This window comes from Pecten maximus, chromosome 10 (assembly GCF_902652985.1).
Source record: "Pecten maximus chromosome 10, xPecMax1.1, whole genome shotgun sequence".
In the NCBI taxonomy this organism is placed as follows: Eukaryota; Metazoa; Mollusca; class Bivalvia; order Pectinida; family Pectinidae; genus Pecten; species Pecten maximus.
Window position 1 is genome coordinate 15,549,905 of NC_047024.1, and position 54,321 is coordinate 15,604,225.

Sequence of the window (54,321 nt, forward strand, 5' to 3'; positions counted from 1 at the left end):
CATGGAAATTGACGTCAGCTTTTCAATATTAATTAGCATGCGTGCCTTATCGTTTATTGTGAATTGTAACAGCCATGTAGCGACGTATTTCCCGGGGTTTCGTTGCCGTTTTTCTATCAGGAAGAAATAGATCTCAGAACTAAACAGTACATGGTAGAATAAAAATAATCAACTTTGACTCGTGTATTGTTGCAGGATTTACAACTCGGACTCGGATATTTTGCAATTCTAATTAATAACTCAGGCTTGCGGCCTTCGTTAAAGAGTAAATTTTATTATATTCCTAAGAGAATTTCCTTACCTTAGTAAAATTATCAGCTGTGGAACATCTTTTGGAAATTAACAAATCCTTCCCCAATGTCCTCTTCAACCAGACTGAATGGAAAGTTCAAGTCAACTTCATTGAAAATCCTAAATATTTCATCTCATTGGAAATGCTCAAATTACGCTTGTTCAAACATATCTTTTTTTTTTATTGTGGTTAGTGTTTTTTTTTTTTTAAATGTGCATTTGTTTTCCTGATCAGACTCAAAGGGACCTATACAGATAATCATCAAGCTTGAGGAATATCCTTCAGTCCAGTACTTCCATGAAGTAGGGATAACAAACTTCAATTCTCAAATTCAAAGATGACTGTCTGTCGGCCATTTTGTCTTCTGGATCAGACTAAAAATCAAATGGGTACGACCACAAGGACTTTGCTAAAATTTACAGCCAACAGTCCATATATTACGATACATATATATGGACCCTGCGCAGGGAATTCGTGCCTGCAAGTAAAACTAGGGACCACAGGGAACCTACATAGGAAGTTTGAGAAACATCCCTCCACTACTTTTCAAGGAAAACGCAATAACATCGATTGCTTACATACGGATTTACAATGGACAACATTGGATGAGATATCTCAATAGCTCCCCATCTGATGATGATGGTGAGGATGATGATGATGATGATGATGATGATGATGAGGATGATGATGATGAGGAGGTGGAGGAGGAGGAGGAGGAGGAGGTTACACATGACAGAAAATAGAAGGGTCTGATGACCAAGAAAAGTAAAAGACTATATCCACTTTATTTTTATTTGTATTATTATAATCAATCTGGAATATGTAAGTACAGAAAACACACATACTATGATTCTTACACTCACAGAACTCACTGACTCTTTTATCCAGTCTCACTGAGACATGCGAGATGTGTATTCAGAATCACTGAGATCTTTGTCTCATTCTACCAGACACTTGATTATAATGCATTCAGTGTGCCGTACATAATTGTGCAGTCAACAAGAGTCTGGTTGAACAAGACTAACAAGATCCTTGTATCCAGGCTCACCGAGACACTTGTATTCAGGATCACGGCTCACTGAGACTTTTGCATCCAGGCTCACTGATGAGACACTTGTATCCAGGCTCACCGAGATCTTAGTCTTGTTCAAGCAGACGCTTTATTACTAAACATTCAGTATGGTGTAACTTGGGCAGTTAACAATAAGAGTCTGGTTGAATGAGACTAATGAGATCCTTGTATCCAGGATCACTGAGACTCTTGTATCTTATATAAATATACCTTAATAAAATCTTGAGTACAACCACTTGTCCTCTCAACGTCTCTGTTTAATATAAACAGTTCAATGTTGATAACAATTATCAAGTTAGATAATATAAATATTGGGTACTTGAAGAACACAATGTTATATAAATAAATCTGATAAAACAAAATCAATATTTGTAAAACATATACATATAAAACAATAACTTTTTGATATGTACAATACATATGGTTATACAAGTCTTACTACATATAATTTACAATGAAACAGGATATATATATAGTGTTAATACAGGGGTATGAATGCCGAGAAAACTGATCAGTATCTATAATACAACAGTATATGCTCTGTCTTATTACATACAATTTTCAATGAAGCAGGCTAGTGTTGATACAGTGGTATGAATGCTGAGAAAACTGATCAGTATATATACATAATGTACAAAAGTAAATGCTCTGGTCCCCCAAACTTAGTATTTGGTTGGTATACAATAAAAACACCGGTTAAATCTACATTTTATTTAATACATCTTATATTATAGGTATATACATTGTAGCTTAAGGCAGGTAATATGATATCATGTTACATGTCTGGATCTCATATTTCCCTCTGACTCAGGAAATATGAAATTCTGGCAGGTAATATGAGACAATATTACCTGATTAAAAACTAATTTCAGAATTTGTCAAACTGCAAAATTTAATATAAAGTAAAAAAAATGAAAAAAAAAAAAAAAAAATGACAATCTTTTTCAATACACATTAAATACATGTTACACCTGTATTTTGTAGAAATGTCATGTGTCATGTGTCAGATTTAACCATTTCTTTGGAGTGTGTCTTTGCATAGACTTTATATAACCTACCTGGCACGACTTACATTACATGTGAATAATCAGAAAATAGAAAATTGGCCAATCAAACGCTTTTGATTTTCTAATTGTGCACATAAAATAAACTTCTCTCATCAACATATATATATCAAATATATATTTTCAACAAGCAATTTCAAATAAATGCACTCAGTCTCTTACAATCGTTTCTCCATAATCTATCACACAAAACAAATCAAAATAGTATAGTATATATCTCGTATACTTCTTCTAAAGTAGTAGGTTTTACTGTCAAATAGTGACAGTATAACAAGGTTTTACTGAAGATTGGTGACAGTATAACAAGGTTTTTACTGTAGATGGTGGCAGTATAACAAGGTTTTACTGTATAATGGTGGCAGTATAACAAGGTTTTACTGTCAAATAGTGACAGTATAACAAGGTTTTACTGTCAAATAGTGACAGTATAACAAGGTTTTACTGAAGATTGGTGACAGTATAACAAGGTTTTTACTGTAGATGGTGGCAGTATAACAAGGTTTTACTGTATAATGGTGGCAGTATAACAAGGTTTTACTGTCAAATAGTGACAGTATAACAAGGTTTTACTGTCAAATAGTGACAGTATAACAAGGTTTTACTGTATAATGGGGACAGTATAACAAAATTTTACTGACAAATGCTGACAGTATAACAAGGTTTTACCAAGAAATATTGACAGTATCATAAGTTTCACTGATAATGGTGACAGAATAAGGAGGTTTACTAACACAAGACCTCTAACTCTGACTTTAACTAATATTTCATAACCTAGTAGACAAACCACAATACACATATCAATCCGGCAGGACACAAGTTCTTAGGGAATTTCTCTAGTTTCATTATACACGTTTATATATTGTTGGTATCACAGCAAAATCTGTCATCGCCTTTCATCAAATATCACAGACATCCAGTCAACAACAGCTGACCACGATCCATTTCCATGGCAACACCAACCCTCCAATCAGCCTTCATCAAGCTCACCAATATCAAGATGGCAGATTTCTGTGGAATCCCCCACTGTGTGCCGTAGTTCTCTTCTGGGAAAAAGATATTAAATTATCAACAATACATAATGCTACACCTCCAAACAGCTTATACACTGCTAGACACAAAATATGCTTTAAATGCATCCACCTTATTTGCATGTCTAATTAACAGACATCCCCCATCCCTCAAAAAAAAAAACAATCCTAAAAAATCATGACTTAATATAAGACAAAAAGTCCCCAAATATAGAAACAGAAGAATTTCTTTCGTACGCAATTAATTTTTTTTCCTACAAAATTCAAAAGATACCTTACAAGAGAAGCTTGAACATTTGGAGGGTGGTGACAGTGTATAAAATATGTAGCTTTTGGTATTGTATTCAAATGTACAACAAACTTTTGTTTTGAATAGTTACTGTGTGAAAGAGATGAAGCACATAAATATCAACTGTAAAAATGAAAGAGTGATTTAGTTTGAGGAATTTAGATCTGCCTCACACAGCTGTTTTGTCTGTCTAGGACACATCAGTAATGCTAGGGGGGTTTGGGGGCATAGTCTTGTTGAGTATTTCAGGTTTGGGGGCACAGTCTTGTTGAGTATTTCAGGTTTGGGGGCACAGTCTTGTTGAGTATTTCAGGTTTGGGGGCACAGTCTTGTTGAGTATTTCAGGTTTGGGGGCATAGTCTTGTTGAGTATTTCAGGTTTGGGGGCACAGTCTTGTTGAGTATTTCAGGTTTGGGGGCATGGTTTTGAAGAGGTTTTCATGTTAAAAGGGTGGAATAGGCAACATTATAGCATAAAGTAAATTTAATATTTGAATAGAGGAAGTGTGTTGCACTTACTCATGATTTAGTCAAATTTGAATTATACAAATTAAATTTGAAACTCATTATTAAAGTGAAATTTAAAATATACCTAATAAAGTATGAAATTCAAATAATCTAAGCAGAATTTCAATTATAAGTAACAGTTTAATAACTTAAAATATATAAAATATTTAACTGCTGTTTAATATTCGTCTCTAACATACACATATATTTACATTTGGTGTGGCAATGCCCTTATATATTACTAGTAAATCCCTATCAAAAGCAGCTTCATCTATGAGAGTATAACTGAAGTTGCTGAAGTTGTTGACGTCAGCTGTTACTTGTGCGCTGTCTAGATATTCACCTGACCTGACGGTAGAAAGCGGGAAATTTGAATTTTGGAAGATTTTTTTCATATTTTTTTTATTTTTGCGATTCATTAATAGAACGTAAATATAAGCGATAAACTGCCTAGATGCGGCAGACCTACTGGTGTAACTGCCACATGTGTCACAGACAAACAATCATGGTGCGCTAGCGCGCACCATTCAGTTTGTCTGTGACACATGTGGCAGTTATACCAGTAGGTCTGCCGCATCTAGGCAGTTTATTGCTTAAATAACATTAAACCTTGGGTTCCATTACAGATTACATATCTTGGTGGCAGAAGTTTATTACATGGATATCTGTAATGAGGACCTGACCTTTGACCCCATACTTTGACCTTGACACATTGTAAACTTTTCAGGAAGTTATTAACATGAATATTCTAGTAAAGTAGGATTGTCTCACCTGAAGTCTGATTCTGTCAACGTTCCGTTCTGGATCAATTTTCCGACGTTAGTGATAGTACGGCCTCCTAGGGCATCTATACACTGTCTGTAAATAAGTAATCATCACCATCAGTTGCCACAAATTAGCCATCTCCCCTTGTGAAAACATGTGACACTTATGATTGAAAATTTCTCTGACAAACACAGAAATCACAAAATTCTTAATAAGTTTCAGAAACTGATTATCAGGATAAAAATTCACACAAATTTCGTTTTGGCGTCCAACCATTGAATAAAAAAAAAGTAGTCACATTCAAAGTAAAGTATAAAACATTTTATTTTAACTCTCAACTGTCATTATATCATATTAGATTAATTATATAATATAACAGTATTTGGCGTGAGATGTACTCAAATGATTTAGGAGCCATTTAAAAACACCAACCCTTTAAATCCAGGAATATATGATCCTTATGATTCAAGAGGAACATAACTTGTTTGTAATTTCTCATAACTGAACATGACAACACTAGGACGTGTTATTCGGGACACTCACTTTTTAAAGAATCTTGTATGCGTAAGATGGTGATCTAGCATCTTGTCGTCGGAGAAGAATTCGTCATCGGGGGCAACTCCCCGAGCTACTCTGGCCTGCGTCACAATCTGATCCAAGTCCTTTAAAAAAATCAAAGAGGTACATGTGCAAAATGTTCAGATGAGGTTAACTTGAGACAACTTAAAGTGGACGGCTCGGTTTTGTATTTTTTAATGTCCCAGGGATTTTCCTACAATTTTTCAACTGGGTCCAGGGTCCATAAAAATAATTGGGATTTTCTAGGCGACAAAATGTGACATTGGCAAAAACAAAAAATCGTAAAATTCATACAAATTTCAGTTTATCTTTGATGAATATTGCCTTTATATTATTTTTGATTTCATTTTGTTACCTGTTGCTGTTTTTTATTTTTCAATTATTTTGCCTTAATATAGGTCTTTGTATATAAAACATACTTAATCATTCAAAACTTCAAAGATTTTTTTAGGGGAATGGGTCCTTTTAATGGCCCCTGTTTCTAATGTTGGAAATTCCCTGTGTCCTATCAACAGGTCACTTAAGTACAGCCTCTCTCATGTGTGAGATCCATGTGTGTAGTGAGTGTGTGTTTCGGGAGGCTTTGATATGATAGTGTTTGTCTCCTTGTGATAGTGTGAAACTGATGTCCAATTTAAAGTGTTATCACACTGCACCGTACTGCCAACGACACCCAGCAAGACTCCACTGGGTCATATTGCATTGACAACAGTTAAACCAGTTGTCATACTCCCAAAAATGTGGATCACGACAAAGTAGTTATCTCCCCTGTTTGAGTAATATAACATTCTCAACTAAGGGGAGACAATCCTGATATTAGAGTTGTGTGTTATGTCACTATGTTTAAACCTTCTAAATCGTCAGCTGAAGGGATGCAATCTTGACCTGACAGTGTTCCAGTGTCTATGGACATTTAAAGGGAGATAATCCTGACCAAATTTTGACGTTACCTCACTAGAATCGTACTCTTCAAAATCATCTGCATACTGTGCATCTGACCCATCTTCAGCCATCTTGGAAAAATCCTCTGGACTGTTGAAGATATTCTGTCCTTCTAACTTGTCCTCAGGTGCTGCGGAAGTATCTTCCTGAATATCTTCTGGAATGTCTAAAATATATAGTCTAGATAAATGACATCATTGTCGAAAGAATGTCACTTACATTCATGTTAATTTTGGTATTTCTTTCCAACCTGCCGTTTACAAAATAGTAAATCACTTTCCCCTAAAAATCAGTTCAGGTTACAAGATATGGATTGTTTTAACATCAAGCCATTTCATTGTTGATCTATTTCTTATTGTTATTGTAGTTGAAACTACTGTTTACATCCAAAATAAGACCTCACCCAGTAATAATTAAAGCTCTCAACCACAATTTTTTATATAGCAAACTAAAAGTTGTTTATATACAGTATAAGTACTCTCAAAATTATTGTTATCAACTTTATTCTAGGAGAGGACTTTGAGGATAATACAGTATATTTATTAAAGAAAAGGACTTTGAGGATAATACAGTACATGTACGTATATTTATTAAAGGAGAGGACTTTGAGGATAATTTATTGATCTATAAATGCAGTCAAATTTCATTATCTTGATCTCTGATAACTCATCATTGTTGGATTGTGTTTTGTATTTTTGTAAATCTGTTCTGTTGTCATTGTTACCTTCCTCTAAATCGGAGTGGGAAGAGTCGTCAAAATCATCGGAATAGTCGGACAGCTCCTCGGCAGCATCTGAATCAATAAATATCAGAATTAGTAACAGAATGAACCTATACCACAAAATCTACTCAGAGGGCTCCTATTGGAAGTGATCAGACCGAAATTGATATAACTTCTTTAAAATGCAAAGGTACATCTACAAAGTTACACATATATATCTATAACATAAAACATCCAAATCTAATATGGCTGACTGTTATCTTGGTTTCCAATCAGTTCCAATATGTAAAATGCATAACTAACCTAAAGTTAAAATAATTAACATCTGATGTTGGGCTAAAAATATCAAAAGGGGCACATGTACACTATTCCATCCTACCATTACAACTGACTCCGCTGTCCTGCTGTTTTGGTGACCTCCCTTCTGGTTTCCGTGGCGATTTGTTTAACTTCTTCTTTACGACAGGAGTTGTGTTTCCACTGAAACATAAATATACTAATAGATGATAAACATTTACGAATTCTGCAAATGAATTTAATCCTGTTATCCTCATTAAAAAAAAAATTATCCTCAGTGTATAGATTTATAATCAGTCTTCATCTGCAATGAATTTGTCTGTTAAGCTGAATCCCAATTTTCATTTCAGTAATATTTTTGTTACCGTAATATGCAATTTGTACTATTAATATAGTTTTGTGTTTGTTTGTCAAAAGGATGTCAATAAATGTTTTTTTAATGCTTGTAAGTTGGATAACCATTCTCCTCCGTCTTAATTCTGAAGAGGATAACTAGAATACCAGTTTGTAGATTATTTATTGGAATCTGTAACATAGACCATTTTCGTTTTTGCGGTCCAAACGGTTGGATGATATAGAACGGTGTTGTTCGTTTATGAAGTAAAGAGGGACCTGATGATTTTATATTGTTTTCAGACGAGCTTGGACTTTCAAGGCCTGTATTAACATTTGCAGGTCGGTCAAGATATATGTTTGAAAAGTTACATTTAAAAACTGACGAACCGGTTTGTCCGCATAAACGAACAGGCCCTAAGATACAATCTGACAATCTCTGTCAAAGTTTAAATATAGCACATTGTAAATAACCATATCATTCTGTTAAAAAAATCCTTTCACTTCTAATGAAATCAATCTGGTGAATTGAAATATGTGTATAATTATGTCATAAAATCAAATCATGATGATTTTAGAGGTTGAATTAGAGACATCATCTTGGCTGAGGGGAATTGACAATTTCTGCTCTAGTTTATAAGTTGACATACCATCGACAAAACATCAGATTTTTTACTAAACTTATTTTCATGGTATGTCTTAACTTCAGCTTGTTAAATTTCCGGCTAATTATTCGTTCAGATACATTGTTCCAGCTGACAAAGTACTCGTCATAAGATTCACTATACACAGGCAAAATGTTTCATGTCAATTCAGCTCAATTTCAGCTCAACTTCATGTGAATATTTTCAGGTCAAATTGACCTGAAATTGACTTGAAAATTTCTTCATATGAAATTGACATCATTTTCAGGTCAATATTTTTTTATGTTAAATTAAAGGTACCTAAAACATTTTGACTGTGTCTACATGTAAAAGTAAGCTTGTCTGTGGACATCTCTGATTTCACATTGATACACCTTCGATTGACCGACTGTCATACATGCCATATTTTTGGGAGACCAATAAGGGAGATTGGTGATTATTTTAAGGGAGTTTTGCCTAAAATAAGGGAGATTTGTGCGCGACATGAATATCGACATTTTTATTCAATTTTAAAGAATATTTGTATTTATTTTGGATAATAATCATATTGTATATACATGTACAAACAACAAAAAGTTGTATAAGGTAAAAAATGCAATAAGTATAAATTCAGATTCTGATGATATGAAATTATTTTTTGAATTTTTTTTTATGTAACACAAAAAGTTTCACAGCTTTATGCATATTACATAACAGCATTTGAAAAGGGTATATTATAATTACATTTAGCTAAAGATTAAGACAAGCAAGTTAATTATTTATCAGTTTGGATTTTCTTCAAATGAGAAAGCTTGATCCACTCTGAGGGAACACATCAGTTGTAAAAATCCCCATGAAATGTCCTGTGGGATCCCTTATGTTGGACCATTTAGATATAAAAATATTCCAAGTGTGCAAGTGTATACATGAAGTCATGAGAACTGAAGATGTTCATGTTAGGAGACTGCAGTAAATCTTATCACGATCATTCTAGATTTTGTATATTGTCTCTGTCATGGACGGTACAGTCATTGTAAACATCATGATTGACCACTACAACCAACAGATGTGCTAATTTTGATAGTTTTCTAAAAGAAAATATCGGATTTCATCTTGCTATCACTGACCAACGATACACATGTTATATGAAAAACATGTGTGATTTTGCGTCTGACCAGACTCTGTATCAATTACCATCATCAAAGTATGGTCCTAAAAGAAAACAAACAATAATTAAAGTCTGTTAGCAAAGGGGGTTTAAGTTGTTTGTAAGTGACTTGCCTTTATTTCATGGTGATAGATATTCTAGCGCAAACATTACACTAGCCAGAGCTTCGTGTGAAAGCCGTGTCCAACAGGCGCCATTTTGATTGAGTGATCACGTGAACAGATGGATCACGTGATCGCTAAATTTAGCCAAATCTCGCGAGAAAAACTACTGAAGTGTAAACAAAAATGGCGTCGGCTAAAATACCGGAGGGAATTACAAAATACGGGAATTTGGGAAATAAATTACTTGAAAATAAGGGAGATTTTGTCTCACGCCGGGAGGTATGGCATGTATGGACTGTACAGAGATATACTGATGTGACCAGGTTTTGATTCTGAGTCTGGACAGAAATGACCGAGATGTTGCGATTAGGTTATAAACTAACCTGTTTGGAGAGTATTTACTGGTGCTGCCCTCTACGGAATACGTGTGAGGAGATAATTGGTTGGAAGAATCTTTCACCCCTTTCTGTAACCGCAACATCTCATTTGTCTCAATAAACGCTGCCAGGTGGCGCTGCACGTAGGGCATGTTCACAATAACACTCGCACTAAAGCAAGAAATCGAAAGAAATGTGAAGACATTAGAACAAAGGAAAGGGCTTGAAAGTTGACAGTTTACATTAAGATTAGGTTTAAACATCTTAGTTTTGATTGGTGTCATTAGATTTTGTTTAAACATCTTAGTTTTGATTGGTGTCGGGTAAACATTAAGTCTATGCTACAATTGTAACTTAATTGACATATATCAACTCTATAAGATAAATGTCAGATGTCGACGTATTATACACGTTACCTAGGTCTACATATATCAACTCTGTAAGATAAATGTCAGATGTCGACGTATTATACACGTTACCTAGGTCTACATATATCAACTCTGTAAGATAAATGTCAGATGTCGACGTATTATACACGTTACCTAGGTCTACATTTATCAACTCTATAAGATAATTGTCAGATGTCGATGTATTATACACGTTACCTAGGTCTACATTTATCAACTCTATGAGATAAATGTCAGATGTCGATGTATTATACACGTTACCTGGGTCTATCGTCTGGTGATTTCGCCAATAACCCTGTCACCAGACCGTGAAGGTCATCTGAATAACGATCGGGAACTCTCTGTAAAATATAGATAACTATATTGTATATACTTATTGAAGGAAAACATACACATTGCCGAAATCCATAATTTTTTTAAAATAAAGCAAAGCCATTCTTCAGGGACCATTTTTCTAAACACACTTTTTTCCATATTTGACCAAAGTGACCTTGAACTTTGACCTGTTATATTGAAAATCAGTTCATTCTGAGTTAATTCTGTGAAGAATGGCAAAACTTCTTGTGAGAGGATAACAAAATGCACCAACTCTGTAAATTTGAATCTAACCATACTGATATTTCAATAAGTGACACTCATTTCAAATGGTACTTGGATACCAAATTTACAGTAACCTGAAGTAAGATTTTTTTTAACAAAGGGATATTACTCTATATTTACAATAGATGAGTCTTTGGTTTGTTTTTGTTTTAACGTCCTATTAACAGCCAGGGTCATTTAAGGACGTGCCAGGTTGTGGAGGTGGAGGAAAGCCGGAGTACCTGGAGAAAAACCACCGGCCTACGGTCAGTACCTGGCAACTTTCCCACTTAGGTTTCGAACTCGCATCCCAGAGGTGGAGGGCTAGTGATAAAGTGTCGGGACACCTTAACCCCTCGGCCACCGGGGCCCAGAGGTGTCTCGCTCTGCAGACTTGACTTGATTTTAATGACAAACTTGTGCATCATCATCTCATTATTAAAGAAATCAGTATTTAGAATTTTGCAATGATCAAAATAAATGATTCTGAAGATGCGACAGAGTCTTGTAGATATCGGCAAGATTCTCAGCTCTGATAATTGAAGTGCTTTCTTGTTGGCTATCTAGTTATTACTGTACAGGTCTATCTCTTTATTTTCGTTAATAAATCTGGTGTCGTGTCCTTGAGCCCTGTAAGGTCAATAAATATGGCTACATGATTTGATTTGGTTAACTACACAGTTTTTGTTTTTGCCCCTTGCTAATTTCTGGTGATACTATACATTTGAGACAGATTTGAGCAACATTTCAAAATCAAGTTTACCTCATACTCGGCTTTGATGATTTTCATAAAGAGGCTAATTAGATTCTGTGCATCAAACGGCGGTTTCAGAGAACACATTTCATAAAGGACACATCCCAGGGCCTTAAACAGAAACAAAACATGGTCAAATAATTATAATTTAATAAAAAAAGGCAACCATTTGTTTTCCGATAAGTCTGAAAATTGATGATGCACAAGGAAACTAGTGAACATAAATTATAATGAAATTAATGTATAACTAGGTAAACTTACCGTATCTAACGTACATTGATCCCAGGAAATAGTTTGATATCAAAAACTTGTGTACAATGAATTTTCATGGTTTCTATAGTATCTTTTTATATATTTAATTACTTCCAGTAAATTACTTAGATCTCTGACATAGAACTATATGAGATATCCTGTTAACTTACCCAGACGTCTGACTTAGAACTGTAGGGATATCCTGTTAACTTACCCAGACGCCTGACTTAGAACTGTAGGTGATATCCTGTTAACTTACCCAGACGTCTGACTTAGAACTGTAGGGGATATCCTGTTAACTTACCCAGACGTCTGACATAGAACTGTAGGGGATATCGTGTTAACTTACCCAGACATCTGACTTAGAACTGTAGGGGATATCTTGTTAACTTACCCAGACGTCTGACTTAGAACTGTAGGGGATGTCCTGTTAACTTACCCAGACGTCTGACTTAGAACTGTAGGGGATGTCCTGTTAACTTACCCAGACGTCTGACTTAGAACTGTAAGGGATATCCTGTTAACTTACCCAGACGTCTGACTTAGAACTGTAAGGGGATATCCTGTTAACTTACCCAGACGTCTGACTTAGAACTGTAGGTGATATCCTGTTAACTTACCCAGATGTCAGACTTAGAACTGTAGGGGATATCCTGTAAACTTACCCAGACGTCTGACTTAGAACTGTAGGGGATATCCTGTAAACTTACCCAGACGTCTGACCTAGAACTGTAGGGGATGTCCTGTTAACTTACCCAGACGCCTGACTTAAAACTGTAGGGGATGTCGTGTTAACTTACCAAGACGTCTGACTTAGAACTGTAGGGGATGTCCTGTTAACTTACCCAGACGTCTGACTCAGAACTGTAGGGGATATCCTGTTAACTTACCCAGACGTCTGACATAGAACTGTAGAGGATATCCTGTTAACTTACCCAGACGTCTGACTTAGAACTGTAGGGGATATCCTGTTAACTTACCCAGACATCTGACTTAGAACTGTAGGGGATATCCTGTTAACTTACCCAGACGTCTGACTTAGAACTGTAGGGGATATCCTGTTAACTTACCCAGACGTCTGACTTAGAACTGTAGGGGATATCCTGTTAACTTACCCAGACGTCTGACTTAGAACTGTAGATATATCGTGTAAACTTACCCAGATATCTGACTTAGAACTGTAGGGGATGTCCTGTTAACTTACCCAGACCTCTGACTTAGAACTGTAGGGGATATCCTGTTAACTTACCCAGACATCTGACTTAGAACTGTAGATATATATCGTGTAAACTTACCCAGACGTCTGACTTAGAACTGTAGGGGATATCCTGTTAACTTACCCAGACGTCTGACTTAGAACTGTAGATATATATCGTGTAAACTTACCCAGACGTCTGACTTAGAACTGTAGGGGATATCCTGACATAATTCTGGGCTGAGATAAGTCGGGGTTCCAACAACCGTCTTGGCAAGATCTATAGTGTGGTCCAGCACCTTGGATATCCCAAAGTCACCTGTAAAGTGTCAGAAAAATTTAAACATTTATGGTATTCAAACAGAGGAATACAGTACAATATAATATCAGACAGATGGACAGACAGACACAGTACAATACTACATCAGACAGATGGACAGACACAGTACAATACTATATCAGACAGATGGACAGACAGACACAGTACAATACTATGTCAGACAGATGGACAGACAGACACAGTACAATACTATATCAGACAGATGGACAGACAGACACAGTACAATACAATATCAGACAGATGGACAGACACAGTACAATACTATGTCAGACAGATGGACAGACAGACACAGTACAATACTATATCAGACAGATGGACAGACAGACACAGTACAATACAATATCAGAAAGATGGACAGACACAGTACGATACTATGTCAGACAGATGGACAGACAGACACAGTACGATACTATATCAGACAGATGGACAGACAGACACAGTACAATACAATATCAGACAGATGGACAGACACAGTACAATACTACATCAGACAGATGGACAGACACAGTACAATACTATATCAGACAGATGGACAGACAAAGTACAATACTATATCAGACAGATGGACAGACAGACACAGTACAATACAATATCAGAAAGATGGACAGACACAGTATGATACTATGTCAGACAGATGGACAGACAGACACAGTACAATGCTATATCAGACATATGGACAGACAGACACAGTACAATACTTCATCAGACAGATGGACAGACAGACACAATACAATACTTCATCAGACAGATGGACAGACAGACACAATACAATACTATGTCAGGCAGATGGACAGCTACAATACTATGTCAGACAGATGGACAGACAGACACAGTTCAATACAATATCAGACAGATGGACAGACACAGTACAATACTATGTCAGACAGATGGACAGACAGACACAGTACAATACTATATCAGACAGATGGACAGACACACTACAATAAAATATCAGACAGATGGACAGACACAGTACAATACTATGTCAGACAGATGGACAGACAGACACAGTACAATACTACATCAGACAGATGGACAGACACAGTACAATACTATATCAGACAGATGGACAGACAAAGTACAATACTATATCAGACAGACACAGTACAATTCATTACATATCACACTGTACCTTAAACAACTAAAAACAGTTTCTATAACTCACCAAGCTTTACAACATTTCTTTTTGTGAGGAAAACATTTTCTGTTTTCAGATCCCTACAAAACAAAATCAAATCAAATGAAGTCCAGCAAATGTAATAACATGTGTAATTTACATCAAACTATGATAGGTCTAATGTAAATAAATAATACACTTTGTGTTTCTTTACAACAATAAGTATTGATAATATGTATACATATCATATGTAAAAAAAATCTGTACTCCCAATCAAATATAACCCAACCCAACCCAAAACCCTTGATCCTCCTATCACTATACTTGTTATTTTTTCTTCTTTTCCATTAAAAAATATATCTTTAAATAAGTTAATCTTTTGACCTTTCATCAGTACTTGCATTGTGTTGCTATTTTTGTGGACATTTGAGTCAGTGGATTGTAAGCTACATTAACATCTGATAAACATCTCTAAGTAACATAAATACCTGTGAAGGATTTTCTTTGAGTGAATGTACTGAACTGCCATGATGAGCTGGACAAACCACTGGAAGATAAAATAGTATGTTATCAATGTAAGATAAAATAACATGTTATCAGTGGAAGATAAAATAACATGTTATCAATGTAAGATAAAATAGTATGTTATCAATGTAAGATAAAATAACATGTTATCAATGTAAGATAAAATAACATGTTATCAATGAAGATTTAACATAACATGTTATCAATGGAAGATAAAATAACATGTTATCCATGGAAGAAAAAATAACATGTTTTTAATGGAAGTAAAATAACATGTTATCAATGGAAGACAAAATAACATGTTAACAATGTCTTCAATTATATTAACAACTCTGTCACCTGCTCCTTTACAGAATAACTATCACAGAAATGGTTTCAGGGTATTAAAAAATCCAAATACTCTGAACACTTGTAAGCTCCTTCTGACAAGTCAGTAGTCTGAGAGTGCCTTAAAACAATAAACATGTGGAGCAATCGAATAAAAAACTGAATAATTTAGGATGATTACTAACTTTAGGATTGGGTCTGAAATTATAGGGGTACAAAATCAGAATTCTCCATCACAAACAATGAAGGTTCCCAAGTATAGAGTTTATCTTAGAACTACACGTAGAGAAGCTCTACATTCAATACTGTATTTATCCACAAATAAGCCCCCTCCCCTAGTGTAAAAGTTTACTGTATTTATCTTCAAATAAGCCCCTTCCCCTAGTGTAACAGTTTACCGTATTTATCCTCAATAAGCCCCCTCACCTAGTGTAAATGTTTACTGTATTCATCCTCAAACAAGCCCCCTCCCCTAGTGTAAAAGTTTACTGTATTCATCCACAAATAAGCCCCCCCCCCCCCCCCCCCCCTCCCCTTGTGTAACATTTTAACATATTTATCATTAAAATATAAGCTCCTGTGTAAAGCTCCTAGAATAAATGCGCCCTCTCCTAATTTACCATATTGTTCCCCAAATAAGCTCCCACATGCACCCCTAGTGTAAAAGTTTACCATATCTATCATGAAATATGCTCCCTTTTAAAATGTAAAAGTTTACTGTATTTTTTTCTCAAATAAGCTCTATCCCTAGTTTAACCGTTTACCATAATTATCCTTAAATATACCCCAGTTTTTTGAGGAGCAGTGTATAAGCAGTAACTTTAAAATTTAGAAACTTAATGGCTACTTGAGTTATCTCCCTTCCTTATAGGACATTGACAAAATAAAACAGATTATGTGTGCATGGTGGTCCCCAAATGAACTTTTGTATAGCATTACATAATCAATTTGAAAAATACATGTATACAAATGTACATACTGTACATATTTCTACAACCCTGTATACATGTTGTATCTATTTTTTGATATATGTATGCATGTTGTATTTATTTTTAGATACATAGTACATGTATGCATGCATGTTGTATCTATTTTTAGATACATGTATGCATGTTGTATATATTTTTTGATACATTGTACATGTATGCATGCTGTATCTATTTTTATATATGTATGCATGTTGTATCTATTTTTAGATATGTGTATGCATGTTGTATCTATTTTTAGATACATGTATACATACTGTATCTATTAACATTTACATGTTTCATTGAATACTTACACACATAATGATCGTCTCTTCAAAGTACTTATTTTTCTGAAATTGTAGAAAAGCAGAACAAGATTTATTTGTGCTATAAAATCTGTATAGACATTTAAACTGCCTCCAGTTTGCATTATTGGAAACAAAACAAAACTAGTCGGATTAATTATAGGAAAAAAACAAAAGGGTAGGTAGGTCAGGAAATCTTTTTATTCTTAAAAGTTTTTTCTAACTTAAAGGTTATATGTACCTACATGTATATGTAGACAAGGAAGGTTGATTTTAATAGTCCTTCCGTTAAAAAGGCCAAAAATACTTCAGAGTTTACACAAAAATATTGGGTCAGTACGGTTAACAGAAACACAGATATTCTATACTACATTGTACTATACTGCTGATCGTATCCTAGAACGAATATTCATACCCAGCCTACAATGCTCTCTGATGACGACCATCTGTCAGAAATTGTCTGTCCGTCGTCCAGAGCTACGTTATCGCAGCTATTCGTAATCTAGTTCCCCTTCCCCTTAACGTGCTTTCATATTTTTCACGTTGAATTATCTATGGTGTCAAAATTCCCCTATACAAACATTGACATTATAGCAAACATTGACATTATAACAAACATTGACATTATAACATTGACATTATAGCAAACATTGACATTATAACATTGACATTATAACAAACACTGACATTATAACAGACATTGACATTATAACAGACATTGACATTATAACATTGACATTATAACAGACATTGACATTATAACAAACATTGACATTATAACAAACATTGACATTATAACAAACATTGACATTGTAACAGACATTGACATTGTAACAAACATTGACATTATAACAGACATTGACATTGTAACAAACATTGACATTGTAACAGACATTGACATTGTAACATACATTGACATTATAACAGACATTGACATTATAACAGACATTGACATTATAACAAACATTGACATTATAACAAACATTGACATTATAACAGACATTGACATTATAACAAACATTGACATTATAACAGGCATTGGCATTGTAACAAACATTGACATTATAACAGACATTGACATTGTAACAAACATTGACATTATAACAGACATTGACATTGTAACAAACATTGACATTATAACAGACATTGACATTATAACAAACATTGACATTATAACAGACATTGACATTATAACAAACATTGACATTATAACAAACATTGACATTATAACAAACACTGACATTGTAACAAACATTGACATTATAGCAAACATTGACATTATAACAAACATTGACACTGTAACAAACATTGACATTATAACAGACATTGACACTGTAACAAACATTGACATTATAACAGACATTGACATTATAACAAACATTGACATTATAACAAACATTGACACTGTAACAAACATTGACACTGTAACATACATTGACATTATAACAAACATTGACATTGTAACATACATTGACATTGTAACAGACATTGACATTATAACAAACATTGACATTATAACAAGCATTGACACTGTAACAAACTTTGACATTATAACAAACATTGACATTATAACAAACATTGACATTGTAACAAACATTGACATTGTAACAGACATTGACATTGTAACAAACATTGACATTATAACAGACATTGACATTATAACAAACATTGACATTGTAACAAACATTGACATTGTAACAGACATTGACATTGTAACATACATTGACATTATAACAGACATTGACATTATAACAAACATTGACATGATAACAAACATTGACATTATAACAGACATTGACATTATAACAGACACTGACATTATAACAAACATTGACATTATAACAGACATTGACATTATAACAAACACTGACATTATGACAAACACTGACATTATAACAGACATTGACATTATAACAAACATTGACATTATAACAAACACTGACATTATAACAGACATTGACATTATAACAAACATTGACATTATAACAAACATTGACATTATAACAGACATTGACACTGTAACAAACATTGACATTATAACAAACATTGACATTATAACAAACATTGACATTATAACAAATTTCAGCTCTATCTTGTTATTCATCACTCACATTGGCAGCTTCTCGAATCTTGTCGTCCATTGTACCACCATCACAGAAGTCCTGTTATAAACAAAGACAAAGTGACCTTTTAAAATTAAAGAATAAATCAAAGAGTAATTTTAGTCAAGAGTTCTGCAAAAACTAAACAAATGGCCGCTTAGGGAGAAAAATAAAATGCATTCAATTTCACATTAGGAAGTGTGTAACAGTTTATACTGACATTGTATTGGGAATAGGGGAATGTGTGAGTGGTAATTTAAAGTTTACCTGGATGATGAAGAGAAAGTCATCGCCTTCGTAGAAAGAATCATAGTAAGCTACTATGTGGGGATGTTTCAGCTGAGACAAAATACTGAAATAAAAAGTGCATAGATATTTATATAGTTACAGTACTATGTATACCCCAAATCCTAAAATATTCAAGTTTACTGTATTTATCCTCATATAAGCCCCCTCCCTTAGTGTAAAAGTTTACTGTATTTATTCTCATATAAGCCCCCCTCCCTTAGTGTAAAAGTTACTGTATTTATCCTCAAATAAGCCCCTCCCCTAGTGTAAAAGTTACTGTATTTATCCTCAAATAAGCCCCCTCCCCTAGATTAAAAGTTCACTGTAATTATCCTCAAATAAGCCCCTCCTCTAGTGTAAAAGTTTACTGTATTTATCCTCAAATAAACTCCCTTCCCTAGTGTAAGAGATACTGTATTTATCCTCAAATAAACTCCCTTCCCTAGCGTAAAAGATACTGTATTTATCCTCAAATAAACTCCCTTCCCTAGTGTAAAAGATACTGTATTTATCCTCAAATAAGCCCCTCCTCTAGTGTAAAAGTCTACTGTATTTATCCTCAAATAAGTCCCTCCCCTAGTGTAAAAGTCTACTGTATTTATCCTCAAATAAGCCCCTCCTCTAGTGAAAAAGCTTCCTGTATTTATCCTCAAATAAGCACCTCCTCTAGTGTAAAAGTTACTCTATTTATCCTCAAATAAGCCCCTCCCCTAGTGTAAAAGTCTACTGTATTTATCCTCAAATAAGCCCCTCCTCTAGTGAAAAAGCTTCCTGAATTTATCCTCAAATAAGCACCTCCTCTAGTGTAAAAGTTACTCTATTTATCCTCAAATATGCCCCTCCTCTAGTGTAAAAGTCTACTGTATTTATCCTCAAATAAGTCCCTCTCCTAGTGTAAAAGTCTACTGTATTTATCCTCAAATAAGCCCCTCCTCTAGTGAAAAAGCTTCCTGTATTTATCCTCAAATAAGCACCTCCTCTAGTGTAAAAGTTACTCTATTTATTCTCAAATAAGCCCCTCTCCTAGTGTAAAAGTCTACTGTATTTATCCTCAAATAAGCCCCTCCTCTAGTGAAAAAGCTTCCTGTATTTATCCTCAAATAAGCACCTCCTCTAGTGTAAAAGTTACTATATTTATCCTCAAATAACCCCCTTCCCTAGTGTAAAAGTTTACTGTATTTATCCTCAAATAAGCCCCCTCCCCTAGTGTAAAAGTTTACTGTATTTATCCTCAAATAAGCCCCCTCCCCTAGTGTAAAAGTTTACTGTATTTATCCTCAAATAAGCCCCCTCCCCTAGATTAAAAGTTCACTGTATTTATCCTCAAATAAGCCCCTTCCCCTAATGTAAAAGTTTAGTACTGTATTTATCCTCAAATAAGCCCCTCCTTTAGTGTAAAAGTTTACTGTATTTATCCTCAAATAAGCCCCCTTCCCTAGTGTAAAAGTTTAATGTATCTATCTTCGTATCTTCAATAAGCCCCCTCCCCTAATGTAAAATTTTAATATTTAAGTTTATGAAGGGTTTATTTTTTTAATAGATACATGTATCTACACCAGGAACCATAGAGAATTGGTATTCTTGCTTATTATTTCAAAATTGATGATTATGCAAAAATGAATTTGTTGACAAGAGCTTATTTGCAGATTAATTCAGCAATTGAAGTTGAATGTTCATATCTTTGGTTTAAGAAATAAAATGAAGGTTATTAAGATATGTGGTGAGGTTTCAGAAATTTGTTTTTAATTTGATTAGTTTAAACTATAGCCAGGAACCATAGAGAAATATCCATATACTATCTGGGCCTAGTAAGTAGTTTTTCAAAATTATCAATAATTTCTAATTCTGTGTTAGTAAACAACTATGCTATTTCTCAACATCTCTCTAACCTTGTTTAGCAACAACATTAGCTTAACAATAGTTTTGAACAACCAGGCCTGGGTATGCACTTTTCCATTATCATACAAGATTATGCAAATATGATCGTGACCTTTTTTCCACATGATTTTAACTATAAATATTTTCATGATATTGACATATCAGGAATAGACTGATGTTAGTAAAATTTACATAGTTGGCATTCCTGACATCAATTTCTCAAAACTTGATGTCAAGGTTATGTATCAAAGGTCAATGTCATGTACAGTCAAACCTGTTCATGCGACCACTTGTATAAAGCGACCCCTGTTCATAATGACCATTGTTATGATAATCCCAGGCATTTTTACTATGATATGACACCATGTATAGCCATGTATACAGCACAACAACAAACGCGCCATTTTGGTCCCAGAATTGATGAAATAAACGACAGATCTCCGAGATTGATCGAGGGAGTTTCTTAGATCCATTCACTATAATTTCGTTTAATTTCAAAACTAGCTCGGGTTCGTAATACGATCAATATGGCCATAAATGAAGCCAACATATCATTATACATGTATTTAAAAAGAAAATTCAGGGAATATGTCAGTTTAACAGTTCAAGTGCATTTCTGTATAGGACTCACATAACCCCAATGTCTACACCCTGGTATACGTGTAGTGATACTACAGGCCCCTGGTATACATGTAATGACACTATACAGGCTACATATTCTTACCTTGCTTCTTTTTGTACAGATTCTTTCGTCCTTGTCTTTTTCCTTTCATCAAGTTCAATCTTTTTCAGAGCATATAATCTGTCCCAAACATTGTTCAAATACAAGTAAATAACCTCATGATATCATTTTTTTCTTTCAGAAAACTGTGCTCTTTATCTACTAGTCACAGCTAGATCTATATCAAAATAACAACTGTTTTATTTTTTTCAGAATTAGACATTAACTTTTAAACATGACTGCAGATTCTCAAGTAATTGGTATTTGGTTAGATGATAATTAAATAAAAAAAAAAACTATTAACCAATTTAATTATCATCATTTATAACTGAAGGTGTCCGAGAGGCTTGAAAACCTCATTAGAAATGACTTTTTCTCTTAATAAATCTCAATTCATTTTTGTCTCTTGATCTTCTATAGATCAATAGAAGTCTTTTTTCCTCATGGCTCTTTAATACTTTTTTAGGCTGGTGATCATGAATGTACCACTAGATTGGACTAACAAAAATCTCAACCCTATAAACAAGTGTGCAGACCTCTTATTCTCTTTGTGTCTGACGAGATACACTGACCCACAGCCTCCGGACCCTAGTCTGTGCACAGTGTCATAGCGCTCCATAACTCTCTAATATTATCACCAACACAAGGCTACAGCTACCAGAACCTGCAAATTTGTATACACACATTTCATATTTAAAGAGAACAGAGACTTGTCTGTCAGTAAACCTGATTGTATGTATTATCTCTGGTGGTGAATTACTGTATGTGTCAGTGAAATGTGTTTCTGCCTTAAGCTTGTTTATGATTGAGTAGATTAGATTGATAAAGTGGTTTATTGGTTTATTCTGTTTAATGTCCTATAATTAACAACCAGGGTCATTTAAGGACGTGCCAGGTTTTGAAGGTGGAGGAAAGACAGAGTACCCGGAGAAAAACCACCGGCACAAGTCAGTACCAGGCAACTGTCCTATGTGGGATTCAAACTCGTGACCCAGAGGTGGAGGGCTAGAGATAAAGTGTCGGGACACCTTAATTAACCACTTCCAGGCCACCGCGGCCCCCAGATAGGTAAATATTTAGTTCCTGTGTAATTGTGACTATTATTAACTGAATCTATAGTTTCTGGACAATGACGTCAAGATATTGATAAGGAAGTGACTTAGCATGCATCACCATTCACAGGCTTAGATTAAGGTCTAATGTATACAAATTTCTGGTATCAACTTCCAGTGAGGCAAAGTCAAATTTCAATTTGGATCGACAGGCTCCAAAACTGCCAAACAATGTTTTACATGAGGATTAAAATCAAATAATATTTTTAAAAAGAGGGACATAACCACATTCAGACCCCTAATTGCAATCATTTAAAATAACCCTACCAATTATACTGTACTGTAGAATATGAATTAAAAGAAAATACTTCCCTGAAGTGTTAAAGCAGCAAATGTTTTTTTTTAATATTGACCTCCATTTTCAAGAGTTGTGTCCTTTTGTTACCAAATCTTGAGCGTTAAATACCATATCCAACCTATACTAATAAGCACACTTTGCAGTTACAAAAACCCAAAAAGTTTATATTTAAAAAAAACAAAAACAAAAAACAAACAAAAAAACAAAAACAAAACAAGTACATGTACAGAGAAAAGTTTCCAGGGGAAGTAATTTGTGCAGAAATTATAACATTATACCTTTACAAAGTGAAAACAATCCAGTCTTTGGGAGAAAGACTGAAGATTATATTGGCAAATCAGTGTGGCCAGTAATTGGCTTTTTATATGTTTTCGAATTAGTGGAATAGTGCACTCACAATCATTTCCGAAAAAAAAAGTTTGGGGTATAATTGATGGTTACCATTAATTATAAGTTCAAATACGGTAATTATTATATAATGCCCATTGTCATATATAAATACTCGTCACACAATGGATCAATATGAAAATAAAATTCACCAAAATTATAAAATATCCAAAATATTTTGTAGGGTTATTCCACATATTTTGTGATGGTTGACAAAGGTTGCTGTTGTCTAGAATCCAAAATAATGTGAAGATGTGTTGATATAACAAGAATTCAGAATAATATCAAAACGGTTTTTTGAGAAAAAAAGGTAAGAATCTAGATCTGTAATTACTATATATAGATATTTAATACTACATGTACTACTTCTGTGTATGGCAAGAGTTACTTCCCTTGGTATATCGTGTGGTTTTGCTTGTGAAATATCATGGAATTGCTAATGACACATAATGTATACATTATTTACATTGCTATTTCAATTGCCTACATTCAACGCATTTGTATATGATTTTAGAGATGAATACCTTTGGGCAAATTATCCAGATTTAGGTCAAGGCGTTTGCGCCTTTCAGCAGAGGAATGAGTCTCCGGACGCCATATTTTGTAAACAATGTTAGATCGGCGCGCATAAAGCGAGGTTTGATTGGACGGGGCAATTAATTTCAGCCAATCATGTTTCTTGTCACATAATATAAGGAATGTGTGCAGTTTCGTTTTGTAGGCCTACTTTCATTTTGTCTGACCAGGGAGAGCTAAAATTCATCCCATTTATTAAAAAAAAGACTGCATAAGAGACTTTCCTATTTCATTTTGCATCAAACAATATTTATTATGATATTAATCATGTAGCAATTGCTCTTTTTAGTAAAATGCCTGGACTTCTCAAAATGATAATCTGTATGTACGTAGCTGGGTATGGTAACACCGGAACAATCGCTCCTATCTCAAATTGATAATTATTGTTTGTGCCTTAGCATAATACTGACTCTCGCTCCTATGCTATGATGTACACCCGATACTTAATCGATTTTTATTGCGTGATCAGAAATGTCGGTAAGGGTTATCTCCTCTTGATAATGTTAATTATTCTATCTATTTTGTTTTTCTTTCAAAATACTGCACATGCGCAATATACATTGCAGTAGTCTCATACTAACAATATTATCAACGTCAACATGGGAGAGTTAAGTAGGGACCATGAGGAACCTACAAATTTTACCTCGCAAGATCGTCAAGCAAATTGTGTCCTTCCCTTCTATTCAGTTTTTTTCCCATGCAAATTTGATTATATTGAAAAACTTACCAGAACCTTTGAAAAGTCCTTCAATTTCTCCTATACAATGACGATGTGTCACCTTTGAAGTGACTAAAACTGACCATGTTGATAAAATATCCATGTACTACATGGAACCAGACATAATAGTCTCAACATCATCCACTTAACTGGATCTTTACTTACAATAACCAGCAGGGACAGCTTACAACTAAGTCATAACAAAAGGTTTTCAAGAGGTTGATAAAAACCATCAGTTTTCAAGGTTAACAACAGGAAAAAAATACTTGTGCGATACGTGTCCGACATGTTCAATGCTTGTTAGTCCCCCACCGGAATCCGGGGGGGGACTATAGGTTTGCGTTGTGTCCGTCCGTCTGTCCGTCCCTCCGTCCGTCTGTCCGTCCGTCCGTCTGTCCGTCCGTCCGTCTGTCCGTCCGTCCTTCCGCACACTATTTGTCCGGGCTCTATCTCCCATACTATAAGACACTGGAACTTCATACTTAGTGTGTGGGTTCCCTGTGGGAAGGCGGTGTGTCGCATACAAAAAGCGGGTCACTGTGACCTATATTTTGACCTCTGACCTACATTAAAGAAAAAGCTTGTCCGGGCTCTATCTCCTACACTATAAAGCACTAGAACTTAATACTTAGTAGTATTGTTCTCTGTGGGAAGGCAGTGTGTCGCGTACAAAAACCGGGTCAATGTGACCTATATTTTGCTATTTTTTGACCTCTGACCTACATTAAAGTAAAAGTTTGTCCGGGCTCTATCTCCTACACTATAAAGGACTAGAACTTAATACTTGGTAGTATGGTTCCTTGTGGGAAGGCGGTGTGTCGCGTACCAAAACCGGGTCAATGTGACCTTTATTTTGCTATATTTTGACCTCTGACCTACATTAAAGTAAAAGTTTGTCCGGGCTCTATCTCCTACACTATAAAGGACTAGAACTTAATACTTGGTAGTATGGTTCCTTGTGGGAAGGCGGTGTGTCGCGTACCAAAACCGGGTCACTGTGACCTTTATTTTGCTATATTTTGACCTCTGACCTACATTAAAGTAAAAGTTTGTCCGGGCTCTATCTCCTACACTATACATTTTGTAAAGGACTAGAACTTAATACTTGGTAGTATGGTTCCTTGTGGGAAGGCGGTGTGTCGCGTACAAAAACCGGGTCACTGTGACCTATATTTTGACCTCTGACCTACATTAAAGAAAAAGCTTGTCCGGGCTCTATCTCCTACACTATAAAGCACTAGAACTTAATACTTGGTAGTATGGTTCCCCGTGGGAAGGCGGTGTGTCGCGTACCAAAACCGGGTCACTGTGACCTATATTTTGACCTCTGACCTACATTAAAGAAAGAAAAATTTGTCCAGGTTCTATCTCCTACACTATTAAGGATTAGAACTTTATACTTGGTAGTATAGTTCCCTGTGGGAAGGCGGTGTGTCGCGTACCAAAACTGGGTCACTGTGACCTTTATTTTGCTATATTTTGACCTCTGACCTACATTTAAGTAAAAGCTATTGTAAAACTGCATGTTGATCCAACAAAGCCCCTTAAAGGCACAATATATGTGAAATTTGACGACATGAATATAGGTTGTCAGGCTAAGAAAGCTAGTCCATTCAAAGACCTTGTTCCAATCAAAGCAGTGACTGCTGCATTCTTCCTTACACAAAAAGCAAAATCCATCCAGATGGAAAGGACACAATTTCCTGGAACACTAGCTTGGGGTATCACTGTGCACAAGTCACAAGGAAGTACCTTTGAGACTATGATTGCTGATATGGAAACTCCAGCAAATGTCAAATCCACAATGCCTGGCCAAATCTATACGATGTTAAGTAGAGCAAAGACAAGGAAAGGCTTGAAAGTCTGTGCCTTCCATCCATCAAAAATACATGTCAACTCTTTAGCATTAGAAGAAATGAAACGCCTCCAAACCAATTGCAGTCTTCCTCTGGACACTGATCACAGTTTATCTACAGACACTGGTACATACAACATAGCATATCTTAATGTTAGATCATTAAGAAGTCACTATGAAGATCTATTAAACGAAAAAGAAATAAATAGCGCAAGCATTGTGTGTCTGGTAGAGACAAAAGTGAAAAACTACAACAATTTTCCCCTACATGATATGGAGTGCATATCTATACCAAGCAAACATGGATGTGTCATCTACTCTGCAATTCCCATCCAAACCATATTGGAAATCAACATACCACAAATAGAAGCAGTTGGAATCATCACTGGCAATTTGCTGCTTGGATGCATATATATACCTCCTAACACATCTTATAACCATTTAAATTCAGCTATATTACAGTTATTCAAGCTATGCACAACACAAGCAAAGTTACATAAGTGTACAAACATTCTTGTTGTTGGAGATTTCAACATGGACTTTGCAAAAATGGACAGCCTTCAAAAATCTTGTAAACTTCACCAACTACTGACCACGCCTACCCATTGCCTTGGAGGAATTCTTGACTTGGTCTTCTCATCCAAATTATTCCCAGTGACAAACAAACCTGTGTTCTTCTCAGATCACCATTTAATCAATATACAGTACTGTTGAATTCAATGTAAGCATAACAAACAACATCTTGTTATTATTATTACAATTTCATGTCTATTGCAGTAAAACCTGTCTATAAAGGATACCCAATAGAAAAACTAAAGGTGTCCTTCATAGACTTGTGTCCTTTATATAGAGATCATTTATAGAGTATACCTACAGTGTACATGTATTTAGTGAGAATGGGATGGTTCCTGTATAGAAGCGGGTCTCTGTAAACTACATCTTCACCTTTCAATACATGACCTTATTGCATCTCGAGATTCACACTCATTGCTATTGGATCTCGAGATAACAACCCGGTGGGGGACTGTAATTCGTTGAATTATCTTGTTGATTTATCTTATAGTTTAGTTGTCACCAAATAGTTACATCAATTTGAGAATGCAACTTATCCCAATAAATTTTGACCTTTTTATGGGATTTGTATGAAGACGCTTACTCTTCAGAACACCTGGACTCGTTATTTTGTCGATTATGCATCCATCAAATTTAAACAGACTCCGTTTGCCTCCATCCATCAACATTCAGTTTAAGTTTTGGTGCAGGCTCCTTCAGTCGGATTCAGATAATGTTAAGCTTTATTGTCCAAATTTTTTGCAATGTTCTACATTTTATATGTATATGATGATATAGACTCAATTTGTGGACACATGGTTCAATTAAGACAATACTTTTCCTGAAACGAGAGCCCACCATTAAATGATCTTGATGGTCCTATGTAACAGATTCTTAAAGAATGATCCAAGTTAAGACTTTTCTGAAGTCAATAAATTTCAATTGTCGAATTCCAAGATTTTCTATTCTCGATCAGTCCCGAAATTAGATGGCTGGAACTAGAGTAACCTAAATGTGGTGTTGGTAAAATTATCTTAAGAAATAGTGATAGCAAGTGTTGTTTCTAGACAGGCGACAGGCTTAAATACCCCCTCCCCCGATCACGTATTTTATCAATTAAAAGGTACCATAATGAGGAAATATATCCTTTTAAGATGAACATATATATAGTCATACACTTATTTAATCTTGTAAGCACATCTGTATCAGCCAGGTCACCAAATTTTTTTCCAGAAAATATGATAGCTGTAATAAATTCCAAGTCTTTTAGAATAACCCAATCCTCAACTGCTAGACTGCCTATAGAGACTCCATTTCCGATTTTAATTTAAACTTTTTCCCGAAATAAGTCAACTTTAGTGCACTACTTTGTTATATTCATTAGCAAATATTGAGGTCAAATACAGTGGTGGTTGGAATGAGAGACAGGAAAAGATATCTTAGTAAGTAAATAACCTCTTAGGGCTATTCCATTAAAATATCTACCTGACCCCAGGACTCCACATTACTTCTATACATGGTTGGATTACCTTCCTATTACTTGTATGTAATTGATTTAATAAATTCTATAGGTGGTACCCCTTTAACAAAACCTGGAGTCCTGGGGTAGGGTAGATGTTTACTGGAAAAGCCCTGAACAAGTCCTGATTAAATGTAATTTCTTGAAATACAGAACAAACAAGACATATTCCCGATTGGCATCACATTTATTTACAGTAAAATAGGTCTCTACTGCACCATGGCTGCGGCTGTTGCAGATTCGCTGCAAAGAGAAACAAAAACACACATTAGTTCAGTTTGAAGCTAAAAAGCGGACATCAAATATCAGGAAAGGTTTATTAGCACAATATACTGTAAATGTACAGAATTTTATTTTAGCGCTTTTTGTTCTAGACGAGTTCTGCTAAATTATGATTTTGCTAATTGCAGATTCTATAGACTGTTTCTATAATAAATATTGTTTCCACACCAATTCATCAATCACTAATCTGTTGAAATTTGGAAATGCACTAAAATTCAAGTGCACTAAATATAGTACATTTACAGTAAAGAGAGAGAGTATTTCTTTGGAAGGCATACTTCTATTTAATATGTATCTGTTCTTAAAATATTTACAAGATACAAAAGTTGTGAATACACCTTCATAATTAGGTGATACGGAAACCTTCTCTTTACTTATTTGACCAAATTATCATATAATTTTATCTGATCAAATCAGCAATGGTTTTATTTTAATACCAGTTTAGGGTGAAATTTCTACTTACTATTTCCAGTTGGGTGCTAGAACCCTTTTCCTCTTGTAGTACCTTGCCAGACGGTGGATTCTGCTTTCCACAAGGATAAGACGGAATTTGGCATCTCTGTCCTGAAACCAAAACGGAAGAACTTTGTTAACACTACAGGAAAAACAACAAATATGCACAAATTCTCTAATACTGTATTTACATCAACATCTACTTAATTGTACATTCTCTATCTATACTAATCAATGAGAAAGCTAAATAGAGTCAAGATTCTAAAATCAATGTGTCCTTTTAATGTTTGGAAAAGAGGATGAAACTAAATCTGAAGAATTAGAGCACACTAAATTGCTGTCAGTATGATAGATACATGTCGGCAGGTATAGAAAATATCATTCTTACTTGAAACTTAAATGGTGGGTGCGCCACCATTTAAGTTTCAAGTAAGAATGATATTTTCTATACCTGCCGACATGTATCTATCATACTGACAGCAATTAAGTGTGCTCTAATTCTTCAGTCTCTATAATATGTTACAACAAGTGATGAAGACAAAACTACCAATGATATTGGAAATATTCACCAATTACTTCCTCAGAAATTGTGATTACAAACTTCATCTCTCATAGATGGCTGTCTTGTCAACCAATTTGTTGTCTGATCAAGTCTCAAAATTGATCACGCAAAACTAGGTAACAAGGGAAATCTAAATGAACTTTGAGAAAGATCCATTATGTACTTTGTGAGATATTGTGATAACAACCTTCAACTGTCAAAACTCAGATCTACTGCCTGATGGGTATTTAGTTTTCCAATGGGTCTCAAAATGTAAGATGTAAAATTAGGGACAAAGAAGAACCTACATGGAATTGGAGAAAGATCCATCAAGTTCTTTCCAAGAAATAGCAATGATTTTAATATCTTCTGTCAAAATTCAAAACGGTGACCTGCTCGCCATTTTGCTTTCTGATCAGTTACTTATGCACAACTTGGGACCAAGGGGAACCTAGACATGGAGAAAGATCCATTTAGCAGTTTCGAAGAAATAGCAGTACCAAATTTAGACTGGTCAAAATTCTCAAAATCGCAAATTGTGGGCCATTTTGTTTTCCTATCAGTCTAAAATTTAACTTTAACAAATCTATGGACAAAATTGAACCTACAACATGGAATTTGAGAAAGAGCCATTTTGTACTCTAGGAGAAATATAAGAAGGATTGTTTACAGACAGATGATGGTCAACCTACAATTGCCTACAGATGAAGGGCAATTTGAATGACCCACCATCTGATGACAGTGGACTAATAAAGTTGAAATGCTTGATGCATTATAAACTTGGATATGCTTCAGTTCAACCTCAGATGGCCCACTGCACTTCAGCTTCAGCATGAGTTGCCATGGCAACTTTTGTTTACAACATGACACCACATGTGAAATGCTGTAATTAGCAAGGCAGATCATCACTGGTAACTTCCAAGTATTTTCAATTTATACTGATGTACTGCATGACTTACAATCAATCTAAATAACAATTATTTGCTATGATGGATCATGGTTAGACCTTCTAGTTTTAAAATAGCCTACCCCATTGTTTAGTTATAACATAAATCATTGAGTTTCCTACTTGATAAATATTGTCTGTAAGTTTGGGACAGGATCAGTTACCTTCCTGTTGCGTTCCATATGTTTACGGATGTTCACAGCCTTCTTGATGAGATGGTACAGATCCTCGGGGATATCTGCAGCCAGACCTTTGGCCTTCAGGATACGCAGAATCTTGTTCCCAGTTACAAATCGTACTTGTGCAACTCCATGGGAATCCCTAAGGATGACACCTACAAAACAGGTTGTACAAAATGAGGATTCGTGTTAATCTAGGTTATTTAAAAGCAGTTTATGGGGATATTTTTCCTGTCATTGCTAACAAAAACTTCAATCTTTAAAACATAAACAATAAGCATAATGAAATATATTGAAGTTTCAATTAAAAGTCTGAATTCTGTAAATTTGTTATTTTTTATCTGGCCTGCAGAATACAAAAAGAAGAGTGTTTGAAGTTCTTTTATAAACTTAGCACGAGAAGACAGGGCAAATCTGTAAAAATATCATAAAAATCAGAATCACATCCAAAATGAGGGGAATTGACAGTGCAGCTTAGTATATTATGTACCTACCAATCTGGGATGGGGTGAGCCCCTTCTTTGCCAGTTTAAAGATTTGTTCCTGCACATCATCTGATGTCAGCTTCAGCCACTGAAATTTAAATAATGGACTTTCTATCAATAATATCAACTATATCAAATTAAGTCATTCCTCAATAGATGACTATAATATAATCAAATCCCGGGATTTTATTTCATAAAGTAGGGAATTAAGCCTCATGGAAATATAACACCACACTTACTGTTGGGACTGATCGTCTGTAGGGAAGAGCCGACTGGGAAATACCCTTTCTGAAAAAGTAAAACGGATCAAATAAGCCACGTTTATTATTAAATTGGTATATATTATATGTATATAGTTATTCTTGACCTCTTTGCCTCCATACAACATAATGTTATTAGGAATAAGATGGGTTTGAAAAATGAATGCCAAGCATGAACGTATAAAGCACAACTCTTGAGAAGCATCATATCAAAATGCTGTTCTTGAAAGCAAAACAAGTCATGAAAACTTAATGCTGTTACAGACAAGATAATGAACAAAACTGAACTATACCATTTTATTTGAAACAACTTCCAGGAAACTATGGTAGACATAAGAATGTTACAAGATCCTCTAGCTATAACCCAAATATATTTAGAGCAATCTAACAGATGATAATCTAGGAATACCAGTGAACAAGGAAAACAAGCACAGGTACATTTATACATATATATATATTACTTGTATCATCTTATAATTCATCCTGGTTGGACATTAAGTCATTATAGTAATTCTGCTTAAAAGTGCCATTCCAATTATTGTTTAATATATTGATACCGGGTATATTACAAACACACCATTCAGTTGCCAAATTTGAAACTACAGAAACTCAAGTTAGCTGTTATGAAAACATAATTAATGTATTAGTTTCTGACATATTTCTTAATGACAGTGAAAGGCTAATAACACTAAACACTGCCGATCACATTCACCCACGTGGGAGAAGTTCGCTCAACTACGCCATCATAGCAATGTGTTTTTTTGCTTAATGAAGATTTTTTCAGAATATCACCCTGTGAAATTCCGTCATTGAACATGTAAATGATCAGGGGAACTCAAATTCAATGTGTATGTTATGATAGAAATGTGTTTTATTTCTGTGAGAAGCATACCCGGGATTGTGCATACGACCCATGATGGCAGCGTGATGAGAAAGGCCCGGATGACGGAAGTGCCGACCGATGCGACCTCTTACACGTTCTAAAGAGGGGAGGTAATTATATCTCTGTCTTGGTTACTTGCACAGTCTCAAGTCGTTCCATCCCACACGTTCCTTATCTTGATTACTCGTATATTTCTCGTATTGGTAGGCCTATTGATAAAAAGAGGTTTTATGAATTAAAATTGGTGATGCACTGGTAAGCTTTTTAGGAGTAATGATAACGCTTGTACATTTTTTTATCATCAATATATTACTGTATATAGTCATTTGAACATTTTTTTTTTCGTTGATGAAAATATGTTTATTAATGATATTTTGTTTTATAAGCTATGGTGAATTATGCCGGTTTATGCGCAAGTATTCTTTTTTACTTTAATATTGTTATTATTACAATTTACGGTTGGATTTGCCCTGTCCGGGGCTGTAAGAACCAGCTGTGCCGAAAAGCAATACAAAACGAAAGTTCTAAGTTTAAAGCCACAGTACTGAAACGAAGTACATGTAGATTTAATTGGCATATCGTCTGATGAACCATATTCATTCAAAGCCTAAACAAATTATTCAATGTCTCTTTATGAAATTGAGTTTACATTTTAAGTATATTGTTAATGTTCTGCGTGAGGTAAAGCATGACTGATTTGACTCTATCACTGATGTTCATTTCAAGCTAATTTTAAAAATATATTTAATGTGTTGTTTATATATTAACATTATTTCATTAAATGACCATGCAGAGTTGCTGATAGGATGTTAAACAATACACACAGGATATTAATGTCTTTAGATTTTAAAACATTTGTGTTACCTTTGAAATATTTAATATATTTTCATATTACCTATAGTTAGGTCACTGGTGGTTGTTAGATGTACATATACACATGGACTGGATTTTAGCTAAATTTACTGTGTACCACTATAGTTAGTTAAATTATAGTAGGTCTAATAGAGTGTATATGTTTCTATAAATACTACACAGAATGCAGACGCCTGTGTTATACACTATATATACTACCAAATATTAAGGTGTGTGGTTCGACACTGTCGGATTGTTTTCTCGGGAAGCTGATCATGAGAAAAGAGCGTCTGTTATGTCATATCTAGTCTGTGATGTCATATCTAGTCTGTGATGTCATATCTAGTCTGTGATGTCGTATCTAGTCTGTGATGTCATATCTAGTCTGTGATGTCATATCTAGTCTGTGATGTCATATATAGTCTGTGATGTCATATATCTAGTCTGTGATGTCATATCTAGTCTGTGATGTCATATCTAGTCTGTGATGTCGTATCTAGGATGTCATATCTAGTCTGTGATGTCATATCTAGTCTGTGATGTCGTATCTAGTCTGTGATGTCGTATCTAGTCTGTGATGTCATATCTAGTCTGTGATGTCATATCTAGTCTGTGATGTCATATCTAGTCTGTGATGTCATATCTAGTCTGTGATGTCATATCTAGTCTGTGATGTCATATCTAGTCTGTGATGTCATATCTAGTCTGTGACGTCATATCTAGTCTGTGATGTCATATCTAGCTATAGGTATCTTAATAAATTACAACGGGAGTTATTTTAAACAAAAAAGAAACTATTGGAACAGTCTACAAAAGTTATTATGCTGTTTATAAGAAAACCTGAAGTATTCCTCTACCTGTAGACCTTCAATTCAAAAGATCTTATTCTCTTGTAATACCAATAATTCTTTATTCTGTGGAAGTATGGGGCTTTGGAAATTTAAGTGATATTGAAAATGAATTTATTTGTAATTTTGCAAACGTGTATTAGGTGTTTGAAGAACTACATGGTATATGGAGAGATCGGGAGATTCCCTTTATATAATGAAGCTAAAAGCAGAATAATTACACTGTAGATGGATGTTCTCTCTCTGGATGAAAATGTGGATGCTTTTCCATGCAAGCATACATGGTAGCTACGGCATAACAGCGACAACGTAGCTCTGGACGACGGAGAGACAATTCTGACAAATGGACGTCAGGATATGAATATTCGTTCTTTCAGAAGATCACAAACTGCGGGCTCGTTAGTTTAATAAGTTGCTCAGTTATTTTGGATACGTTGAATGAAAGCAAATATCATTCATACAAAAATTACTTAATATTTATTTTCAAATTTCACACCTAAACGCTATGATTGTATAAATACATCCCGTTTTATGTAGATTTATATATTCTATGATTTCCTGTTGTAGGATCACAAAGTCATGATATACGATGTAGATTCTAAACTTTGTACCTGTCTTATGTACATATGCATATAAATATATAAATCTCCTGTTGTACTAAACTTACAATTTTTACATATTTGCATATAGCAGTACCCATGTCGACGTCCCGTCCCATCCCAATGCAATGTGACTAGCTAATATCAGGGAACGGTTGATGCAATCCTCACCAAACTGTGTGGCAGGGGATTTATTTCTATAGACATTTTTTAGTTTTTTTCTTCTTTTTTTTTTTATCATTTTCAAGTTGTATAACACCTGGTTATCTACAATTCACAATATGCACGAGTTCCCCTTTGTACCCTTAATACTCAACAAATTACATTTAATTTATGATGTAAAATGTATATCAATTTTGATTGGTGATATATATTGTTAACACATGTACTTTTAATGTCTTAACGAATTATCAACATGCATGGTTTGCAATTTATAAATAGCTTCATTATACCAGAGGTTCATACTAGATTAAGAGATATTTTTATGTTATACTATACTTACACTTTACCAATAATGATACGATTAACGATCATGGTATTTCCCTGCAACTTGTATTGCTACACAAAATTAAAGTCAGTGTGTACATTTCAGCCAAGTTTGAGCTGGATACCACTGGTGGAACTTCAGATGTAAGTTTAAAATGTGTTTTTCAAGATCGTGGCCATCTTTGATTTCGGACCAACCCGAAAAATAACATATGTGATATATACGTCTCTGACATGGTTAGGATAATTTCTGACAAGTTTGAGCTGAATCCAACTGATGGAACTTGAGAAGTTTAAAATGTGTTTTTAAGATGGCCGCCGTTGTGGCCATATTTGATTTCGGACCAATAGGAAAAACAACAAATCTTGATGAGGATAATCTTAAGATCATTCCAGACAAATTGGAGGTAAATCCCACCGGTGGTATTCGAGAAGAAGCATAGAATGTTCAAAGTTTACAGATAGTGCATGACAATAGGGAACACCATGACAATATAAAATAGATACATAACAAATACTTCACATATTTACAAACTTTTAATATAAACCACTAGGGTTCCATTATATACACAGTATATAAATAAAGTGTGATGTTCATTAGAACACTCCTTTTGTAAGGACAAAGATTGTGTATACAGTCATTGTTCCTGTCACAAAGTGTGAATGTTCATGAGAATATTACTTTTTTAAGGTCACAGGTTGTGAGCACAGTCATTGTTCCTGTCACAAAGAGTGAATTTTCAAATTTTACACAAATTATTACACATCCAGTCTGTCACATAAAGTGAGCTTTTACTTTATTGCCGATTGCAATCTGTCGGCAGATCCATTATCATCCTTGGAGACACTGACATTACATACCATATCAAGTCTCCAGTAGGATGTGGCCTAATCACCCTCCTGACCCAGACAGTTATACACTTCCCTAATCACCCTCCTGACCCAGACAGTTATACACTTCCCTAATCACCTTCCTGACCCAGACAGTTATACACTTCCCTATCACCCTCCTGACCCAGACAGTTATACACTTCCCTATCAACTTCCTGACCCAGACAGTTATACACTTCCCTATCACCTTCCTGACCCAGACAGTTATACACTTCCCTAATCACCCTCCTGACCCAGACAGTTATACACTTCCCTATCACCCTCCCGACCCAGACAGTTATACACTTCCCTAATCACCCTCCCGACCCAGACAGTTATACACTTCCCTATCACCTTCCTGACCCAGACAGTTATACACTTCCCTATCACCTTCCTGACCCAGACAGTTATACACTTCCCTATCACCTTCCTGACCCAGACAGTTATACACTTCCCTAATCACCCTCCTGACCCAGACAGTTATACACTTCCCTAATCACCCTCCTGACCCAGACAGTTATACACTTCCCTATCACCTTCCTGACCCAGACAGTTATACACTTCCCTAATCACCCTCCTGACCCAGACAGTTATACACTTCCCTAATCACCCTCCTGACCCAGACAGTTATACACTTCCCTAATCACCCTCCTGACCCAGACAGTTATACACTTCCCTATCACCTTCCTGACCCAGACAGTTATACACTTCCCTTATCACCCTCCCCACCCAGACAGTTATACACTTCCCTAATCACCTTCCTGACCCAGACAGTTATACACTTCCCTAATCACCTTCCTGACCCAGACAGTTATACACTTCCCTATCACCTTCCTGACCCAGACAGTTATACACTTCCCTATCACCTTCCTGACCCAGACAGTTATACACTTCCCTATCACCCTCCCGACCCAGACAGTTATACACTTCCCTAATCACCCTCCCGACCCAGACAGTTATACACTTCCCTATCACCTTCCTGACCCAGACAGTTATACACTTCCCTATCACCTTCCTGACCCAGACAGTTATACACTTCCCTATCACCTTCCTGACCCAGACAGTTATACACTTCCCTAATCACCCTCCTGTCCCAGACAGTTATACACTTCCCTAATCACCCTCCTGACCCAGACAGTTATACACTTCCCTATCACCTTCCTGACCCAGACAGTTATACACTTCCCTAATCACCCTCCTGACCCAGACAGTTATACACTTCCCTAATCACCCTCCTGACCCAGACAGTTATACACTTCCCTAATCACCCTCCTGACCCAGACAGTTATACACTTCCCTATCACCTTCCTGACCCAGACAGTTATACACTTCCCTAATCACCTTCCTGACCCAGACAGTTATACATTTCCCTAATCACCTTCCTGACCCAGACAGTTATACACTTCCCTAATCACCTTCCTGACCCAGACAGTTATACACTTCCCTAATCACCTTCCTGACCCAGACAGTTATACACTTCCCTAATCACCTTCCTGACCCAGACAGTTATACATTTCCCTATCAGAGCTTGTTGATTTGTAGGAAGATCCGTGTTAGTTTTTAATGATTCTGATATAAATTCTGTTTTTCTGCCAATGTTGAAATGTAAAACAGATTGAGCTTTGAGAATGACGGTTATATTTTCAGTAAGTCTAAATCCTTCTTGACAGATAATTTGGTAAAACAATATAAATACTGTATACTGTGAAATATTTTCTTGTTATCTCTGAAATGATGACGAGTTTGTCATGATATTCAAAGTATGGATAGTAGTGAACTAGTACACAGTTTAATATATCACATACATGATGATTGTGTAGGTCTTCCAAAGTAAGGACGAAATCCACACAATATTTTGCTGGGTGAAACTGTTTCGCTACGGTATTCAAATCGACTGTCAGAGTACATTTACCTAGTTCCTCGTATATGTAAATGGAAGGGAAGACAATTCCCTCAAGGCTAGAAATGTCATCATTAATATTCCTCTTAATCAATCCTGTTTTGGCAGAAAAAAAATAGTTTGTCGTCTTATGTTGATATTTTAGCTGTAAAATGGAGAAGGTCTAGCGAACATGTAAAGTTCCTCTCTGTGTTTCGCCACTAAATGGAAGCACATCCGTGGTTCGCCACTTAACAGCACCGAATCATTATGTCAGTGCCTTATTCATAGACACAAACCTCTGATCCAAAATGGCCCCCATGAATGGTGTCCAGATGTGGCTTTGCCAAGTTGTTCCTTCAGAATCCAAACGATCTCTTCTGTCATTTCATACTTTCTTCTTCTGCGAACGGAGAAAATATATTTCATTGACTGATATTTTAAGAAGACACAAAGCCTTAAAACTTTTGTTACAGAGTTTATGCATAAAGAAAAATATAAAACTGCATCTGCCATCATATAGCTTCTGGTTATTGGGAGTAACACCCTGGAACCTTTGCTTACTGGTAAATAAATTGAGGATATCTAACAGTGTCTTCAGTAATATCAAATTTCAAGAGTACATAGCACAAGTGAAAAATATTAAAATATTAGCCACATAAGTGAAATACATTTTGTAATACTGTAGATATTTTTGGATATTCTGTTAACTACATTTTATAGCAAAATCTACTGGCAGATTTTAAGTTCTCCTAATGTCGTTTGTAAACAGTGCTTTGATTGGTCAAATCAGAAAAAGTGATATTTTTCACTATATCAGAAAAAGTGATATTTTTTATAAATGAAAAATATCACTTTTGTAGAATGAATAACTTTTGATATTACACTGGTAAAAATGTAATAAATGTGGTTACATGATCTTGTAATATAAACAAGTTCCACTGGTCAGAAATGTACAACACATGTAGCGCGCTATCTCAGCTAAAATTCTGCACAAAGAAAATGTCACTTACTTGTGCTTTCTTGATTTTCTTCTTAAGAGAAGAGATGTCAACTTCTGTACCTAAATAAACAGAAAAAATAGTCATAAAGTTATCCAAACATACAACTGAACAAACAGGAAAACTGTTAACATGCTCTAACAAGTTAATCATTAAACAGTCCAAGTATGTCGGATGTTTCACGAAGCAATGTCATTCTCAAGATAGATCTATACTACAACAGTGTTCCGACTGAAGTTGTGATAATGCAACTACAAGATGTCTACTGAAGCTAATAAAGTTGGGGCCTGATATTCAAATAGAGCTGTTACTGAACTAAAATCATAAAACAGGTATCATTTTGTCAGACACAATGTTCTGAATGTAATTAAATACTAATAAATTACTAGTAATAAATAAATTCAAAAATATTTGAAAACTCATTTTCAAAGAAAATGATGATGCACAGAATCAGAACAGTATTTAAAGAATGTGTAATTTTGAAGATGACATGTTTAATTGGTAAATTTATCCCGAGAGTTCTGGTACCTGAGACTTTCTGTTTCTTGGCTGAGGGTGCGGTTTCTGTAGGAGGTATAAAGGCCTGGGCACGTCTCTCCTTCTGCTTCGTCTCATTTTCTTTCTGTTTTTCCTGAAATATATTTTTAACCTCCATTAATTTCTAAAAATCATCAATACATTTTTTACTTAATCTACTCGAATATTACTGCTACTGAGTAAAAACACTCGCATTCTGTAAAACATCACTTTTATACAAACTCAAATCTGTTTTATAGAAGATTTTTATCTCGATCAAACTACAAAGATATGTGTTACAGAAATGTTGCAAAGGTTTTTTTTTCTCTTATTTTTACAGATTGTTACAATGATCAATAAGGACCAGGCATGATTGACAGAAACAGGCACTGCATGGATGACATGCAATCTGGTATATTAGCAATGGCTTGACGTGAGATGGAGGGAGAATTTTTTAAAGAAAGTGAGATTTTGTTTCACATTGCCTGAGAAAGGTCTTCGTGGGAGAAAGCTTTGAATATTGTCTCCCACTGAAAGACATGAAATGTGGCAACCCTGATTGTAATAAAGTTTGAAAGATACTGGTTGAAAATCGAGGGCGAAAATCTACATGTATGGGCAATAAATTCTTCAAAAAGAGTCAAATCTAGATGCCATACAGGGAAACACAACTACACATCATGATGATAAAACATACCAAGAGAACAAACATCAAAATGCTAAGATAAACATAGGGCAATGATTATTGTAAAATGGTCACATCAAAATGGTGTCCATGGAGTCATAACAACATATCATAATTATTAAGCCTAATAATAGGCTTCAATGAGCTCTTGAAAATTTTGGAAATCTCTGGACAAAAAATCACAAATACTGAAAAAAAAAATCTAATAATATTTTCAAAAATATTCTAATTAAACTGTTGTTCAGGGAAACAACTTTATATCATGAGTTTCAAATTCATGTCGTTCTGTTGAAAAATTAAAATCTTCTGACAAACAAAGTTTACCATGGTCAAAACTATAACATAACACTTCTGTAAAATTTTGACAGACACATAAAGATTTCCAGATTTTTTACATATGAGCACAGAATACTTACTTTTTTCTCCAGCTGTGCCTTTGCCTTCTTCTGACTCGCCTGGAGGAAATACTCGCCACTAGCCAGCTCCTTATCAATCTGTAAGAACAAATGACAATTAAACACGAACCTTAAAGATTGATTAGACTCACAATATCTCCTGTCACAGATCTGTCTACGATAAAATGTACCTTTCTAGTTTTTCTTCAAAAAACACATTGTAAAAAAGAATAAAACACTTTAAACAACTATTGTTGTAATAATTTGGACTGTTTCCATTGTAATAATGTTACAATTCCATTGTATAAGTTTTTTTTTTTTTTTTTATTATTTTTGACCTTCAAAGAAAATTCAGAAAAATCATGAATTTTCATTAAAAATGGCCCCTGCAGTACAGTTTTTTCATACCTAAGATACAGATTTACCTCTCAATTTGTAGAACAAACTGAAACAAAATCTTGATACCTCCAACAATGTGAACCTTTATTCAGAAATAGATCAGCACTATTGCACTTTTCCTGGACTGTGAACTAAATCGTACCTTGCTCTCCACCTGGGGAGGAGGAAAGGGTGTGTAGTCCTTCTTCGTCCTCTTCTTTTTGGGCTGCTTCCTTTTGCTAATTGTTTTGGATTTAAACTTGGGTAAAAACCTGTCCCAGCTTTCCCCTTTCAGCTTGGGATCTTTAGCCAATTCTTTCTTAATCATCAGCGTCTGTAAGAAGAATAAAGTCAAGCTTATCTGGCACTCTAATAATAACTCAATGATTCAGAATATTGAAGTAAAATTTCAGTTCTGATAGTAAAATGTCTATAAGATATGCTCAGTTATCTCATATACCTCCGATGTTTTTTCATGACTTCAATATTACAAGGATGGACTGGATCTTAAGAATGTGATTAAAGTGAAGGATGTGGGGCATAGAAAGTCTGATTGGAACTTAACATGTTAAAATTGTAGGATGTGGAACCATAATTTCTATTCAAATTGCTAAATTTTGGATTATAGTTTTGCAGAAAAATATATACCGTAAATATTCGGGTATAGTGCGCACTCGCATATAGTGCGCAGGTACGTTTTTGAGGTTCGTTTTCAAAAAAAAAAAAATGAACAATTTTTTTTCAATATTCAACTGAGCGGTAGATGAATTCCAAAGCATAAGATGATAGGAATTTGTAACTTATGAAAGCTTATTTACCACATTTAATTGGAATCACCGGTCAGATTTGACACATTTGATTGACAGGTTGTTTACATTATACCGCGACAGGCCTAGTCAGCTTGCAAATTGTAGCGGTCCCATCTATGCTGTTGTACAAACAAAATAATTAATCCTACCCACAATTACCTTGTGATTTTCACGCAGGTATGATCTCTTGTGGTATCTGTCCACGAACATACAAAGCTAATTAAGCTCAATTATAACACGATTGACTAGTAAGCTGATTGCTACGTAACGTAACACAGGCCGCCATTTTGTATACAGTACAGAAACAAGTCTGCTGTCTTCGTGGTGGTCACAACTTTTATATCAATGAATTAACATGTGTAATGGATAAATCTACAGTGCAGACGATAAATAAGAGTACCCCAGTAGTTTTCACAGTCAGATCGTATTTTATATGGCCAGTTGGTCAGTGACTGCGCACGAGATCAAGGCATTAGTGTTACCCTTGCCTAATTGCGCATGCGTGCTGTTACAGCTTCCATAAATAAACAAGTTTCTGGCAGTACTCTAGATTATTATAAGGTGATTAATTTAGAAGTATGAAATAACTAAGTACTGCTATATTATTTCAAGTTTTGTTTGATGTTAATTGAAATGTTATACATCGTTTTAGAATTGAATACGGGAACATGCTCAATGTGTACGGAATGTGTGGCTCACGATCGACTTAGATATCCACGTAATTGCTGATAAATACACAATTTCAAGGAATTAAACATCAAGATAACTATTAATTTCTTTGATTATTTGTTAACTATTACTTTCTAAATACTTTATATATGTTATATATATATATATATATAAGTATTAAATCAATCCTGCTGTGGAAGGAAACGATCACAAATCTCCGTCAAATCACATTCATTCTGACTGGGAAAAGGCTTGTACTTGCGTATAGTGCGCAGTGGTCTTTTTCACTTGTCAATTTTTAAAAAAAAGTGTGCACTATACGCGAATATTTACGGTAAGATTTTTCAAAATTTTATCACTATCTTTATAACATTTTAATATGTACGTGTATTTGATTGTGTAACACATATATATCAACTTACTTTTATGTTGTAAATTGGATGGATATTTTTCATGGTGTCTTCAACAATTTTTCTAACCTAAAAAATAAAAGAGCGGAAAAAGAGAATTAAACAAAATGTACATGCATACAATGAGGGATGATCGAACATGTAAAGTTCTTCTCTGTGTTTCACCACTAAATGGCAGCACATCCATGGTTCGCCACTTAACGGCAGCACATCTGTGGGTCGCCACTTAACGGCAGCACATCTGTGGGTCGCCACTTAACAGCACCAAATCATTATATCCAAAATGGCCCCATGAATGGCGTCCAGATGTGGCTTTGCCAAGTTATTCCTTCAGAATCCAAACGATCTCTTCTGTCATTTCATACTTTCTTCTTCTGCAAACAGAGAAAAAAATTTTCAATGAATTTTATTTTAAGAAGACACAAAGCCTTAAAACTTTTGTTACAGAGTTTATACATAAAGAAAAATATAAAACTGCATCTGTCATCATATAGCTTCTGGTTATCGGGTGTAACACCTTGGAACCTTTGCTTACTGTCAAATAAATTGAGGATATCTAACAGTGTCTTCACTAAATTTCAAGAGTGCATAGCACAAGTGAAAAATATTAAAATTTTAGCCACATAAGTAAAATATATTTGATATTACTGAAGATACTGTTGGATATTCTGTTTATTACATTTTATAGCAAAATCAACCGGGCAGATTTTAAGTTATATCAGAATAATTGATATTTTTCACTGTATCAGAAAAAGTGATATTTTTTACAAGTGAAAAATATCACTTTTTTAGAATGAATAATTTTCGATGTTTCACTGGTAAAAATGTAATAAATGTGGTAGCGTGATCTTGTAAGATAAACAAGTTCCACTGGTCAGAAATGTACAACACATGTAGCGCTCTATCTCAGTTAAAATTCTGCACAAAGAAAATGTTACTTACTTGTGCTTTCTTGATTTTCTTCTTAAGAGAAGAGATGTCAACTTCTGTACCTAAATAAACAGAAAAAATAGTCATAAAGTTATCCAAACATACAACTGAACAAACAGGAAAACTGTTAACATGCTCTAACAAGTTAATCATTAAACAGTCCAAGTATGTCGGATGTTTCACGAAGCAATGCCATTCTCAAGTTAGATCTATACTACAACAGTGTTCCGACTGAAGTTGTGATAATGCAACTACAAGATGTCTACTGAAGCTAATAAAGTTGGGGCCTGATATTCAAAAAGAGCTGTTACTGAACTAAGATCATAAAACAGGTATCATTTTGTCAGACACAAAGTTCTGAATGTAATTAAATACTAATAAATTACTAGTAATAAATAAATTCAAAAATATTTGAAAACTCATTTTCAAAGAAAATGATGATGCACAGAATCAGAACAGTATTTAAAGAATGTGTAATTTTGAAGATGACATGTTTAATTGGTAAATTTATCCCGAGAGTTCTGGTACCTGAGACTTTCTGTTTCTTGGCTGAGGGTGCGGTTTCTGTAGGAGGTATAAAGGCCTGGGCACGTCTCTCCTTCTGCTTCGTCTCATTTTCTTTCTGTTTTTCCTGAAACATATTTTCAACCTCCATTAATTTCTTAAAATCATCAATACATTTTTTACTTAATCTATTGGATATTACTGCTACTGAGTAAAAACACTGTAAATTCTGTTATACATAACTTTTATACAAATTCAGATCTGTTTTTTAAAAGATCCTAACCTCGATCAAACTAAAAAGATATGTCTTACAGAAATGTTGCGGAGGTTTTTTTTCTCTTATTTTTACAGATTGGTACAATTATCATTAAGGACAAGGCATGATTGACAGAAGCAGGCACTGCATGGATGACATGCAATCTGATATATTCCAAGCAATGGCTTGATGTGAGATTGAGGAAGAATTTTTTGAATAACGTGAGATTTTGTTTCACATCGCCTGAGAGGTCTTCGTGGGAGAAAGCTTTCAATATTGTCTCCCACTGAAAGACGTGAAAGGTGGCAACCCCGATTGTAACAAAGTTTGAACGATACTGGTTGAAATTTGAGGGTGAAAATCTACATGTATGGGCAATAAATTCTGCAAAGAGAGTCAAATCTAGATGCCATACAGGGAAACACAACTACATCTCATGATGATAAAACATACCAAGAGAACAGTTGGAAAAAGTATGAGATCTCCAAACATCAAAATGCTGAGATAAACATAGGGTAATGATTATTGTAAAATGGTCGCATCAAAATGGTGTCCATGGAGTCATAACATCATATCATTAATGAGCTATGTACAAAAATCACAAATACTGAAAAAATCAAAATGTAATAATAAAAATGTTTTAATCAAACTGTTGTTCAGGGAAACAACTTTATATCATGAGTTTCAAATACATGTAGATCTGTTGAAAAATTGAAATCTTCTGATAAACAAAAGTTTACCATGGTCAAACAGATGACGCCATAGCATAATACTTGTGTCAAATTTGACGGACACATAAAGATTTCCAGAGTTTTTACATATGAGCACAGAATACTCACTTTTTTCTCCAGCTGTGCCTTTGCCTTCTTCTGACTCGCCTGGAGGAAATACTCGCCACTAGCCAGCTCCTTATCAATCTGTTGGAACGAAAGACAATTAAACACAAACCTTAAAGATTGATTAGAATCACAATATCTCTTGTCACAGACATGTCTACAATAAAATGTACCTTTCTAGTTTTTCTTCAAAAAACACTTTTAAACAACTATTGTTGTAATAATTTGGACTGTTTCCATTGTAATAATGTTACAATTCAATTGTATATATATATATATTTTTTTTAATCATATTGGACCTTCAAAGAAATTCAGAAAAAATCATGAATTTTCATTAAAAATGGCCCCTGCAGTACAGTTTTTTCATACCCAAGATACAGATTTACCTCTCAATTTGTAGAAAAACCTAAAACAAAATCTTGATACCTCCAACAATGTGAACCTTTATTCAGGAATAGATCAGCACTATTGCACTTTTCCTGGACTGTGAACTAAATCGTACCTTGCTCTCCACCTGGGGAGGAGGAAAGGGTGTGTAGTCCTTCTTCGTCCTCTTCTTTTTGGGCTGCTTCCTTTTGCTAATTGTTTTGGATTTAAACTTGGGTAAAAACCTGTCCCAGCTTTCCCCTTTCAACTTGGGATCTTTAGCTAATTCTTTCTTAATCATCAGCGTCTGTAAGAATAACACACTATGCATTCATTTTTATGTATGTATAAGCATGTCACATAAAATTGTCTAGACCTCTAATGGATGTATCAACCAAATAAGAAGGGCGTGGACTTAAAAACTTTCCAAAACTTACCCCCAAAAACTTTAAAGTGGGTTTTGGTGCACAAAAAAAAAGGGCCACTAAATGGTAAAATGCCAAAAAAAATCGCAATATAGCAAAATCATGCAGAATTTTTTTTAGATTTTTTCTGCATGATTTTGCTATAACATCACTCCTGGACACCAAATGAATGTATAAACCAAATGAGAAGGGTGTGAGGTGTATACTTTTATACTTTTGGACTTATAAGCTTTCCAAAACTGATCCCAAGAACTTTAAAGTGGGGTGGAACGCTGACGCCTCCTACCTGGTGAGTTACTCGTACCTGGTGAGCTGATAAAGTTAAGCTTATCTGTCACTCTGGCACATTTCAGTTCTGAAAATTTCTGTAAGATATGTTCAGTTATCTCATATACCTCCGATGATTTTTCATGACTTCAATATAACAAGGATGGACTGGATCTTAAGAATGTGTTTAAAGTGAAGGATATGTAGCCATAATTTTGCAGAAAAATATCACTATCTTTATAACATTTTAATATGTTCGTGCATTTGATTGTGTAACACATACATAAACTTACTTTTATGTTGTAGATTGGATGGATATTTTTCATGGTGTCTTCAACAATTTTTCTTACCTGAAAAACAAAAGAGCGAAAAATGAAAAATTTAACAAAATGTACCAGGTATTACATGCATACAATGAGAGATAAATTGATATACGACTGTCACATGTCACAGAAATGTTATCATACCAATGATACCGAGGGATGAATTGATGTACACATGTCACAGTACTGTTATCATACCAATAATATCGAGGGACGAATTGATATACGCCTGTCACATGTCACAGAAGTGTTTTCATACAAATAATACCGAGGGGAGAATTGATATACGCCCGTCACATGTCACAGTAGTGTTATCATACCAATAATACCGAGGGGAGAATTGATATACGCCTGTCACATGTCACAGTAGTGTTATCATACCAATAATACCGAGGGGAGAATTGATATACGCCCGTCACATGTCACAGTAGTGTTATTCAACATGCAAAACTAAAGACCAAGGGGTAACATCATACAAACTTTAAAGAAAGACTATGAAAAATTTTCTATGAAAATAATGATGGAATGCAACTAAGGACTAAAAGAACCTTCCTTTGTAATTGGAAATCCTTCAGGTAAACCTTAAGAAATATTAATAGCAAGAATTATTTATGGACAGACTGACCATGGACAAAGGACAATTTGAATAGTCCACCATCATCAGATGGTGGGTTTAAAAGTTCTGTAACATGAGTAATGGACAAAGGCCAATTTGAATAGTCCACCATCATCAGATGGTGGGTTTAAAAGTTCTGTAACATGAGTAATGGACAAAAGCCAATTTGAATAGTCCATCATCAGATGGTGGGTTTAAAAGTTCTGAAACACGAGTAATGACTTCCATGACACTTACATCTCGCAGCCCTTTATAGGGACCGAGGGCGGAGACTGTATTTCCCTGTACCATCACGTAACATCCTGTTAGTAGTTCGATAGCCTGTAAAATATACAAAAGCTCACATCACTTCTCATTTTACATAAACAAATCCTGCCACGTACTTCATCAATAAAATGAATCTGTCCGGAGTCCACAAGATATCTTGTACCCTGCTTTTTATTTTAAAAGCGGTCATGTGTGACCTTTGAACTTAAGCCTTGTCAGATACTTACCAAAATCTATTCTGATGTAGAAGTTGATGGCGGGATGGTATGGTGTAAATATGAACTAAAACTGTACAGGGGTTCATGAGCTGTACACAAGGTTTGCATGGACAATGTGACTTCAATTTACCCCCAGTGCCCACCCCCGCCATTCATTAAGTAGGGCTTTAATTAAACATATCTAGCTCATTAATTGATATCTTAGTGAAATATGTAACAGAATTAAAACTATTGTCAACTTTGTAAATGCTGCCAAACTAATTAATAAGTTATTAATCCAAAATATTTTTAAATATCAAATACCAGAGTCTTTTTCTCCATATTATTATGATAATATATAGTATATATGATAGTATATGAATCTATAGACTTAGTCTATGATATGCCGTGAACGGCAAGGTGAGTCTACGGTCAAACTGACACAGAGTGAAACACATCCATATTGTAACAGCTTGGCATTGTAGACGGACGAGTGCCATGACGCACCGCTGCACATCGCTTTCAGGGCGAGTTGACATGAGTCAACTTACTGTGTCATGATCAGCTCGTCACATATATTCACAAAAATATTACAAACCTTGAGAGTAGAGCCATCAGGACCTATGAGTCGATGTCGACGTTTGACAAATCTTTCTTTGTTTCTCACAAGAGAGCCAATTTTTATGATGTCGCAGGCAACGTCATCTTCTGTGATTCTGATGGCCTGAAATTGAAACAGTAACAAGTTTTTGTCTTCTTTATTTTTTATACTAAGTTTATTACACATATACAGTTAATTAAAAATAAATCAAAATTTAAGCACTTTTCAATTATTTTTCAGTGCTGATATCTTTTTAATAAAAGTTTTTGTCTTTTCTCTTGTGTAAAATCTATCAAAGGTCTAACATTTCCTGATCACAATTTCAGGTTTTTAACTGAATGATAAGTTGATAAATCGATCAATAGTAATTGACTTTTCAATAATTAAAACACCTAAATTACCATTCCCAAGAGCAATGATGTTTCATAGGAAATTAGACTAAAGTTTCTATCTTTAAACATGTATAATGTTTTTAAAATGTTTTTTTGTTGTTGTTTGTATGATGATAGGATGAATGAATTGATGATGCCATAGACTCTTTTTCTTCTTATTTATTTATATACATGTACTGTTTCATATATACATGTGCATATTTACAAGTTGTCTTCCTTCGTCATTTGTGTTACTATGTTATATATCTATTTATTAGTACAATGTTTCATATACACTATGTGTTGGTGATCCGAAGATATAGATTTGAATTTCCTGTCGTAGTTGTACCGAGAGAAATATTCATAATATAAGCACGATTTGTATCCATGTATGTAAATACATTGCAATCCAGGTATTCCTATCATCTAATAGACGACTTCCACAATTAATATGTCAGGATATCGGGCCGACCATCACTGTGCCATTGAAACGTTCTTTTTTAAGAACGCCGGTGTGGTGCAGCGGTATAAGCTGCGGGTATTTCTGGCTAGGCGATTGGGTGCCGTAGATCGTGAGTTTGAGGCCCGGTCAGGGCACGAGTCAAAAAGTTGTCTCCCTTCGTCATTTGTGTGACTATGTTATATGTGCATATTTACAATATATATACAGAGAGTGTTGCACGGTTATCCCCGCCCAGTCTAATGGCCGGGAATGACCCGAGGACCAGCCGCCTATGATCCCAAGTCTCTCCCTGTGTTGTCTCTCTCCTGCTTCTATATATACTAGGAGTGATGTGAATTACATAATCCAAATCACTAAATACTAAGGTAATTATATAACTTGTGTCTAAGTAGACAGAGTTCTGATGTAAATAACATTGTATACCCAGGGGCAGTGTCCGTGTCAACAGGTAGTGGCCAGTGGCCACGTCTATACATGTACAGTGGACCCTCGATAATCCGAACACCTTCGTTCCCAGTCCAAACCGTCCGGATTACCAGTTTTCCGGACTGCCGAATTTCGTGTACCAGGTCAAAAAAAATTGTCGTGTAAGAGTTATCTCCCTTGATTATATACAATCCGGGACGTTTCATAAACACGTCTAATTGTCAGACTTTTTAACAATAAATATACTTATGTTTCTGATATGATTCTTGTTTTGTTTTGTAGAAGGTAAAAGATAAACTATGTTTTTAAAAGAACATGTAAAGTGAAAGTTGTTTTATTTATAGCGGGCATATGTGACCTACAAACAACACATGTGTCACGTCCCGGACGTTCACAAACAAGTAGAAATTACAAACGTTAAATACCTTAAATAAAATACCCGGATTTTACAACCGTCAGTCCGTGTTTTTTTTATGATTTTTACGTACCAGAAACCCCAAGCTATCTATTTAAAAGTACGCGACACCAGCGAGAACTACCCAAGATGTCCGATAATTATTAAACCCGTATTCACAATGTGACGCTTAGTTAAGTATCAGACGACTATTGACTAATTTGTGTGTAATCAACCCAGTTCTTGTGATCACTGCTTAATACGTAAATGTGTATGTAATTAATAACATGCATCTTTCAATGAGTCGTCGTTTCACGTAGGGGTGTTACAAAGCCGATATCCGTGTTTACCCAATACAAGTGTTAATGATGTTAATTACCGATCATAAATTGATGTATTTGAGATTGATTAATTATCGTATCACGTACTGTATGTTTGTGCATAAATTCTGTAACATTTAGGTCGTAGAGAAAAAGCAATGTACCGTTATAAAAACAAAAGCTACACATTGTAACACAGGTAAACACCCGGGGCTATGACCTGGCAGCGGTCGCTATGACTACGCACAGTGTCAAGCAATAGTCTGTACAGCTGTCGACACGGGTGACTTGCCCCGACATTTTTTTCTCCTCGTGGTGAAAAAATCGTCCGGATTATTGAGGGAAATTTACTAATGAAAAGTATGTTCCGTTCCCAAAATGGGCTTCCGGAATCGGAATCCGAATTTCCGGACTGGTGAGTACAAATAACGTTACGGAAATCCGTTCCCGTGCATTTCCTTCCGGACTGTGAGTTTTCCGGACTATCGGCATCCGGATTATCGCGGGTCCACTGTATAGGTTAAAGTACATCTGAATATAAATTTCCATAACTTTAATAATTTTGATAGATTTTAGAATAAATCACTATACTTTATATGTTTATACAGTACCTAGGGAGAGAGATATAGGGTCATGAACTTGTCACAACAGCTTGGGCAAAGTCTACAGCTAATACTGATGGCATGAGTGTGTTCATATTTTCATACCCCGCAAACAATAGAGGGTTAAATTTTGAGTGGATTAAGATTTTGCCAAGGAAACACAATTGCATCACCCTTTAAGACGAGGTTATAGGCATTAGCATTTTAGCACAAACAGGGAAAGCAGACATTTATGTTTTTACTTGTTCATATGGTACACTTCTGGCCAGGAGCTTGATGAGGTCACGTGCTTTGACGATTATATAGGGATCCCACGTTTTCCGGGTGGTAGTCACTGTCATACTGCCCTCTACCACATCCAGCTCTGCCTTAATATGCTGCAAACAAGACAATCACAGAGAGCATTAGAATACACTAACAACTTAACAAGGCCAATATCTAGATGACTACTGACACCAGTATTAAACAGAAGAAAACAAATTAACATCTAGAAGCCTTATGATTGGTCCACACACAGAAGAAAAGTGAGGCCTAGCTAACATACAGAACATACACATCTCCATTCCCTGACCATGCATGTGGCAAAAAAAATATTTAGATCTTAGAATATGTGTTAATTAATTAATGTTCAACATAGTGCCTTCGACCATGCATATGCTTAGTAATAAGAACACATCTGTCTAGAACAGTTCAGCAGAAAATGATATTTCCCCAGAAATTGTTATTTCATATTTCAATAAGCCAATCCCCTACATCGAGATAAAAATGTACATGTGCTGATCTTAATAATAGTAATAAGCCCACCACTGTCTATAACAGTTAAGATTGTACATGTGCTGACTACTTCACCTACAATTATGTAGTGGAGGATAAATACAATATGAACTGGATTTAATCCTTCCTAAACGGTGCTATATCCTAACACTTACATAATCGCCAAGTGTCTTTTTTACAAGTGGCCAACATTCTCGAAGATATTTTTCTCTGTATTTTGGGAATAAAGTTGCAAAAGAGGTTTCTGCTAGAACACCATGTGGATTATCCTCTTTGGTTATGCCAGGATCTTTCCAGCCTTCGGGGACCTCAAGTAAGTCTTTTTCAACATTCTTCTTGCCCCATGTTTTTTCTACAAAATAAAATTTATCGGAAATTAAAGATATGATCAGACGTTAAATGCCAATTTTTTTTATATTTCTGTAGTGGTACGTATACTGGATTGGGCTAAACCATACATGCCATACCTCCTGACGTGAGGCAAAATCGCCCTTATTTTCAAGTCATTTATTTCCTTCCGAGAGGAGAGCCTGAATTCCCGTATTTTGTAATTCCCTCCATCATTTTGCCGACGCCATTTTTGTTTACAATTCATTAGTTTTTTCCACAAGGTTTTATGAGAATTGGCTAAATTTAGTTCAGTGAACTCCAGTGGCAAGATTGCTCAAATGTTACATTTGACACCTAACAAAATATACCCGGTACCCACAGAATTGGAATATAGGATCCTGTGTGTGTTTTCAGGGTCAAAGACTTTGTTGAAAGAGGGACAAATGTAGTGGAACTCGACTGGGTTGAACACAGGTGGCCAGGTAGCTCAAATGATTAGAGTAAAATCTGGAGTATGGAGATCCTGGGTTTGAATTCTGGTTTGGCAGTTACATATTTCCTTTTTTTATTATAATTGTTTTCCTTCACTGGGCAGTTAAAACAAGGAAAGCCTGCCGCTGTATTTCTCAAGCTGTGATAACGTACGTAGCTCTAGAAGAAGGACGGATGATTTCTGACAGATGGTTGTCGTCAGAAAAACCATTCCCTTCCATTGATGGTAGTGTTGCAAAACAATGAACCTCGAAAATGCTACAAACAGCGCAAGGTGGTCATTAAACTTTGCAATAATATTTTGTATAACCAAACGTTTCAAATGCAATTTAGCAATTCATTAGCCTACTATCACGTCTAAAAACCCTTCATTTTCTAATTCCAATATCATACTACTCAAGAGTTGTATCAGTATATTTGCAATGATCCAATGCAAATATGATATGATAAATTGCAGGCAATATATGGCCTCAATATTCATATCTCAATAATTGAATTAAAATGTTATATATGTTAGTGTTTTCAATGTTAGATTTATACTTGTCTAAATTGGTGTAGAAATACGAATCGACATTTCGCTGTAAGATATTAATACATATCGCCTTTCATAGAAACCTAAATATACCTTTCCTCTCTTCCATGCTGTCTACAGTTAAAGTTCCGGAAGTAGATGGCGCACTCAAATTTGTTCGAACCTCTCTAGATTTATTGATCTTGTTCCTTATCAAATGTTTATCGGAACATTTCGAGATTAAACCATTTAATTTTGGTAACCGATGTAAACATCCGTGTGCACGTGGATCGATTGAACCAGTTAAAACCAGTACTGAACTGGTAAAGACAGACGTCTCTCGGACCATAATGACGGAGAATTTTCCCGGTTATATGAAGCATGCAATTTACAGGTATGTTTTTAATCATCCTTAAAATAACTAGACCAAATGATGGTCGATTTGTTCCTCTACACAGCGTTTATTTACAAGTTCTATTCTGGTATGACGGGCGTGCGCTGAATCTGACATAGAACGAGGCATAGAACTGTGAAACAGGCGCAGTTCCTGTAACATTTTGTCTAGATTTCTAGTGGTTTAATCATTTACTTAAGGTCTGCTTCACCTAGCTTTGTCAACCTCGTCTACGGGCCACAACGTCATTCAAGTTCTGCATTTATAAGTGTGGAAAAATAGGGCAACGTCTGCT

The 54,321-nt window shown here is 35.1% G+C and overlaps 3 protein-coding genes across 6 annotated transcripts; all 3 read right to left on the reverse strand.

Annotated features, from left to right (window-relative positions):
* Positions 1-2,992: 2,992 nt before the first annotated feature.
* Positions 2,993-24,324, reverse strand: LOC117336113 (serine/threonine-protein kinase Nek4-like). 2 transcript variants are annotated; one of them, XM_033896490.1, is made up of 18 exons: positions 24,240-24,324; positions 22,455-22,582; positions 21,922-21,999; positions 19,299-19,383; positions 19,041-19,091; positions 16,939-16,974; positions 15,293-15,351; positions 14,853-14,905; positions 13,539-13,666; positions 11,910-12,011; positions 10,829-10,908; positions 10,167-10,331; positions 7,638-7,738; positions 7,262-7,330; positions 6,546-6,694; positions 5,560-5,678; positions 5,023-5,109; positions 2,993-3,471 (listed from the first exon to the last, which is right to left on the reverse strand). In XM_033896490.1, the coding sequence occupies exons 2-18, from the start codon at positions 22,535-22,537 to the stop codon at positions 3,396-3,398; spliced, it is 1,521 nt and encodes a 506-aa protein (XP_033752381.1). In that variant the 5' UTR covers positions 22,538-22,582; positions 24,240-24,324; the 3' UTR covers positions 2,993-3,395. The 2 variants fall into 2 exon arrangements, with proteins under 2 accessions (XP_033752381.1, XP_033752380.1); XM_033896489.1 differs by having other exon boundaries at positions 6,546-6,703.
* A 4,779-nt stretch (positions 24,325-29,103) lies between these two features.
* Positions 29,104-33,168, reverse strand: LOC117336367 (40S ribosomal protein S13). Its single transcript, XM_033896872.1, has 6 exons — positions 32,974-33,168; positions 32,061-32,109; positions 31,831-31,909; positions 31,322-31,491; positions 29,681-29,781; positions 29,104-29,178 (listed from the first exon to the last, which is right to left on the reverse strand). The coding sequence occupies exons 1-6, from the start codon at positions 32,994-32,996 to the stop codon at positions 29,145-29,147; spliced, it is 456 nt and encodes a 151-aa protein (XP_033752763.1). The 5' UTR covers positions 32,997-33,168; the 3' UTR covers positions 29,104-29,144.
* Positions 33,169-36,267: 3,099 nt separating this feature from the next.
* Positions 36,268-53,833, reverse strand: LOC117335481 (KRR1 small subunit processome component homolog). Of its 3 annotated transcripts, XM_033895506.1 has the most exons (12): positions 53,747-53,832; positions 52,455-52,651; positions 51,768-51,902; positions 48,947-49,072; positions 48,122-48,205; positions 47,239-47,295; positions 46,390-46,560; positions 45,891-45,968; positions 44,820-44,922; positions 44,304-44,353; positions 43,503-43,735; positions 36,268-38,693 (listed from the first exon to the last, which is right to left on the reverse strand). In XM_033895506.1, exons 1-11 carry the CDS (start codon positions 53,760-53,762, stop codon positions 43,721-43,723), a joined length of 1,032 nt encoding a protein of 343 aa, XP_033751397.1. In that variant the 5' UTR covers positions 53,763-53,832; the 3' UTR covers positions 36,268-38,693; positions 43,503-43,720. The 3 variants fall into 3 exon arrangements, with proteins under 3 accessions (XP_033751397.1, XP_033751399.1, XP_033751398.1); XM_033895508.1 differs by lacking the exons at positions 43,503-43,735; positions 44,304-44,353; positions 44,820-44,922; ... (1 more) ...; positions 46,390-46,560; positions 47,239-47,295 and adding exons at positions 39,512-39,561; positions 40,028-40,130; positions 41,117-41,194; positions 41,637-41,807; positions 43,374-43,430 and having other exon boundaries at positions 36,268-38,901; positions 53,747-53,833; XM_033895507.1 differs by lacking the exons at positions 43,503-43,735; positions 44,304-44,353; positions 44,820-44,922; positions 45,891-45,968; positions 46,390-46,560 and adding exons at positions 39,512-39,561; positions 40,028-40,130; positions 41,117-41,194; positions 41,637-41,807 and having other exon boundaries at positions 36,268-38,901; positions 53,747-53,833.
* Positions 53,834-54,321: the final 488 nt, after the last annotated feature.

What these genes read in the sequence shown, in the direction of transcription:
- LOC117335481 (XM_033895508.1), bottom strand. An exon ending in ATCCAATTTACAACATAAAA is followed by an intron (nt 41,808 to 43,373) that starts GTAAGTTGATAT and finishes TTCTTCTTACAG; the next exon opens with ACGCTGATGATTAAGAAAGA. An exon ending in AGGCACAGCTGGAGAAAAAA is followed by an intron (nt 40,131 to 41,116) that starts GTAAGTATTCTG and finishes AATATATTTCAG; the next exon opens with GAAAAACAGAAAGAAAATGA.
- LOC117336113 (XM_033896489.1), bottom strand. Translation starts at nt 22,537, where the DNA reads ATGGAGCGCTATGACACTGTGCACAGACTAGGGTCCGGAGGCTGTGGG. An exon ending in ACTTTCTCTTCATCATCCAG is followed by an intron (nt 19,092 to 19,298) that starts GTAAACTTTAAA and finishes TGTTTATAACAG; the next exon opens with GACTTCTGTGATGGTGGTAC. An exon ending in AGATTCGAGAAGCTGCCAAT is followed by an intron (nt 16,975 to 19,040) that starts GTGAGTGATGAA and finishes CTACAATTTCAG; the next exon opens with AAAAATAAGTACTTTGAAGA.
- LOC117336367 (XM_033896872.1), bottom strand. Translation starts at nt 32,996, where the DNA reads ATGGGTCGTATGCACAATCCCGG. An exon ending in ACAGACGATCAGTCCCAACA is followed by an intron (nt 31,910 to 32,060) that starts GTAAGTGTGGTG and finishes TTTAAATTTCAG; the next exon opens with TGGCTGAAGCTGACATCAGA. An exon ending in CTAGCACCCAACTGGAAATA is followed by an intron (nt 29,179 to 29,680) that starts GTAAGTAGAAAT and finishes TTCTCTTTGCAG; the next exon opens with CGAATCTGCAACAGCCGCAG.